Genomic DNA, 72,089 nt, shown 5'->3' on the forward strand with positions numbered 1-72,089 from the left:
ATGTCCACACATTGCCTTTGACATAAACACTCAGAAATATGGTTTATCCGTTCATAAACGGAGATTACAAAAAGGATCCCAATAAGGAGTGCAGTGCTAAATGATTTGCACACGTAAGCATGTTCTTTCCCGGTACCAGCCAATCCAGATCTGGCTGGTAATTTCTGATACATCACATGACACCTATTAAACCAATTCAAACTTCACTTTGTATTGCTGTTCTTAGGCATCAATAACAACGGCTAACATTAGTGTTATCGTTGAATGAATGAATGAATTACTCTCATAAAGCGCACAGTTGCACACGAAAGAAGCGTTCTGCTGCTGCAATACATCAGAACACTGAGATAGCAGAGTTAGAGTGATTTGAGAAATTAAGGGGATATTTAAAAAAAAATGTCGGTGCGTGGTGTTACGACAAAATTGGTAACGCACGCTCCGACATTTTTCAAGCGCAGGGATGCACCGTATTTACAAAAATACAACTCACCCCTGTGTTTCTCCTAGCGCTGGCCTAATAAAGCCGCCTAGCGCCAGTGCGGCACCATTGTGCCATGTTGCATGGGTGCCTGCACTACAGGGGCTATTGTTTATGTGCAGGAAGGGAAACCTTCCTGCACAGAAACAATATTGAAAGGCGATTCACTCTTTCTATGTGTGCTGATGAGCAAAACATGAGAAGAAATTAATAATTTCTCTTCTTATGACCAGTCTAAGACCAGGTATTCCGTGGTCTTAGTTTTTGACTCAGTCCCAGCCTTATAAATATTGGACAGCATCAAAAAGCAACGGAGGAACACCCAATGCAACACCCATTGCACGCCCCTTTTAAGCTAAGCCTCCAAATTGTCACTAAAAGTGACGTTCTGTTGGCGATATCCACTTGTACATATGCCCCTAAGTTTTCAGACCTTTAGTTAAAGAAAGCAAATGAGGAGGAAGATTTAAGAAAAGCAGATGATGAAATACAGATTTTTGAAGTCACTTTAGCAAAAATCTGACCACCAGTACAGCTACACCTAATATAAGGAGCTAACAGAAGATTGCAGTATGAAGATCGAAGGGCGCAAGCAGGTTTGCATGTTCTTCCTAGTGTAATGGGATCTATGTTATGTAGAGCTGTGTGAGCAAGAAATTAGACTTTATGCATGCATCTTTGCTGCAATATGATTTAGTATAAATCCCATATAGTGCCACGCCACATGCTATTTGCTGCGGTACTAATGTCTATATGAATTGCAGATATTCATCTTGGAACTGAGCAATGCTAACAAAACCTTTTTTCTTGTGGAAAACATAACGAAAAAATTGCACCTAAAAAAGGACGGCAAAATAAAAAATTCAGAACAGTTTAGGGGGCAGCTCACAGCCGGGATAGGGAAGACCCGAATCATGAATATAAAGGGAAATAGAAAAAGCAAAATGTAGGCGAGCGCAGGGTATGTGGACACATTCTACTGGTGTCCATTACCAAAAGACGGTAGGTGTCGATTAGAGAAGCAGGAATGTAAGGGGGGGCAGCAAGCGCCAACATTAGGCGTACAATCAGTGGTAGACATTCGTGATGATTTTATGTCACAATATCAAATGATTTCCTGTAACAAACTACGCTGTGTTGATATTTTAGGAGTCCAGATGATAGTCTTGATACATCTGTAGGTCAGTACTTTAACCACCGTGTGGTACAATACATCAGTGACTGGAGCCGTGAAGCAGTACACGAGGAGAGTTTGGGGGTCTCTCTTTAGCAAGCAATAGTAAATTGAAAAACAGATATCAATTGAAATTTCTTAGGCTCATTAAATCAAAATATCGTTCTTCGGAAATGTTTCTCGGCAAATTCACATAACTCCATCATCATAGTATTTGGGATTTGTAGACTTTCCCAGCTTAGAAACACATACTTCTCAGTCACCAGGACATTATTGTGATGCTCAGAAACAGGCAGGGCTGGTGAACTGTACAAAAGTAATTCCCTTGTGAGAATATATATGAGAGGAGTGACCTGCACTTCCAAGGTGTATAGATCTACGGATTCACCTGAAGTTTATTATATTCTGTAGGTTGTTGGCACATTTTCTCTCTTACGGTGTACCACATCACACTGTGCTTGTTCTTACTTGTATGGTGGGGGGATGAAGTGTATAGATGGGAGCTTTTGCTGATTTATTTACACAGGAGAATTATGGAAAGAGTTCCAATATTGTATCCAGCCTCCCTCAGGTGTAGGACCATGGAAATCCCCAAACTATGCATCAGAGATGGCAGTCTGTTATAATTATCCCTTTAAGTACTGATGATGCATCCAAGAGAATGTGAGGTACATCATGAGAACTCAGGGATAGTTATTTTAATACAGTACACTCTCATTTGTTTTGAATTTGTATGAGGAATAGTAGGACCTATTGTAACTAAAATTACCAGTAATTCAAACATTGACAATTTGGTTAAAGTAAACCGAAGATTCATGTACTCCAGAGACAGTAGCGCATGCAATTTTCTTTCCTAATTATAAGTAGCAAAGAAAAAACAAGCAATACATTGTAAAGAGTAATGCAATCTTTAAAAGAAAAAAGACAACTAAGATTGATTTAGAACATCAGCTATAAATCAATTTGATGCATTAGCAACAGTATTAGAGTGGGATCTTTAATAAAACAAATAGGATGTGGAAAAATCAGTCGGAGAGCTATATTAGATGTTGTGCACTTTTTACGTATGAAGAAGCACTTGATTATAATGAAGGGGCAGTGTCTGAGATCAGGAAACAGATGAATGATTTATTAGTAAATCAGTTTAGGACATAAACAGGCAATGGAGACCTGTAAATGAATTTGTTAATATCTACTGGTATCAGTGCATATGTCTGTGAAAGATTACAGTCATATATAAATCCTTTGCAACATTCAAATGACAATGGAGCCACTTTTTAAATAATTACCTAAAGAGAAAAAATTGGCAAACTATTGAACTCGTGACACGAAAAACCTCAACTCCCAGATCTACAGACCCTTAGACAAAATTAAGTGACTTATCAGGTAGAATTTACCCTAGCCTCTCATACTTAACATAAGTATCAAACTAATTCCAAATGTCTTAATTTTCTCCTTCCTAAAGTTGTTCTCACCTCAAAGTCCTATCTCTCTCTGTCAAGCATAGATCTTTCACCATTTCCGCTGTCTCTCTCTCCTTGGATCTGCTGTAGAAGATTGTTTGAAGACATTCCTTGGTATGTACTATTTTACTATGGTATTATCCACATGTAAAAGCTTACGTCTAACTATTATAACCATTTAAGTCAGCATGTCAAAGATATTGCAAGCCATATTGAGACAGGGCATAGCTCGTACAAGAAGGGCTGAAGACTGTGAGAAGTATCATTCACATTGAGTATAACTATTAAGTTTTTCTATCAGCAGAGACCATCCCTGGTGTTCCCTCATGTTCTTATTTATTTATTTAAAGTTTTGTATATCGCGAACATGACCCAGAAGGGTATCAGAGTGCTTTACATAGGGTTTAAGTAGACAAAGGAACAGCTAGGGCAGAGAAATCAGGGAGACAGTGGGGCAAAATATAGCAGGCGCAAGATGAAATTGAAGAGGAAAAAGGAGGAAGGTTGGGAGAGACTGACACGTAGGGCAATAAACAACCGGAACAAGCGAGACAGTATACAGTATCTTAGCGGCAAGAGGAGCACAGCATCTAGATCAACGCATTGTTCATTAGTAGATTTTTTACTTCCCTTTTGAAGGCAAGCGTAGAGGGAATCAGTCTTGTTTCCACTGGGAGGGAGTTCCAGATTCTCGGGGCGATGCCAGAGAATGTACGATTGTATGTTTTGAGCTTATTACATTTCTTGGGCTTGAGCAGCAGTGCTCCTTGTGGATCGGGCGCCACTAGAGAGTTTCAGCTTGTTTGTCAGGTAGAGTGGGGTGTTGAAGTGTAGTGCCCTATGGGTCATACAAGCGATCTTTAGTTGTATCCTTGCTTCAAAGGGGAGCCAATTGAGCAATTTCAGGTCTGGAGTAATGTGGTTGTTCTTCTTAGAACCCGTGATAAATCTGGTTGCAGCATTTAGAGATGCTCTGATAGGAGCTAAACTGAGTTTCGGCAGACCGCAAAGAGTCGCACTGCCGTATTCTAGTCTGGAGATGACATGTGCTTGCACCGCCAATTTAAAGTCATCATGGGGAAGGAAGGGCTTGAGATTTCTTAGGATGCAGAATTGGAAGTTCGCTCCTTTGGTTGATGGTCTGATGTGGTCTTGCATGTTTAGGTTTTTGTCAAGCACAACTCCCAGTGATTTAGTGGAGTCCACGATGTGAGGTGTGCAGTTGAGGGCTGTGAGGTTACAGAGGAATTTCACCACCGTGGGGTTTTGCCTAGCTGGTGCAATGAGGAGGAATTCCATTTTGAGGGCGTTTAATTTGAGGTGGTTGGAGGTGAGCCAGTTGAGGATTTTCAGAAGGGTCCCATTAAGGGAGTTGATGTCTTCGGGGAGGAGATTTTCATGTAGAGTTGGGTGTCGTCTGCATACATGTGATAGTGGATGTTGGGGGCTTTAAGAATTAAAGTCAGTGGTTCAAGGAAAAGGTTGAAGAGTGTGGGGTAGAGTGAGGATCCTTGGGGAACACCAATTGTGCATGGGCTTGGGTAGGAGAGAGACTGGTTGGATTTGACTATTTGTTTTCTTTTGCTGAGGAAAGAGGAAAACCATTTAAGGACCGTGCCTGAGAGCCCCATCCTGCATTCCAGGATGGAGAATAGATTGTCATGCTTGACAGTGTCAAAAGCCAATGAGAAATTGAGCAGGATTAGGAGGTAGGCTTCATTTTGGTTGAGTAAAGTGAGAGCGTCATCCACAATGTGAGTGATTGCCGTTTCTGTGCTGTGGCCAGTGTTCGCTTAGTTGTTCATGAACACATTTCTCCAGAAGTTTTGCCAGGGGGCATGTTTGTGATTGGACGGTAGTTGTTCAGGTCAACAGGGTCAGCCGAGGGTTTTTTGAGAAGAGGGAGAACTAGACCCGCCTTTAAGCAGTCCGGGATCTCACCTTGCAGAAGTGAGGTGTTAATAATCTTAGACCAGAGTGGAGCTAGTGAGCCAATCATTTATTTAAAGAAGTTGGGGGGAAGGTGGTAATTGAAGTGACATGAGGGTTTAAAAGCGAGAGAGTATTGAGGATGGTAATGTCATTGAGGGGAGTGAACTGACTCCATGAAGAGTTGTTTTTGAGTGAGAGTTCAAGAGTTGAGGGCAGGGTTGTGGAGACCGAGGGGTCAGGAGAGGCCGAGAGAGTGAGTGCAGCAGTACTTAGGTCTGAGTCGATGTTTTCAGTTTTTTCGAGGAAGAATATAGCAACCGCATCGCAGTTTGGTTGTGGGGGAGACCGGTGCTGAGATAGGGTAGAGGTGTTTTTGGATTGAGATTTAATAAGCTCAAAAAGTAGTTTCGGCGATTTTTGGCTTTGTTAAGTTGGCATTTGAAGAAGTTGTCTTTCGCCGTTCTAATCTGTTTGTTGTAAGTACTTCTTTTGAGTTGTAGAGTTTTTAGAAGATCGTGGAGGGAGAGGATTTCCACTTCCGTTCAGCTAATCTAAGACTGCGTCTGTCAGCATTTAGACTGTCATTGAACCATGGTTTGGAGTCTTTTATGGGAATTCTTTTTAGTTGAAGTGGGGCCGTATTATTCAAAGCAGATAGCATGGTGTTGTTATAGTGTTCAGTGAGGTGGTGAACGTCAGACATGTTAGAAGCAGCGATAGGGAGAGATTGCATCGCTGTATGAGCTTACTGACGCTAGAGTTATGGAGCGGTCTTTTCCAATGTTTTAGTTTCACTGGTTGAGCGGTTTTGTGGATCCAGCTTTCAAGTATCAGAAAGTTGATAAAATGATGGTCAAACCAGTCACAGGGGAGAATGAATTTGAGATGAATGTAACTGGGGTTGGCAATGATGAGATCAAGTGTCGAGCCTAAGTTGTGAGTGGGCTGTCGCAGAATTGGGTCAGCGATAGGCCGGTTAGGAAGTTTTTGAGGAATGTAACCGACTGATTGTGCGGGTCATTCCAGTGGAGATTGAAGTCACCAAGGAAGATCTGGGGGGAAAGAAGACCAAGGTTGGAGGAGATGGTTTCCATAACTTGTTCGATTAGATGGAGGTTATCACCTGGTGGGTGGTAGAAGATGTGAAGGCTGTATAGTGGTCTGTGTGTGCTAGTGATATCTATGCATAGGAATTCACTGGCGGAGCGAGTAGCTGAGGGGAACTGTTTTGCTGTGAGAGATTTGAGGAAGATACAGGCCACGCCCCCACCCAATTTCTTCACTCTGTCGAGTCTGATAATGTTGTGACTAGGAGGGACAAGAAGGTCAAGGATAGGGCCAGAGGAGTCGTTGAGCCTAGTTTCTGTGAGGATAAGGAGGTCCATATTTTGGGCAAGGATGAGATCAGCAAGGTCAGTGGCATGTTTCACTGCTGATCTGCAGTTAAGTAACATGCTTTTCAGGTGTAGTTTGGGCAAGGTGTCAGTGTGCGCGGGTTGTGTGGTGGGGATCTGCAAGAAGTTATTGATGTTTGAGGAATTGGTGTTGAGACCGGGCGCTCTATGGGGGTTGGGCTCGATGGTTTGGATGGATACAGCATTCCCATGTTTAGTGAGTGACGAGTTAAGTGCATTAAGTAACGTTGTGGTTAGGCTGGGTTCCGCATTCCGATGTTTAGGGGGTGACAAGTTAGGAGAATTAAGTGGGGCTGTTTGTGAGGATTTAGCATGGACTGCGCTGGCCAAGGGAGGAGAGGAGTACTCAAGGAGGAGGGAGAGGATATCAGCTTCTGAGTATGGCGAGGTGTATTCAAGGAGGAGGGAGAGAATATCAGGTTCTGAATAAAGATTTATGGATCTGGTAGGTCTAGAAGGGGTAGTAGGGTTGGGAGTGGTGTTCGAGTTAGGGCAGTAGGTTGCGGGAGGGTCAAATGTGGGATCTCGTGTGTTGTCAAGGAGGCAGTGAGAAGGGGCAACTCAATTGTGGTCATGTTGGGGGAGAGATCAAGGGCTAGCTCTTCGGTGGCCTTAATGAATTTGAGGATGACAGATTGTGAGTTATGGGGCACGTGAGAGGGACTAGGAGGGTGGGACACTGCGAAGGGCGGAGGGGGGATCAGGGCAGGGGAACAGAGGTGTGGGAGGTCCCCTGATGTAGAGTTCCCTATCTGACGTAAGAGTACGCGAGGCAAGTGGGCGATGTCAGGGAGGTTAGGGGAAGGGAGGTTAAATGAGTTTCTTTTGGAAAGTGGGCAAGCCTGCTGTCAAGTGAGGGAGAGGTGGTCGGAATGAGGTCTAACAGATGCACGTGACAATTGGCCCCAGTCTAGTCAGGTCGTGGCAATGTGGGTGAGTTGGGGATGCCTGGGGTTGGAGGAGCTATGGTTCCGTGTGAGATGGTTGGGGTAGGGGAGGCAGTCCTCAGGCTATGGTGCGTAAAATAGGGATCCAGGATCTCCTGAGATGGGGTGAGGGTAAGGTTATACTTAGTTTGAGTAGAGTTGGGAACCAGAGATCTTTTAAAGAGAGCAAACCTCTAATCAAAGATGTCCAGGCTGTGATCGGTGGCCTGAATGAGTATAGTCCCATTGTTGTAGATGGATATAGTGGCATTTTCTCTAAAAGTGGGAGATTTTGTGACCAAAAGTCACAGACCGTGAGGGAATTTTTTTCTGAATAGGGAGTGGAAAGTAGATCTCCACTGAGCTCTTCTTTTAGTGAAGAAGATCAGGTCGCTCGTAACAGTGCCTTTTTTTGGGCAGAGGTAGGGGTCAGAGATAAGGGTTTCTGGGTTGGCTTTGAGGAGTCTATGTTTAAGATTTTTAGTAGCATAATTGGAGAGGTTGACCGGATAGTTAATTATGTAGCTGTTAGAGCCAGACTTTTCAAGTCTGGAGTCCATCCTTAACTGTGTAAGAGTGGAAGTGGAGGAGAGAGTTAAGGAAATGTGGATAGGCAGTGAGGTAGGGGTGAGCAGGAGTCCAACAAGTGATCCTCACTGAGGGAAGGACTTGAAGGTGCACCTTAGTATAGGCACGTCCAGAATAGCTAGGTCAAGATGTGAGAAAACACATAGTCCTGAAATCAAGTTGACATCAAGATGGATCTTAGTGGGAGCTTAGCGGGGGAGTGGGAGCATAATATGGCCTAATGATGCACCTTTGGAGTGTGCGTGAGGGTAAGCAGTTGTCGCCTCCGGTGACCTGTTTGGGGAGACTTCTGAGACAATGATGGAGGGGAGAACAGGAATATTGGGGAGATTTGGTCAAGCCGACAGCAGTTATTATACCGAAGGTGTCCGTTTACAATTCTTGCTACACCGGGCCACCAATGGAGGAGGAGAGCATGGGGCAGCCATTTTAGTAGAAGGGGTACTTGGGTAGTGGGAGTGGTAGAGAGAGGAGAGGCGGTGACCTTAATAGTAGAAGGGGTACATGAGAAATGTAAGGGGGGACAGACAATCACCAGTTAAATCAGAAAGGAGCAAGGGTGGTCATTATATAGAAAGGGCTGGAGGAATCCTAAACTAGTGGACAGGGTAATACCATAGTGGTGGTGGGGTCATATAGTTTATTCAGTTAATCAGGTGGAGAGCAGGGGGTGGCCATTTTAGGTAGAGGGAGGAAACCTTAATGGAGGATGGGGTTATGCAGTCAGCCGAGGTGATCCAGGGAGGAGGGGGCTGCCATCTCAGTGAGATATCAGTGTCAGACCACTAACCTCTTCAACCTGGATACAGCGGGAGCAAGGGATGATGCGTGGTAACCCTATCCCCTTCACGGAGCAGCCCTTGAGGAGGTATAGGCGTCACTCAACAGACTGCTCCATAACGGGGGAAAGGGAAAAAAGGGATGAAAGGAAACAAAAACGTGCAGCTGCAAAATCACACCCAGGGGGGAAGGCACATGGCGTGGACCTCAGTTCAGTTCGGGATCTCCAGCTGCCTAACCCCGTGTTCCCTGCAGTGAAACAAAAAGACACAAAACACACGTAAACTAACAAACCCCCTAGGATGCAGCACGCTATCATGCAAGCCGGAAGGCACACTTACATAGCAAATCTGCTGCACACCTCTCAATGCTAGATATAATGGGTTAAGGGAACCAACGAGTGAGACACCTGCATACAACATGCACCGATGTCTGTACAAGTACATACAAACAGAAATGGCATTTAGCTGTGGAAGGTCCTTGGAGCAGGAGTCAAGTCACTTGACTGCTTGGAATCTCTGTGGCATCCAGAGCGCTCCCAGGTGATGTCCACTAGGTCTCCCCCTGTTGGAAGGGATGATAGCAGCACTTAGGGTGAGCCCCCTGAAGTCCTAAAGTGCTGGCAGGACTTCCTCTGACAAGCAGCTTCTGTACAAAACCCAAAAACAACAGAAAGGAACTTAACACATATACGAGCCTTTCAAGCGGCTCTCCGACGAGCGTTTGCTCAGTTACTACATACGAAGTCACAGCGAAGGAAAGGAGCCCTGTTCACAAGGGCGGGCGTGAGCGTCGGCTCACAGAAGCGCTCCTCCGTGTTGCTAAATGTAGCGCGCGCACGGGCACACGCTCCGGGGGGAAGGAGCCGAGCGTCGGCTCCAGACGCGGTCACAGCGCATCTTTCGATATCGCAGTTCAAAGGAGGTAAAGATAGCGGGGCTCACAGCGTATCCTGTAATCCTTGGGGCACTGTCTTCTGATGGAAATACGGGACGCGACCTCCATCCGCACAACCGGTAACAATGGCAGGCTATCAGGAAGTAATTGATTGGCAAGCACCTGGCAGCCTGTGGGCAGTGCTTAAGTATGTTTCCTGCCTCCATTGCTTATGACGCGGCCCAAGGACTCATGGGTAATGTAGTCCCCGGCGTAACAGCTGGGACAAACACACTCTCACTCATACCTAACGTGTTCCTCCCGCTATCTACGTTGGGACGTGACAATCAGTATCAGTATTGCCCGAAATCTTCCCCAGGAGGGGGCGGCCGTCTTCTAGAGAGAAAAGCAAAGTCAGTAATCGGGAGCAAGAAGACCTTCAAGGGGCACATACCCCAACATCAAGTAGTGAGGTAGATTCTAGAATGAGGCCGTAAAACATGGGTCCTCAGAGTGCCAGCTCTCCGTGCCTGTGGTGGAATCAGCTCTGCAGCAGAGGTCGAATGTGAAAAACAGCATCACACTGACGATGCCTGAATCCCAAGTTAGCTCCTGGAAGGCGCAGAGGATATAGGCGAGGCTGCAGCAGGGAGCAGGGAGCAGGGACACCAGCGAGTGCAGCGCTGTCCCTGAGTCACAGAAGCACACACAAGACGGGACTGGGGCTCAGAGGTCCATAAGGCACTGCGAGCATCCACAAGCTTGGCTGGAGGTGGGGGAGGATCGGGGTGGTCAGCATAGACCAAATGGCCTCCGATGAGCAACGGCTGGACGGACCACCACCGGAGAGACACAGCGGGAGCATTTAACAACAGGCAGGGGGCAAGATGAAATCCAGAGCAGGCTCTAGCATCTCCAGACAGCAGAGAGCAGCAGGTAGGCAGCAAAGAGTGGTGTCAGGAAGCACCAGGCCACCAGCGGGACCAAGTGAGCAGAGGGAAAAGGAGGTCAGCCTCCAGCCTGGTGGGGAGCAGCTTTGAACCGGGTGACATGGAAGGCCCGCCCTTATCAAAGCCAAGATGGTGGTGGGTCTCATAAACCGGCAGCCCGGATGGCGCGGGGACCTCTGACGGGAGGCCAAGTTCAGCTGTTGCAGGGCAGATGGGTCTCAGACACCAGCAGCCCAGATGGCGCGGGGACCTCTGACGGGAGGTCAGGCTCCGCTCCGGTAAGGCAGAAACGTTCTGGGGATGCCCACTACCAATGAGGGCCCCTCGATGGGTGCAAGCGCCAGGGATAAATTAGATTGTGACCCTCTGCCCAACTGAGACAGAGATCAAGACGGTGGAGGGCGCCAGCAACAGGCAGCCCAAGTAGGGCACCTCTGTCGCGTGGCTCAGCACAGCGCCGGCAGGGCAGTAGAAGTAGCAGGTCCGAAGGGGACAGCTCACCACATGAGCCCGACCACGATGTGTCCGCCTCAAACCCAGGTCAAGACAGGGGCTCAAGAACACGTAGAAGGCCCAGAGATGGAGCAGCCAGCCGTTCGAGGACATTCAGGAGTGTTGAGTCGGCTCCGAGAGCATAGGGCCAGGGTCCCCTGGAAGGAACCAGTGGGGGCACGGCCTTTGGGCTTAGATCTCGCAGCAAGGGGGCCAAATCAGCAAATGGCGCAGCAGCAGCCAGGATCTGTCCCAGGAGATCACCACAGTCAATCCCTCTGAGCAGATCGCAGGCAGGAAGATAGCAGTCAAACTAGTGATCCAGGCAAGGGCATCAGCCGACGTGTGACGGCTCCACCAAGGCAGGCAGAGTGGTTCAGCAGCAGGTAGGAGACTTCCAGAGTTCTGATGTGCTGGAGTATTGGTTAGGGATGTCATGGAGTTGAGGGATGCAGTCGGATGGCAGGTTAAACACAGGGATATTACCAATATGGTGATCCCCACCCGGGAGCTCTAGAAGAGAGCAACCCCCTCGGCAGCCATCTTAGGCTTTCCAACTCAAAAGATGTAAAGGTAGCCGTTTTAACATCACGTTTCCAGCAGCATTATAGCATGTAGCAGTCCTTGGAGCACTATTCACAATGCAATGCCTGAATTGAAAACTGTCCCTAATGGGCAGCTTCCGCTTTTTAAATCAAATGCCACCTTTGAGGAGACAGTATGTAATTAATGCATTCTGACAGCAAAGGTTTAATATGTGTCATTGCAATTTGTAAGGCAGGGAATACCTCTTTTACTTCCCTGCACCTTCTAAATGCAAAGGAGTATCAATGTGAACATTGCAAGTGAGAAAGACATTTCCACTTTCCAAAGGGACTTAAGTAAAGTAGGCTTGGTAGCTGCACAAAGAAATTTCCTTCATTAGGCTCTTAGTGACTGGTATACTGAGAGGGGGCTGTGTGCTTTCTTTCACTGTAGTAAAACAATGAAAATGTACATCATCTTCAATTTTTCTTGGTACTGATGTTGGAAAGCACTTTCTGAGGGTAAATCTAAGGGCCCAATTCACAAAGGTAAACTTAGACCTTAAGGGTAAGTTTAGACCAGAAGTCTGTGGGCCTGATTCACAAAGGGTCTTACTGCTCGTAAAGTTATGAGTCTGGAGTCTCTGCACTCGGGGCGGAGTCTCCTCACTCGGGGAGGAAACTCTGCACTGAGCACTGCAGTGTGGAGATTCCACCCTGAGTGCGGAGATTCCACCATGAGTGCAAAGACTCTGCACTTGGTACTTTATGAGTCAGAAGTTCCTTTGTGAATTGGGCCCTAAGTTTAGACCTCAAGTCTAAGCCCCAAATTCAGAAAGGTAAACTTACACTTCAGGTCTAAGTTTACCTTTCTGAAAAGGGTCCCATGTGTCTGAAAAGCAAACCAGACACACAGACTTATCTTACACTCAAAACCATGAATATGACAGTGGATTCCTTGAAAGCCATGGCAATAAGCATGCTTGCTGTTACTTAAAGTGACTATTGCTGGTACAAAGTTTACTCTATGAGTTTAACGGTGAAGTAGAACCCTTAATGGGTCCTTCAATTCCTATTACTATGTGGTGCCCAACCATTCACAATACTGATTCAATTTAGTGTAAATTCTTCATTTCTAAATCAAATTATATGTGAATGTGTAAGCATGTCAAACTTTACCAGGAAAGTATTTCTGTATCCTTCAATGGATAGGACTGTGTTAGCTGTTGTAAGAGTAAAACTGCCAAAATGTCACAGGCACCATTTTGTCATTGTGTTTCTTCAAAATGCTACCTGGGAATGTCATTCATTACTATGCAGATTATTTAAGATTATTTAATGGGGTAAATCTGAAGTGCCTTTATCTCACAGATAGGTTGCAAGGATAAGGAATATATATATCACTAACACATAGAGTTACTGACTCACCCACTCACTCATCCATACAGGCACACACACCCTCACCTACCCACACAGACACTCATACACCCATAGAGGTATTCAGACAACCAATCACTCACCCATACAGAAACTCACATACCCACTCACACGCCAATAAAGCCACTTAGACACGAACTGACAGACTGATACAAGCATTCACACAACTAGCCACACTCCCATACATTCACTGAGACACCTAATCACTCACTTATACAGTCATTCACGCACCCACTGAACCATCCATACAGGCACTAATACACCCACTGATTCACCAATACATGTTGGTGTATATATTTAACACTCATAAACTTTTAAAAACAGTCACAGTCACTGGGTGACATCATCAGTGATGTCATTTGAGATGTCATCAGTGATTTCACAAGTTATGTCACTGACCATGTAATGAGTGATGTAATATGTGAGGTCAAAAGCAGTGCATTGCAGGACGCAAGTTATAGTTAGCTCAGCTAACTACTACATTTATCTGGTTTTGTATCAGTGAAATGACAGCCTAACTATAATGTCCCTGTAACCTTTGTCTTTGTCAGTGAATTTCTAAGTTTAAAAAAAATTCAATTTCCTAACTATAACTTCCGTGTAACATTTGTTTTTTTTAGTAAATGTCTATGGTTTTTCAAAATCTTTTTCCTAATTATCAATCAATCAATCAATATGAACTTTATTCGGATAAAACAACATATCCATAAAAGTACAGCATAAAATAACTAATACACAAAAATGCTAAAAAAGTCAAAATATACACAGATTTTAAAAAGGTCCATTAATCAGGGTGCATCGAGTTACGTATACGCATCACTGTTTTCAAAAATGATCCAACTCTTAAACATAGTTCATCATCAGTAATAGCTAGTACCTTTTCATAGGCTACTTTATAATCCATAATATTGCGAGACTTAAAATATGGGATCAGGAATTTTTTCGTAGGAGCTGAGTAGTAACTACAAAAGAACAGGAAATGAAGCATTGACTGCCCGTGAGTATTATTACATGGACACGGTAATAAGTTAAGGTTATGTATAAAACCGATAGGGAATGACAGCAAGTATTTCATGGTGTCTGTCCTTAACCTAAAGAACAGGCCCCTTTCCCAACAACCGATTGGTTTAAGGAGGTATATAGGCATAGCAGGGGGTGCATCTATCAGCATGTATCTGGCAACTGAGGTTTTGTTACACTCAGTTGATGCTCGTGCTATTTTATAGGAATCATACAAAGTTTTTTCCACTTTTTTAATATTGACAGAATTGATTTCAAGTGGAGTTAAAAAAAGATGTTCCATATTTAAGCTACGTAGGCTTTTGCAGACCCCTGCTAACCATGGTATTTCCATCCCTTTGTCACATTTTAGGCAGTCAGTGATTATTTCCCTAGTCAGCTGAGCAGCCGGATTCTTCCAGATTCTTAACCAAAATAAAATAGGACGAGCTTTGATGAAGTCCTCCACATAAGATAAATTGAGTTCACTTTTCCTAATTATAACGTCCCTGTAACCTGTGGGTTCTTTTATTCTATTTAATAACTATAACATCCTTGTATTTTTTTTCTATAATTAGATATTGAACATTACATATGCATGGTGCACCACTTATTGTTGTATTTGTCATCTAGTAATTTAAAAAGTATATCACCTTATTTCAAATATTTTTGATTTTCGCTACAGTCGCGATTGCCGAGAACACACAAAGAATATTGCGCGTTTTTGACAAAGTGTAAAACAAATATATAAACATATTTTACATAAAATGTGAGTCTAGCTGTTCAGTAAGATACTGGTTTAACTTTCCCTCTGTATACATTTGTCAAAAAAACTACATCTGAAATGCATTTTCATTGTTCACTGCCATACCAGACAGTTGCAATGACCTCGGTGGTTGCGAATACAGTATGTTTTTGACAAAGTTTAAAACACATATGTTGATATGAGCTGTTTAGTAAAATATTGATTTAACTTCCCCATTGCATACATCTGTTGAAAAAAGTGCATCTGAAGTGCATTTTCCTTAAAGTAGACTGTCAGAGCAAGACGGCGTCCGAGTGAGATGCTGGTTACCTGCGGCTACCCCTATCTTGTATCTACCTGTCAGTGCATTTGCGGCCATCCGGAGTATGCGATCAAGCTCCGGCACCGAAGTTCGGTCACCGCTGAGTGGACCTGAAGGAAATCCTCATGGCAGTCAAAGCTTGTTTATGCACTGCGTAAGGACTGCGGGCAATTAAAAAAAATTGCTTCCTCTCAAGGTCCTTTCTCTTTGTCCCAGTGGCCCCAGAGAAACAAGTAATGCCAAGCCGAGGATCTAAAAGACCAACGTGGGTATGCAGTCAGCTGTTTTTGAAAGGGCAGTGATAAGAGTAAAGGGGAGACTTCAATGGAGAATTTACGATGGGACTATTCTGTAACCCAACTAGTATATTCCGTAGAGAAGGAAGAGGAGCTCCCAAATAAAAACACTAAACTCTCTGGAAGCTTGACAGCCGGTCCATCACTGGTAGAATCAACATTGACGGTAATTCTTCAATCCATAAAACAACTGCAAGAAGCAACGTGGAGCACGAGTCGCCCTACACGGCTGGCCACAAAAACGTTACATGGAACAATCAAGAAAGTAAACAAAACTTGCTCGTATTTTGCAGGAAGAATCACTGTGGTGGCGGAACAGACTGAGTGCCTAGGGACTGAAATGAACACACTTAACCCCAGAAATCCTCTCAGGAAGCAGTGATGACGGATGTGCTTTGGAAACTTGAAGATCAAGAAAACAGACTGCGAAGAAATAACCTGAGATTCCTGGGTTTGCCCAAGGGGGTGGAGGAGCAGGACACAAGAGCCTATCTGGTCAACTTATTGAAAGGAGCCTTCCCAGAAAAGACTATCTGGAACTGGAACTTTGCCAGTCCCGACTTTGCACATGCCACTGTAGAAAGGCAATGGTGGTTACAGCATCTCTTTAGCCCATTCCAGAAAATAGGAGCCAAAGTATTTCTAAAAAACCTTGCCTGGTTAAAAATAAGCTATAAGGGCTATACTCTTAGCTTCACTTTTGAGATTCAGGCCCAGGAATATCTAAAATAACAAAGCGGAGGGTTGGGTTTTGCTTCTAGCAAGTAAATAGAAAAGGAAAAAAGAGCGGGGAGGAAAAAAAACATAAGCCCTAAGGGAGCAAAAACTATGCACAGATGGGCCTTCCTCCAACCATGACTGAGTGTCTGGGGATAAAACCGCACTCTATATGCGATGTCTTGATTTCTCTTCATCTCTGTTTTCATATTTTCTCTCAGACATTCTCTCTTTTTTTGATGGGGACCAGGCAGGGGTGTGGCAGGAGGTCTCAGCACTCTATTGTGTCATCATTCAGGCATGCTGCCTGACTGCTCATTTTGCAGTAGGGGTGGGAGGGGTGTTGAGGGTGGGTGGGGCCCAGAGGGTGGGTGGGTTTTGTACTGGGAGGGTGAGGGTTGGGGGGGCACTGCACAAGTAAGCAGACTAATATTGCATAATTGTGTCATTAAGGGGAAAGGTATGCTAGATTGTAGGTGTTCAGAGTGGGTGAAATTTAATTGGATGGTAAAAATGATAAATCAAGTATAAAGATGAGTACGTTGAGAATTGCCAATATCAATATACGAGGGCTTAATGATAGGAAAAAGAGGTCTAGAATTGCTTTTGAATTGAAAATGTTAAAGGCTGACATTGTTTGGCTCCAGGAGACGCATATCGAAGGGTAACAATTAAAGCTGTTAGATACTCTTGGGTTTAAATTAATTGGTGGGATAACACAAGGGACACTCGTGTGTGGTGTGGCAATTTTAGCTCGTAAATCACTGAGGTATTTTAAACAAGTTCGTACTTATAACCATGGGAGGTGGGTTTTTGGAGACTATCAATCTGCTGGGAAAACATTTCCCTTATGTTTTGTTTGGTTTTTTAACAAAGGAAATCACTGAAGTTTCAAATGTGGTATTTAATTTAAAGAAGAACATTTGTTACATATGATGAAATGGATTCTGATATTCCTCAAGGAGAATATAGGGAGTGCCCTGTTTGGTGTAGTTTGGGACACTTTGAAAGCAGGGTTACGGGGGAGACTTTGAAGTTCATGTTAAATAGGGGAAAGAAAGGGAAATAAAGAATGCAGGACCTTTACGGTGCACTGGTTGTAGAAGAAAGGAAGATAATTGTGGGTATACAGCAGTGAGATAATGTACTTGCGGCTCAAATGGGGATAGCTCTTGCCAAAGCAGCGATTAATGAAATGACAGCAATAAAAGCTGCTGATAAATTTATGGTATGGAGGGAGAAAGTCCATGAATGATGTGCGCAGATAGGACACCATCTGGCCACTAGAGCTAGGCAGAAGGGTGGACAATGCGAAGTGCTAGAAATAATAGAACCTAGCCGGAACATGGTCTCCAACCCTGTAGGTATCAGGATGGTATTTCAGATATATTATCAGACCCTATATACAGAAAGTATTAAAGGAGGGGAAGCAATTGTATATGCCTATCTGGACTCTGTTTCTTCTACTAACTTCAGCCAAGAAGAACAGGAGGACCTGGAGGGTTCTCCCTCATGGGAACAAATCTTGATTGCACCGGGAAGCCTCCACACCGGAAAGGCCGCTGGTACAAATTGCTTACCTACTGAATTCTATAAAGTTTTTGCCCCATAGCTGAAAGAATGCTTAATCAACTTGTTTTCACAAATATTTAACGGAGCTAGCCCACGGAGTTCTTGAATACTCGCACAGATAGCTGCGTTCCTCAAGAAGAGTAAGACCATATCCGACTCTTACCAACCAATTACTTTGATCCATGGGGATTCTAAAGTTTACCTCTCGTTTACCCCAAATAATAAACAAGGTGTTATTGTTATTTTGATTTTGTAAGGCGCACAGCTACCCTAGGGTTTCCCTGCACCACCTGAAATGAGCCAAGAGCAATAAGGAAGGAGATCTACATGTTAAATAGCCAAGTTTTTATGCCTTCAGAAAATTCTCATAAGAAAGTTAATTTCAGAGACCTATAGGAAGGGGGTTCCATAAAGAAGGACCCAGATGTGAAAAAGAGCGATCGCCCATACGCACTAGTCTCGTCCTAGGAACAATGAACTTGGCCTGAGTGGCTGAGCAAAGCACACAGGATGGTACGTAAGGGTGAACAAGAGTCTTCAGGTAGGGAGGTGCCTTTCCAGATTTTATCTTAAACATAAGATTCAATGCTTTAAATTTAATGCGGCTCTCAATCCTGAGCCAATGAAGGTCACAAAGTGACCCAGAGATGGAAGCAGTTTTAGGCATCTTACAAAGCAGCCTCGCAGCAGCATTCTGTGGTAACTGAAGCTTGCATCACACATCCTTGGTGGCACCCACGTACAAAATGTTACTGTAGTCCAGTCTAGAGGTGATGAGAGCCTGGACCACAGTACGTTGGGTAGAAGGAGGCAACATCCATAAGATTTTTTTTTAGCCATCTAAGGATTGTGAAGCAAGTCGAGGCTACTCTCACTGCTTGCTGTTTCATGGATAATTGGTCGTCAATTAAGACGCCCCCATTTTTTACTTGATGTTTAGGCTGAGGTAGAGGACCCATTTCAGTGGGCCAATGCTGTGGGCCCCACAGATCTTTCTTTTTGTCCACAATCAGCACTTCTGTTTTCTCGTCGTTGAGTTTTAACAGGTTGGTATGCATCCAACCTGCAATATTCCTCAAGCCGGCCTGAAGTAGGGAGGATTTAGATGCCCCATCAGCAGAGAGGGAGAAGACAATCTGGGTGTCATCGGCGTACGAGAAGAGGGACAACCCAGCTTCCTCCGCAATCTTAGCCATTGGCCTAACATAGATGTTAAATAGTAGAGTTGAGCCTTGGGAAACCCCATAAGGTGAGTTGTGAATCTCAGAGCACGCTGTCGTGAGAAAACCTGAAACGTACAATTCGTCAGGAAGTCTGCAAGCCACTCGAGTGCCCTGTCGGTAACCCCCAATAGTCGCAGAACCTGCAATAACATGGTATGCGAGACAGTGTCAAAAGCGGCACTTAGGTCTAAAAGTATAAGTGCCACAGTGCTGACCGCATCAACTTGCTGACGCACCATTTCTGTGACCCCAAGCGAGGTGGTTTCAGTAGAAAAACCCGCTCTGAAGCCCGACTGAGAACCATGAAGGAAATTTTAGGAGTTCACAAAAGATGTCCATTTGAAATTGACGTGCTTTTCCAAAAATTTGGAAAAAGTAGGAAGAAGGGAAATGGGCCTGAAATTATATCATTGCGTGGGGTCAGCATTGGCCTTCTTTATCAATGGTAGAATCATTGCGTGCTTCCAGATAGATGGAACAATTGCCTCTTTTAATGAGGCATTAAGCAGCTCCATGATCAACATCAGGTAGGATTGTTGAAATTTCTGAAGCACAGTAACAGGAATGGAATCTCTGGGGGAGCCAGATTTCAGGCTCCTCAGTATCCACCTAAAGAAATAAATTTCTAAGGGTGCCTAGAAGTCGAGTTTGTCAGTATGTTTAAAAGACAGGTCTGCCTGTACAGGCCCCTCGTTTGCAAAATAATGGGAATTTCCAGATTGCTGTGAGGCATTATTCGGCGTAGATTCCTGGAATGAGCCATATATTTTTCCAACTTTACTCAAAAAAATGTGGCAAGCTCCTCACATTGTGAAGCACTCAAATCAGGCGAAGCAGGTAGGTAATCGGCCCCTGACAGATTTTTTACAAGCTTGAATAGTTGCTTGGAATTATTCTGTGCTCTAGATACAACTGATGTCACTTAATTCGTGCGTGCAGTCTTGCAAAGTGTGTGCTAGTCCCTTAAAGCCTTTTTATAAGTTAGTTTAGCCTCTGGTGCATTTGTCTTTCTCCAATGCCTCTCCAATATTTTACATTTACTTTTTTCCATTTTATGTTTATCTGTAAACCAAGGGGCAGGTGGACGGAGGTTATTTGCCTTTATGGAAGATAAAGGGAGGCACACCTCAACAGAGTTAGAAATCCAACTTTGGACGGCAACAACATCGTCTGCAAATGAAAGGCCGACTATAGGGGCAGTTTTAGATAGCATGTTGTTGAACACGTCAGTGTTCAGTTTTCCCAAATTCCTAGATTTAGCTGAAAGGCAAGAGACCGTAAGGGACGGATCAAGTAAATCACCTGAGATTTGAAAGCCAAGTGATTGGACCACAATACATGCAAAGCTGGGGAGCAGCAAATGTTGTGCATATTATAAAAGATGGGGTCAAGTAGATGTTCAGCCGCATGAGTAGGCCCCAAATTGCAGAGCAACAAATTCACCGCAGCAAAATCTGAAATAAGTGCAGCACTGGTTACAGAGTTTAAGTCTTCAAAATGCAAATTTAAATTGCCCAATATGGTAAAATTGGCAGCGTCTACGAGGTATCGGATAACTTGATCCGGGAGAGACGCGGCCCAGGCTCCCGCAGGCCCAGGTGGTCGATAAATCAAGATTCCAGGAAATTATCCAGACGACAGCACAGGTTTACATCCGGAAGAGGTACAACGGATCATACTAGAAGGGTAGTTACCATCTTTGATGCTGCTCAGGTTGCAAGAGACCCTATGGCTCTGATTCTGGTTAATGCGGAGAAAGCATTCAATGGGGTCTCCTAGCATTTCCTATGGCCCTTAAAGCAGAGAGTGGATATTGGGCCAGGATACATACAAGCAGTTATGACCTTATATTACAAACCAGAAGCCGGAGTGTTCATAGTGTGAGATCTTTCTGAGCTGTTTAAGATTGCTAGGGGGATAAGGCAAGGGTGTCCTCGTTCCCCACTTTTATTTCCTATGTATATTGACCCTTTCATATGCAGACTCGAGCAAACTATCTTAATTCCTCCTATGTCTTTTAAGGGATGGAACTCTAAAACCCTAGCATACCCAGATGGTATAGCGCTTGTAACCCTGGATAAAGTGATTGCACACTTGGAGGTAGAGAGAGAGAGGATCCGCGTTGGGAATTTGTTAAACAAGGAAAAAATGGTAATCATCATTAATAAAGGGATTACGCTATCAGATCATTGTGTAACAAAGAGTGCAGTTTATTTAGGAATAATAATCTCCTCAGATTTAGATGTAAAAGTTAAAGAGAACTTAGACCCTTTTATGGAAAAAGCAAAAAGAGATATGAGTAGATTAAATAACTTACACCTCTCCCTCACCGGGAGGTGTAATGTAATAAAAATGATTTCCTTTCCCGAACTCTTGTATTTTCTTTTGCCATCCCTGTAGAGTTTGAGAATATATGGTTAAATAAATTTGAAGATCTGATCTCTCATTTTGTTGGGGCATACACTAAACCCAGAAGGGCTTTCAAAAAGTTTTGACACTGCCAAAGGATAGAGGGGGGTGGGGTATGCCAAACCATAAACTGTACTACTGGACCACCATACTTCAAAATCGTCTGGTACTATTACAAGAAGGACCGCAGGGTCAAGTAGGAGATGACTATTTTCCCACTCCCTTTGAGGTATTGATTGGTAAAGGCGCCTGGGGATGTCTTTGGAGACAACTTGAGTTTAAACATTTTAAGAGAGTTCAATTTAAGACACTTCAGAGCTCTTTTAAAGCCTGGTCAGTTGTACGCAAGAAAATGGAGATAGGAAGATTGAATCATTTTACTCTAATAGGTAATAATGGGATCCTACCAGAGATTTTTGCTGATCAATATGCTTTATGTTGGGTGAGTACTGGGTTAAACAGGGTAGGATTTTTTGTCTCTCTTACAGGGATCATTCTGTTCGAAGAGCTCAGGATTGATTATAACATCACTCAAAGAGATTTTTCAAGTACCTCCAAATACAGGATTTTTTGATACGTAATGGAGTAAGCCCAATGGGGTTCCAAAGATCTAACCATGTGGATTTAATAATTAGCGGGCAAATATGTCTCGTTGGGGTTATTTATAGTATTTTAAAATACATTTATGACGGAACACTTAGATAAACATTCCCAGAAAATTCAGGCGAAACTGGCCATACTGGAATCTAGCTTTCTGGAATCCTTCTCAATGACAAAAACTATATTACTGTCCTTAAAGTTGCAAGTGCACTATTATAAAACATGTTTTATTCTCTATTATTGTGAGAAGCTGGTCTGGTATATGATGTCCATGTATTTAAGTGGGCACCCTACACCAGTCCAGACAATCACTGGCATCTCTTTTGTAGACATACTAAGTGAGGTGTGGTGCTGCACCTACCTACCCTAGTGAAAGCTAAACTCTCTTAGGTTGGAGAGAGGGTGTGCTAGACCCTTAACTTACTCAACCCCAAGTTCAGTAGAACTTACTATTCTAAGCTTTTATTATATGTGCCTAGTACTGGTGGTTTTTCAGTTAATCAATACAAAGATTTATCTGGTAAAACAATGCAGGCTTGAATCCCAACTGCTGCACACCAATGTGAGAGGCTGGCCTGGTATATGCTGTCCACTATTGTAAGTGGGCACCTTGCACCAGTCCAGACAACCCTTATGGTGATTTAGGAGGTCTCAGACAACCTTAGAAACCTATCCAAGTGGTAGCTGTGGAGAGCAGCCTTCAGGCTTAGTCCAGTAGGAGTGTAAAGCAGCTTGTTTTACCAGAATGCAATCTCATAGTATAGATTAGGTGAAAAAGAACCACACACGGTATTTATAAAAATATGTATTTAATATATAATACTTTCTAACACATATCTCATACCCGGAGATTTGCACAATGCACACAATACTTTGCAAAGAAATACAGTAAATAGCACAGAATACAAAGTGGACTCCAGAGGGGGACAAAAACCATATACTAAGAAAGTGGTATAAGAACCACAACTTGGGTCAAGTTGATGTTAAAAGGATGTAGAAGTGCTGGGGACCCAAGATGAGTGACTAGGAACCCCACGGAGAGCGTGTGCAGTGTGGGAACTCGAGCACGTCCTCCGTACAAAACTATATGTATGTCCTGAAGGAACCCTGTGGAAGACAGAAGGTTGGAGAGCCACCCCACCCGTGGATACCCTGGTACCCACGTTACCTACACTAGGGAAGTCAGGTGCATAGGTGTTAAGTGGTGTTGGAAACCACTGTCGAACCCAATGAAGCACTTCAGTAAAGTTCAACTGCTGAAGAAGAAGAAAGTGTCCAGTGGAATCCATAGGTGGATTCTAGTTGAGAGTTACCTGCAAGCAGAGGGGACAGGGTCTATGTCACTCAGGAGTGACTAGGCGACTTGGAAGACAAATGCCCTCCGATGTCTGGTGTTGCAGGAAAGATGACGATGAACTTGACTCTGCAGCTGTGAGGACCAGGTGATGCTGAGGAAGACCAGGAGCTGTGCACGATGTCCCACAAAGGATGTCGAGTGCTGAGCAGGTCTGGGCGTAGTTCGTGGAGTTTTGCTACGCGGAACTCCGCGAAGTTACAAAAATACTCCGCGAAGTTCAGTGAATGGCGGAGTGCAGTGCAAACTGCAGTTTGTGCTGGTATTTCTGCCGCTCTGGTAGAAATACTACCTGAGCGGCAGCTTGTGCTCGTGAACTTACCGGTTGCGATTGCAAACTTACCGTTCGAGAACGCGAGCGTGAAAAAAACTCCGCTGCACATCGCGAAGCAGAGTTTTCTGCACTCTGTGAGCTCCGCGGAGTGCGGAGTGCAGAAAACTCCACAAACCCTGTGAACGGAGAGAAGTTCACTGCCAAGCCTAGTGCTGAGGGGTCAGTGTCTGGGGGGAGCACCAACAAACCTTGGTAAATGCAACCCATGCAGAAGTCGAAAAAGGTGCAATGTCGGGATCAGCACGGTCTAGGGGACTCACCACAAGCAGGGAGTAAGGGCAGGTACAGAGCAATCAGGAGCACCCTAAATAAACAAAGGTGACCCTCAACAGGACCCACAGACAGATAGCACTGGAGTTCAGTGAAGTCCGGAGTGCCCAGACGGTAGAAGAAGAAGTGATCTGAATCTTGTCCCACGACAAATCTATGGACCCACACCCAGGTAAGCCCTTAAGTACCCTAAGGAAAGGGTTGGGATGATTCAGGGGACTCTCCCAGGGGAAGGTCTGGACAGGGGGGAAGTTACTGCCATGTCCTTTTCTACAGTTTTGCTCCAAAGCGGGAGCCAATGGCTCCCAGGACTAGTCTGAACTGGACTATACTGTCATAAAAACCCACCCCTTTCCCGTGCACCTGCACTCCGTAAAGTGTTGACAGAGGTTTAGTGTTTCTTTGAATATGTGATTGAAGAACTTATGGCACTATTCTGTGTATTATGTTTACTTAGAAATGTATCACATATACTTGGAAATGTTTGTACAATAATGCGTTTATTTAAGTGATTTTCCATGTTTATGTATAATTGTGGGAGCAAACTTGTGGTCCAGAAATCCCTTGTGGGAGTATTTTGTGGGGTTGAGTTTTACATAGATACACTTGGTTTCTCCCCGCGGCCGCTTGTAGGCTTGCTGTTGTGCCGCTGCTTTGAAATCACTTAGTGAAGCGGTCTTAGGAAAAGGATTCAATGTGCACTGCACGCAGAGCGTGCCAGTACGCGCTGACGCTAGGGCGCGGCTGATTATTAAAGCCGCGCCCAAACTTCTAGAAGGCGCTTTGCCTTCTCTTCATTTCTGCAACAAGGAGCGCCCGGTGAATTCCCGAACTTACCTGATTGCGCGAAGGTGAGGATTCAACACGGATGCTTTGAAGCCTCTTCTTTCTTCATGGCAGAAAGAACCTGCAAAACAAAGTAAAGGAGATAAGTACTTTATTTAAATTCCGGCGCCCATCGCAAGAAAGGTTCGTTTTTTCCTGAAAAAAGCAAAACAATTTTTGGAACAATTGAAAAAGGAAGAATTCTATTTCAATTTAAAGAACTTTTGTTATGGACATTTCGTATCCCAAGAAAGGATTTAATTTGTAGCTATATATTTGTATATTGTTTAACTAAGGTGATATAGAAGGTGTTGTGTAAATGTTTTTGGGACAAGACCATGGTATGTTCTCTTCCCTTTCTTCATGTTAAAAGGGCTCCAAGAGTTCGTAGAGGAAATCAGAAGAACACAAAAAGTTCAAAGAGAAGTAAGGGAATAAAATAGCGTTTTAATAAAAACAAGGTGCAGTTTAACTAAATAGATTAAGAAAATAAGATCTAATACTTTGTTTTATATTTCAGCTCGTCTGCAATACAAACTAGGCGATCTACTAGGGAACAACCAATCACCGTCAACACTTCAGAAGTCATCACAAGAAATATTGGACGTAGGCCAACAACAAATACTGATCGCAGGTAGGCGAATTTAGAGATTCCTTAATAAAAAATGAGTAAACAGTGTAGTGGATAACTTAGATTATTAGTGCGATAAAGGGAATTTTCAAGCGAAGGTCTAATAGACTTCTACTTGTTGCCTCGCAGGTCGACAGCAAGAAACCTACCGCATCCAGTATCCCGGCCCTCCTCCCTAATCTCTAAATTGAGTCTTGTAGTGTATAGATTCACAAGATTTAGGGTAGATATTTTGGAAGTTGGTCCCTTGCGTCCCTGCAAAATTTTACTACGTCTCTACAGGCAAGTTCAGGTAAGGGACGACGTAGTAACTTGTCAGAAGGCAAAGCCCAAGAAGAAAAAATTCGCCTGGACGCAATGGATCTATCTTCTCAAATATCTTTGCAAGATATAGGAACCATGTTAAAGGATTTAAAGGTAGAAAATGCAGCCTCACGTAGAGATATATCAACTCTACAAGATGCTATGCAAAAACCAGTGCTAAAACCAGCGACTTTTTATTTTCAACCACCATTGTCTAATGCAGCCTTGTCCTCGTCTCAATCTTCTCCTACACAAATTCAGGTAATGACTCCAGTACCTATTCCTCTTGCGCCTCCTGAGAGATTTTATGGTGACTGTAATAAGTTTACCATATTTATGAACCAATGTCACTTGCATTTTTTAGCAAAAACTGCAGCTTTTCCGGACGATTCTTCCAAAGTGGCTTTTATTTTGTCTTATTTAGGAGGCAACGCAGCCCTATGGTCAGTTCCGTTGGTAGAACGGGATGACCGAATACTGTACAGTTTTAGAGAGTTTGAGCGAGCTATGAAAAAGATGTTTGCTAAACATGTCTTTGTTCAATCAGCAGATAATGAATTACTGAATTTAAAACAAGGGTCTTCGGATTTGCTCCATTACATTTCAGTATTTAACCATTTAGTATTAGAAGCTGATCGGCCTTATGATAAGAGAATCTCACTCTTTTATAGAGGATCTGAAAGACATGGTGATAAAAATTTTGGAACCTCCTACTGATATAAACGAATTCATAGATCTCGTGGTAAAATTAAATCACAGGTAATCAGAAAGGAGATTAATGTTGTTTAAGGAAAAACCCTCTAACCAACGAGAAGTTGTCACTAAATTGGACCCTGTAGAACCTATGAAAATAGGAACTATCGAGGCCCTCTTTCTAAAGAGGAAAAGGAAAAAAGGCGTACGTTAAATCAGTGCCTTTATTGTGGGGAAAACAGGCCATTTTGTTAAGGATTGGCCAACACGACCAACTAAAAATAAACCAAAAGCTTCAGAGTTAGCTTTAACACAAGTTCAATCTGAAAACTAGATAGCTCGATAAATGAAGAGGTCAGTTTGTTGAGTGCTATTTTTAGTTTGGCCTCCACTACGCCACCCTTAGGATTTCGACATCTATGTATAAGAATAAAATTGAGATCTGTAAGAAATATTACACATACTTGGGAAGTTGATGCACTCATTGACTCTGGAGCTACTGGAAATTTTATTGACACACAGCTTTTGAGTAAGCTTGGGTTAAATACTCAAGACAAGTCATCCTGAGATAGTACGGCCAGTGGACGGCAAGGAACTTACATCTGGGCCTATCCGTCAACAAACAGAACCTTTAGAAATGGCATGTTCTTCTAAGCACAAAGAAACTATACGTTTTGATGTCATGGATGCACCTCAATTTAGATTGATATTGGGAATTCCTTGGTTAATCATTCACAACCCTATTATTGATTGGGTAAAACAAATTATTACATTCACTTCACCTCATTGTAACACCCACTGAAAAAAGTGGAAAAGAAGAAATAGTTCAAGGATTTGATTTTTCAAATGATTTACAGAGTGTTTTATTGCTTGAGGGAGTTCCTTTGGAATATGAAGATTTAACCACTGTTTTTGATAAGAAGAGAGCAAATACTCTTCTTCCTCATAGGGATTTTGATTGTACAATAGATCTGGTGCCAGGAGCTACCTTATTGTGTAGTAGAATTTATGCACTTACTGAAAAAGAAAATGAACACCTTAGAGAATATTTAGATGAGTATTTGGCAAATGGTTTTATCAGACATTCAAAATCCCCAGTCTCCTCTTCTCTTTTTTTCATTCGAAAAAAGAGGGGAGAATTACGTTTGTGCATAGATTACTGAGCCTTGAACAATGTCACTATAAAGAATATATATCCTTTACCTCTTATTCCAACATTGTTAGATCAGGTAAAACAAGCCACTATTTATACAAAACTGGATTTGCGCGGAGCATACCATCTTGTAAGAATCCGAGAGGGCGATTAATGGAAAACTGCGTTCCGCACCAAATTCGGCCTTTTTGAATACCAAGTTATGCTCTTCGGACTCTGTAATGCTCCTGCTGCTTTCCAATTTTTTATAAATGAGGTTTTACATGAGTTTATTGACTTTGTTGTATCGTCTATATAGATGATATTCCTATATATTCTAACTCAAAGGAAGATCATGTAAAACAAGTTTGTGCTATTCTTCAAAAATTGCTGGCAAATTCTCTATATGTAAAATTAGAGAAAAGTCTATTTCACGTCTCAATAGGATACATAATTAGTCTTTCAGGTATTGAAATGGATCCCAAAAAGATAGATGCAGTAAGTACCTGGCCAAGTCCGACGTCTGTAAAACAGATTCAAAGGTTTCTAGGTTTAGCAAACTTCTATCGTAGATTTATTCAAAAATTTTCACAGATCATAACACCCATCACTAGTCTCCTTTGTAAAGGAGTCAAATTTGACTGGACAGAGTCTGCAGAAAAAGCTTTTCAGACTTTAAAGAGAACTTTCACAACAGCCCCCATTTTAAGTCACCCCGACCCTACTCAACCTTTTATTGTGGAAGCGGACGCTTCTCAGTTTGCTTTGGGTGGGATTTTATCTCAACGACATAAAAATACTGAACAAATGCACCCTATAGCTTATTACTCTAGAAAATTATCTTTATAGTTTTATCTTTTTAACACTATACTACACTTTTATGCAAAACCCTCACTAGGTAATCTTACTTACCTTATAAAACAATTAACCTAACGGCAATTTGAAAAAAATAGGGGCATATTAACAAGGAATAGGCAAAATTATTGCTAAGGGCGCTTAGGGTTAATTTTTTTAACTCCTGCTATCGCTGGATAATATCGCCTGGTTATTGCGTTATTAACAACGCTAACCGCCTAGGCGATGAAAAACCAGCGATAGCGGCATTTTGGGAGATTATCGCTGGTAATGCAGCGATAAAACTACAAGGATAGGGATATCCTTGTTGATAGCCCATGGTGGACTTAGTCATGTAATCCACCTCCCATTGGATTACATGGCTAAGTCTGAAAATTAGCAGACGTGAAAAAGCAGCGTTAACCGTGGTTAGTGCTGATTTTTTTGTCTCTAACAGGGTTAGCATGAAGCTTGATAATAGGAGAAATGTCGCTCTGGAACGCCCACTTTGCATCTCATTGGAGATGCAAAGGGAAGCGTAGTGAAAAAGGGTGCTAACATGCGATTTTGCCTGTTAGCACCCTGTTGTTGATAGGGCGATATTTTTATCTCCGCTTCTTTGGCTTTTAATGCCAAAAAAGCGGAGATAAAGCCCTTGTTAATATGCCCCTTAATACTTGTCTCTTAACATCCTTCCCAAATACACCCTCTGCAGATTCCCCCTGGAAACCCACTAGAGCCAGTAAGTCACAAGTTCACAACATATTCCAGAAGGGTCATACTAGTTACTACAGCAGCAGTGGTTTTCTGCACATACTGTAAAGCATATCCAACTCTCTACTACATTTTGTTCTATTTACCAGACCCAACCAAACATTTATTTACTAACCTTTTCCAGATTCTGCCTACTCTTTTTCACCTGCATATTTCCTCCACCTAATCAAATTTCCAGTTAAGTTCAAACCACCAGCGCACATGCATTTTCACTGCCTTTCATTGAACCAACTGTGATATTCAACTGCAGACCTGTCTTATATGTTACTCATCCTTCCTGCAAAATGCTGGATTGTTTGGATTGTGGGCCAGAGCTATGTCTATTGGGATGCTGAGGCTGCAAGAAAGAGAAATATTTATTAATTCAGAAATCTTTATTTCGGTCAATAAGGCCATAAAAGCACAAATAGAAAAAGGACAGTACATTTCATTTGAACGATTTTTCTTAAAAAGACTCTCATTGCTCTAAATAGGAGTTATTCGAAAAGTTCACGTGCACTACAGTATTATTTCATAAAATTCCAATAAAAATAGGAGTGCAATATATGAGCAATGGTAATAAACCACATTTTCCAAGAAACCAGAGTTCAAATTACTAATATCACAGCCTTCACATAATCACAGATTAAAATGAAAAATAGGTAAGAAAGGTCAAAATGGATGTTTTGCATGTTTATAAAAAAAGTACTAGATTAAAACCACCAACCCACTTAGTGGAATTACAGAAAATAATCAGGAAGGGGCTATAAGCTTAACTTTAGGATAGCTCGACGTGCACACCACATGGAGTATAAAAACGAGAGATTGAATACACAATAGGTATGTGGGTGTCATATTTCAGAATCCTAAAGGCCTCAGTGCAGTGCTTAGTTCCCAGATTTCTGCATATTTGCAGTAACCAACTGTGTCTCGCCTTCTTATACCCTTGACAAAAGAATATTACATGGAATTCCGTCTCCGCTGCATTGCTACATGCCGGACACCCCAGACTGGACGAACCTGCCCATTTATTTGTAAAAGCACCCAGCGGAAGTACCCCATGTCTGAAATGCAATTATAACTTTTTGGCAAGGGCAGGCTTGATATCGTCAAGGGCATTCTCTAAACTGCACTGTTTTTTTTATCTCTAGGAGCACTACAGTCAATGAACCAGTTGCAGAGCTCCCTAGTATCCGGGTAACTTTGTATTCCCTATAGCTCTCTCTCAGTTCCTTCCTAGATGTTATCAGGCAGATTTCTTCTGCATTATTCCACAAATAACCCCTTCCCATTGCCGTAAAAGTATTATTTATAAAAGCCAGCCATGGTAGTTTGCTCGCACCCTGTAAACTCAACACTTCGCTCAGCTCTTCCCTATATGCAGCCAATTCTGGGGTGCTCCATAGACGTCACCAAACTAAAAGAGGTCTAAGAGCGGCATCGTCTACAGTTGGTCTGTCCCAAGGTCCATGGAAGTGATGTGAGCGGGGAGCTTGAGGGAAGACCCAACAATTGCCTGGCAAAAGATTTCTCAATTTTTGATCTGGAGTCAAGTGGCCGGTGGCACCAAATTTCTGCCCCATACAGAGCAGCGCCTTTGTCTTGTGCTTTGTAGATTACCACCACCGGATCGATACAGCTCCTGTGTACCTTTGCTAGCCCCTCCCCATTGTCTGAGCCAGCTTTAGACTTGCCTTCTTGATTTGTGCACCCCAATCTATTTTTTCAGTAAGCATGATTCCGAGATATTTGATGATGGTCACCCTCTCAAGTGGTTTCCCATTTAGGCAGGGATTTGACCGGGCACTATTACCTGCATTAAATACAATATATTTAGTTTTCTGCAGATTGATCTCCAACTCCCTATTTTTGCAAAAAACATGAAAGCTGTCCAAGGGCCTCTGAATTCCAATAGGTGAAAGCAGGAGGGTTTCGTCAGCGAACATCATGGCAGGTACTTTATGGTTCGCCAACTTAGGAGCATCAATATCCTTCTTACCGTGCACCTGCACTCCTGCAGGTGCACTTCTTACCGTGCACCTGCACTCCTTAAAGTGTTGACAGAGGTTTAGTGTTTCTTTGAATATGTGATTGAAGAACTTATGGCACTATTCTGTGTATTATGTTTACTTAGAAATGTATCACATATACTTGGAAATGTTTGTACAATAATGCGTTTATTTAAAAGTGATTTTCCATGTTTATGTATAATTGTGGGAGCAAACTTGTGGTCCAGAAATCCTTTGTGGGAGTATTTTGTGGGGTTGAGTTTTACATAGATACACTTGGTTTCTCCCCGCGGGCCGCTTGTAGGCTTGCTGTTGTGCCGCTGCTTTGAAATCACTTAGTGAAGTGGTCTTAGGAAAAGGATTCAATGCGCACTGCACGCAGAGCGTGCCAGTACGCGCTGACGCTAGGGCGCGGCTGATTATTAAAGCCGTGCCCAAACTTCTAGAAGGCGCTTTGCCTTCTCTTCGTTTCTGCAACAAGGAGCGCCCGGTGAATTCCCGAACTTACCTGATTGCGCGAAGGTGAGGATTCAACACGGATGCTTTGAAGCCTCTTCTTTCTTCATGGCAGAAAGAACCTGCAAAACAAAGTAAAGGAGATAAGTACTTTATTTAAATTTCGGCGCCCATCGCAAGAAAGGTTTGTTTTTTCCTGAAAAAAGCAAAACTATTTTTGGAACAATTGAAAAAGGAAGAATTCTATTTCAATTTAAAGAACTTTTGTTATGGACATTTCGTATCCCAAGAAAGGATTTAATTTGTAGCTATATATTTGTATATTGTTTAACTAAGGTGATATAGAAGGTGTTGTGTAAATGTTTTTGGGACAAGACCATGGTATGTTCTCTTCCCTTTCTTCATGTTAAAAGGGCTCCAAGAGTTCGTAGAGGAAATCAGAAGAACACAAAAAGTTCAAAGAGAAGTAAGGGAATAAAATAGCGTTTTAATAAAAACAAGGTGCAGTTTAACTAAATAGATTAAGAAAATAAGATCTAATACTTTGTTTTATATTTCAGCTCGTCTGCAATACAAACTAGGCGATCTACTAGGGAACAACCAATCACCGTAACAACTTCAGAAGTCATCACAAGAAATATTGGACGTAGGCCAACAACAAAAACTGATCGCAGGTAGGCGAATTTAGAGATTCCTTAATAAAAAATGAGTAAACAGTGTAGTGGATAACTTAGATTATTAGTGCGATAAAGGGAATTTTCAAGCGAAGGTCTAATAGACTTCTACTTGTTGCCTCGCAGGTCGACAGCAAGAAACCTACCGCATCCAGTACCCCGGCCCTCCTCCCTAATCTCTAAATTGAGTCTTGTAGTGTATAGATTCACAAGATTTAGGGTAGATATTTTGGAAGTTGGTCCCTTGCATCCCTGCGAAATTTTACTACGTCTCTACAGGCAAGTTCAGGTAAGGGACGACGTAGTAACTTGTCAGAAGGCAAAGCCCAAGAAGAAAAAATTCGCCTGGACGCAATGGATCTATCTTCTCAAATATCTTTGCAAGATATAGGAACCATGTTAAAGGACTTAAAGGTAGAAAATGCAGCCTCACGTAGAGATATATCAACTCTACAAGATGCTATGCAAAAACCAGTGCTAAAACCAGCGACTTTTTATTTTCAACCACCATTGTCTAATGCAGCCTTGTCCTCGTCTCAATCTTCTCTTACACAAATTCAGGTAATGACTCCAGTACCTATTCCTCTTGCGCCTCCTGAGAGATTTTATGGTGACTGTAATAAGTTTACCATATTTATGAACCAATGTCACTTGCATTTTTTAGCAAAAACTGCAGCTTTTCCGGACGATTCTTCCAAAGTGGCTTTTATTTTGTCTTATTTAGGAGGCGACGCAGCCCTATGGTCAGTTCCGTTGGTAGAACGGGATGACCGAATACTGTACAGTTTTAGAGAGTTTGAGCGAGCTATGAAAAAGATGTTTGCTAAACATGTCTTTGTTCAATCAGCAGATAATGAATTACTGAATTTAAAACAAGGGTCTTCGGATTTGCTCCATTACATTTCAGTATTTAACCATTTAGTATTAGAAGCTGATCGGCCTTATGATAACTGAATCTCACTCTTTTATAGAGGATCTGAAAGACATGGTGATGCAAATTTTGGAACCTCCTACTGATATAAACGAATTCATAGATCTCGTGGTAAAATTAAATCACAGGTTATCAGAAAGGAGATTAATGTTGTTTAAGGAAAAACCCGCTAACCAACGAGAAGTTGTCACTAAATTGGACCCTGTAGAACCTATGAAAATAGGAACTATCGAGGCCCTCTTTCTAAAGAGGAAAAGGAAAAAAGGCGTACGTTAAATCAGTGCCTTTATTGTGGGGAAAACAGGCCATTTTGTTAAGGATTGGCCAACACGACCAACTAAAAATAAACCAAAAGCTTCACAGTTAACTTTAACACAAGTTCAATCTGAAAACTAGATAGCTCGATAAATGAAGAGGTCAGTTTGTTGAGTGCAATTTCTAGTTTGGCCTCCACTACGCCACCCTTAGGATTTCGACATCTATGTATAAGAATAAAATTGAGATCTGTAAGAAATATTACACATACTTGGGAAGTTGATGCACTCATTGACTCTGGAGCTACTGGAAATTTTATTGACACACAGCTTTTGAGTAAGCTTGGGTTAAATACTCAAGACAAGTCATCCTGAGATAGTACGGCCAGTGGACGGCAAGGAACTTACATCTGGGCCTATCCGTCAACAAACAGAACCTTTAGAAATGGCATGTTCTTCTAAGCACAAAGAAACTATACGTTTTGATGTCATGGATGCACCTCAATTTAGATTGATATTGGGAATTCCTTGGTTAATCATTCACAACCCTATTATTGATTGGGTAAAACAAATTATTACATTCACTTCACCTCATTGTAACACCCACTGAAAAAAGTGGAAAAGAAGAAATAGTGCAAGGATTTGATTTTCAAATGATTTACAGAGTGTTTTATTGCTTGAGGGAGTTCCTTTGGAATATGAAGATTTAACCACTGTTTTTGATAAGAAGAGAGCAAATACTCTTCCCCCTCTTAGGGATTTTGATTGTACAATAGATCTGGTGCCAGGAGCTACCTTATTGTGTATTAGAATTTATGCACTTACTGAAAAAGGAAATGAACACATTAGAGAATATTTAGATGAGTATTTGGCAAATGGTTTTATCAGACATTCAAAATCCCCAGTCTCCTCTTCTCTTTTTTTCAATCCAAAAAAGAGGGGAGAATTACGTTCGTGCATAGATTACTGAGCCTTGAACAACGTCACTATAAAGAATAGATATCCTTTACCTCTTATTCCAACATTGTTAGCTCAGGTAAAACAAGCCACTATTTATACAAAACTGGATTTGCGCGGAGCATACCATCTTGTAAGAATCCGAGAGGGCGATTAATGGAAAACTGCGTTCCGCACCAAATTCGGCCTTTTTGAATACCAAGTTATGCTCTTCGGACTCTGTAATGCTCCTGCTGCTTTCCAATTTTTTATAAATGAGGTTTTACATGAGTTTATTGACTTTGTTGTATCGTCTATATAGATGATATTCTTATATATTCTAACTCAAAGGAAGATCATGTAAAACAAGTTTGTGCTATTCTTCAAAAATTGCTGGCAAATTCTCTTTATGTAAAATTAGAGAAAAGTCTATTTCACGTCTCAATAGGATACATAATTAGTCTTTCAGGTATTGAAATGGATCCCAAAAAGATAGATGCAGTAAGTACCTGGCCAAGTCCGACGTCTGTAAAACAGATTCAAAGGTTTCTAGGTTTGGCAAACTGCTATCGTAGATTTATTCAAAATTTTTCACAGATCATAACACCCATCACTAGTCTCCTTCGTAAAGGAGTCAAATTTGACTGGACAGAGTCTGCAGAAAAAGCTTTTCAGACTTTAAAGAGAACTTTCACAACAGCCCCCATTTTAAGTCACCCCGACCCTACTCAACCTTTTATTGTTGAAGCGGACGCTTCTCAGTTTGCTTTGGGTGGGATTTTATCTCAACGACATAAAAATACTGAACAAATGCACCCTATAGCTTATTACTCTAGAAAATTATCTTTATAGTTTTATCTTTTTAACACTATACTACACTTTTATGCAAAACCCTCACTAGGTAATCTTACTTACCTTATAAAACAATTAACCTAACGGCAATTTGAAAAAATTAGGGGCATATTAACAAGGAATAGGGAAAATTAACGCTAAGGGCGCTTAGCGTTAATTTTTTTAACTCCTGCTATCGCTGGATAATATCGGCTGGTTATTGCGTTATTAACAACGCTAACCGCCTAGGCGATGAAAAACCAGCGATAGCGGCATTTTGGGAGATTATCGCTGGTAATGCTGCGATAAAACTACAAGGATAGGGATATCCTTGTTGATAGCCCATGGTGGACTTAGTCATGTAATCCACCTCCCATTGGATTACATGGCTAAGTCTGAAAATTAGCAGACGTGAAAAAGCAGCGTTAACCGTGGTTAGTGCTGCTTTTTTTGTCTCTAAGAGGGTTAGCGTGAAGCTTGATAATAGGAGAAATGTCGCTCTGGAACGCCCACTCAAAGGGAAGCGTAGTGAAAAAGGGTGCTAACATGCGATTTTGCCTGTTAGCACCCTGTTGTTGATAGGGTGATATTTTTATCTCCGCTTCTTTGGCTTTTAATGCCAAAAAAGCGGAGATAAAGCCCTTGTTAATATGCCCCTTAATACTTGTCTCTTAACATCCTTCCCAAATACACCCTCTGCAGATTCCCCCTAGAAACCCACTAGAGCCAGTAAGTCACAAGTTCACAACATATTCCAGAAGGGTCATACTAGTTACTACAGCAGCAGTGGTTTTCTGCACATACTGTAAAGCATATCCAACTCTCTACTACATTTTGTTCTATTTACCAGACCCAACCAAACATTTATTTACTAATCTTTTCCAGATTCTGCCTACTCTTTTTCACCTGCATATTTCCTCCACCTAATCAAATTTCCAGTTAAGTTCAAACCACAAGCGCACATGCATTTTCACTGCCTTTCATTGAACCAACTGTGATATTCAACTGCAGACCTGTCTTATATGTTACTCATCCTTCCTGCAAAATGCTGGATTGTGTGGATTGTGGGCCAGAGCTATGTCTATTGGGATGCTGAGGCTGCAAGAAAGAGAATTATTTATTAATTCAGAAATCTTTATTTCGGTCAATAAAGCCATAAAAGCACAAATAAAAAAAGGACAGTACATTTCATTTGAACGATTTTTCTTAAAAAGACTCTCATTGCTCTAAATAGGAGTTATTCGAAAAGTTCACGTGCACTACACTATTATTTCATAAAATTCCAATAAAAATAGGAGTGCAATATATGAACAATGGTAATAAACCACATTTTCCAAGAAACCAGAGTTCGAATTACTAATATCACAGCCTTCACATAATCACAGATTAAAATGAAAAATAGGTAAGAAAGGTCAAAATGGATGTTTTGCACGTTTATAAAAAAAAGTACTAGATTAAAACCACCAACCCACTTAGTGGAATTACAGAAAATAATCAGGAAGGGGCTACAAGCTTAACTTTAGGATAGCTCGACGTGCACACCACATGGAGTATAAAAACGAGAGATTGAATACACAATAGGTATGTGGGTGTCATATTTCAGAATCCTAAAGGCCTCAGTGCAGTGCTTAGTTCCCAGATTTCTGCATAGTTGCAGTAACCAACTGTGTCTCGCCTTCTTATACCCTTGACAAAAGAATATTACATGGAATTCCGTCTCCGCTGCATTGCTACATGCCGGACACCCCAGATTGGACGAACCTGCCCATTTATTTGTAAAAGCACCCAGCGGAAGTACCCCATGTCTGAAATGCAATTATAACTTTTTGGCAAGGGCAGGCTTGATATCGTCAAGGGCAGGCTCTAAACTGCACTGTTTTTTTTATCTCTAGGAGCACTACAGTCAATGAACCAGTTGCAGAGCTCCCTAGTATCCGGGTAACTTTGTAATCCCTATAGCTCTCTCTCAGTTCCTTCCTAGATGTTATCAGGCAGATTTCTTCTGCATTATTCCACAAATAACCCCTTCCCATGGCCGTAAAAGTATTCTTTATAAAAGCCAGCCATGGTAGTTTGCTCGCACCCTGTAAACTCAACACTTCGCTCAGCTCTTCCCTATATGCAGCCAATTCTGGGGTGCTCCATAGACGTCACCAAACTAAAAGAGGTCTAAGAGCGGCATCGTCTACAGTTGGTCTGACCCAAGGTCCATGGAAGTGATGTGAGCGGGGAGCTTGAGGGAAGACCCAACAATTGCCTGGCAAAAGATTTCTCAATATTTGATCTGGAGTCAAGTGGCCGGTGGCACCAAATTTCTGCCCCATACAGAGCAGCGCCTTTGGCTTGTGCTTTGTAGATTACCACCACCGGATGGATACAGCTCCTGTGTACCTTTGCTAGCCCCTCCCCATTGTCTGAGCCAGCTTTAGACTTGCCTTCTTGATTTGTGCACCCCAATCTATTTTTTCAGTAAGCATGATTCCGAGATATTTGATGATGGTCACCCTCTCAAGTGGTTTCCCATTTAGGCAGGGATTTGACCGGGCACTATTACCTGCATTAAATACAATATATTTCGTTTTCTGCAGATTGATCTCCAACTCCCTATTTTTGCAAAAAACATGAAAGCTGTCCAAGGCCCTCTGAATTCCAATAGGTGAAAGCAGGAGGGTTTCGTCAGCGAACATCATGGCAGGTACTTTACGGTTCGCCAACTTAGGAGCATCAATATCCTTCTCAGCAATCAAAGACCCAACTAACCCATTAATAAAAAGGCAAAAAAGGGTTGGGCCAAGCCACAGCCTTGGCGTAAACCTCTGTCTACAGATATGGTGGCAGTCAGTTCACCATTTTTGCCATACCTAATTTGGGCAAAATTGCCTTTGTGCAATCGTTTCAGCTGGTGGCAGAGGTAAGGAGGGGCCCCCAAGTCTAGTAGGGTGGCCTACAATTTATCCCTTGGCACCAAGTCAAATGCAGATTTTAGGTCTACAAAGATTAAATAGAGGCTGCCACCCTCTATACACACAGTCTTCCAATGTAATAGTTGTAACCTGAAGATTTGATTGTGAACATATTTGCTCTGAACCCGGCTTGAAAGGGACTAAGAATAGTATTTTCCTCCATCCAGCTCTGGAGTCGCCCCAGGAGTACTAGGTCAAATATTTTTTGACTGACATTGATAAGGCTAATGGGTCGGTGATTCCCAGAGAGAAGTGGCAAGCCCTTTTATAGATTGGTATAATTTTTGCCCCTGCCCAGGTTGCAGGGATTGACATTCCCCGAAGAATGGCATTGAACCACGTACAGAGGTAGGGGGCCCAGATAGTGGGTTTGCTGCGGAAGAGGTCCCCTGGGATCTTGTCTAGCCCTGGAGCCTTAGATGGAGCTACCATACTTGGGGCATCAGTTATCTCCTTACGAGAAATTGTGGGAGCATCAAAACAAATTGACTGGGGAGGGGACAACTAATTTCCGACTAGCCCCTCGTTACCCTCTACCCTTAAACATAAAGTTCAAAATAAGCCTTCCATAGATCCACACCTATATTGGGCTCTATAGCCAGTTTGCCCTCTGGGGAACCCGTATTTACCAGATACCAGAAAATCCTCATATTGTGGGTGCATAAGGCACTTCTCAACATGTCCCACTTATCACAATCCCAACTTCTTTTTGCCTTTTCAGTGGTGTTTTTATAGGCTGCCCTTTTCTCTCTAATTAATGGCCTGTCATTGAGTTTGATGGCAAGAATAAGAGCTAGCTTAGCCTTGCGACAATTAACGCTATACCAGGGATACTGTGGCCTCATATTTTCCCTTGTTCTTTTGCTGTGATAGAAGATATATGGGCATGGCAGAGATTAAACCTTGATGGTTGTCAATGATTTTGGCAAGGGAGCTAGAGATGTCATCGATCCAGCTGAATTGGTTTACAGCCATGAGAAATGAAATGATAATTTAGTAAAGAGAGGCCAATTTTTCCTGTGATTGGCAGATTTTCCCCCATCGAACTCTCCTCCTGCAATTAGTCAAAGTTAACTGGGAGTCATGTGAAGTTTGCACTTCAGGTGCTCTCTTGTCACATGGCGAGACCGTCTCTAAAATGAGAGTATTATGGTCACTGTCATGGCGGGGCACAATCTTAAGGTCTATTACCCTATGCCAAGATTTTGCATCAACCAGAAAATAATCTAAAATAGAGGCACAGCCTGGTCTATTAAAAGTGTAAGTCCCGGGTGAGCCAGATTTTGTGCGCCCATTGCATGCCCTTAATGAGTAGTTCAATGTGAGGGTATTCATCTGGAGCACCAATAGGGTCCAAGCATGAGTTGGCAGGATGTTGGGCTCTGGAATAGCCCTGTGCAGGTCCTCATCACTGGTGTAACCTGCATTTAGGCCATTCAGGGGCTCAAACTGACAATTAAAATCACCACCAACAATTACCAAGATGTTGTCAGGAATTTTAGGCAAAAAGGTTGCCAGTTGATCAAGAGTTATTGACTCTTGACTATAAAAAATGGGTCTAATAGGTCTAAACAGAGCATACAGTAAGCAAGGACCTAAAGAACTATGTTCCTATTTTAAGGACATCACCTTAAAAAAGGAAAATCCCTAAAAAGGACGGATTCCCATCACTCACCAAAGAAACATGCTTTATCATCTGGGATCTCCTCCTGGTTGCACAATAGTGCAACCAAGGGTTACTACCCTCTCTCTGAGAGAGGGGATCTCGCGGCTGTTTTCAATACAATGTGGTAAATATAGGGAGCTCTGAAGGATCCTACAGATGTGAACAAATATTGTGTGCTAGAGTGATGACGCAGTGCATGCGAGTGAAAAGTGAAAATAAAATTGGGTAGCAGGAGAAAAAGATTTAATAAGTATCTTCTGTTATCATTAAAAACAGTGCAAAGGAAGGTTTAACTAATAACTGCTTGGATGTAACTGGGTCTACATGTTTCAGCCACTAGGATTATATAAAATCCTTGGCCTTCCTCAGGACCACAAACATATTGCTACTGCATAGTGAAAATAATAATGCAAAAAAGTGAAATTACACAAGGTTGGAACAAGTACAACCAAGTAACGTGATACTCAGGTGTTTAAGATCCTCCGTCATTTACAGGATGCTGTTGGCACCCGTATTTAATGAGGAATGGACCTCACCTCACCTGGCGACAGCTCAGGAATTGAAATCAATTGGTCGGATTTAGTGGCAGGGTGGCTGTCAGAATATGTGTAGAAGTGGTATCCAACCTGAAGTGGAGAGGAGCCGCCTGCGATACCTGGTAATTTGCAGACTCGGCCCCCCTTGGATTACTTTTGACTTACCCACCCATGTCTCAACCATTGATGCAAGCTTATCTACCCGTACAATCAGAGAATTAAGTTCATCCTTGACAATATCCCTTATTTGAAACTGTGGTTTCACCACCAGGTTGGTCACCCAAGTTGGCTGCTCTATACCTACAAGAGAGCAGCCACCTAGCCCTTCCATCCCAGAGTCACCATTCTCTGTAGACTCCGTGGCACACTTCTTGTGTCTGGTCCCCACTCTTGCAGCTGGTTTAGGTTTCCCTTTTTTGGCAGGGCCTGGAAGGGCAGCCTCTGGCTGCAAGTCCACATTAGATGATTTGTGTACCCTTGCACGGGTCCTTGGCAACAGCTGAGGAGAGTCAGAAACCACGACTGGTGAAGTGGATTGTGTATCATGATTAGTCAAGGGAAAGACTAGATCCAATGTTAACGATAAATGCCTTTCAGTTAATTGAATTTTAGTAGACACCACCCTTATAGCGCTCTGCAGCATCCTGTCAATCAAAATTGGTTGGTGGGTTGTAGAAGATTGCAGGGGTAATGTTTGCTTTTACCCGGCGTTATCATGCTTCCCCATTTTACAGACAACACGTTGGGGTAGTCAGGCTCTTGAGTGCATGTTAACCACGTTCTGCCCCGTCACGAGCTCTGGATGACAATTGCAACCCACAACACAGAGATAGATTAGCAGGTCACAGGGTTAAACACAACTTGCACCAGCCACCAGGGATTAAAAGGCAATTGTATGGCCTCGGCGATAAGATATATGCAAACAAGATATAATGGCACTAACCTTGGGCCCCAGAGTGGATCAGTAAGTCTTGAACCAGGAGTTTCCACAAGTAGGCCTCAGAGGGGTGGCACAACCAGCCTCCTCAGGGCTCTTACGGGAGCAGACAGGCCTGCCCGGATATGTCTCATGCTGCGGGAGCCCTCAGTGATTTTTGTAACGCCTCCTGGCACGGTGGTGTGACGTTGGCATCTGCAAGCCGCTCAGGAGTCTAGACCTTATGGTCTTGGACCCCCCACTGGGGCAACAGCAGGCACACAGCAAAACGGGTGTCCCTCGCTGCATGAGCCCTCAGTGATTTTTGTAGCGCCTCCTGGTGCTGTGGCATAAAGTTGGTGGTCACATGCCACTTAGGACTCTGGTCCTTGTGGTCTTGGGCCAACCACAGGGGATACAGCAGGCAAACAGCAAAATGGGCTTCCCGTGCTGCGGGAGCCCTCTGTAATTTTTGTAGCACCTCCTGGCGTGGTGGCATGACATTGGAAGCTGCAAGCCGCTTAAGACTCTGGTCCTTGTGGTCTTGGCCCCCACAGGGGCAACAGCAGGCAAACAGCAAAACGGGCATCCCCCACTGCAAGAGCCCTCTGTGATTTTTGTAGCGCCTCCTGGCACGGTGGTGTGATGTTGGCGGCTGCAAGCCGCTTAGGACTCTGGTCCTTGTGGTCTTTGGTTAAAATCCTTGTGGATTCACCAGCCCCTAACCTCATGATTGTGCACTGTGGTGGCAATGACCTAGGCACATTACCTGGAGTAGCACTGGAAATCCTAATGAAGGATACCCTTGCTGAATTGATCTTGCTTTTTCCTCACACTGTCTTGGTGTACTCTAACATTTGCCAAAAACAGAAATGGAAGTGGTCGAATCAGTTCTGCCCACAGATTGACAAAGCCAGGAAAAAATATTAATAAAACAGTTTCTGCTTTCCTCAGAGGCCGTAACATGGGCTCTAGCTACAACAATAACCTGCGTTTTAACATACATGAAATCTATAGAATGGCGTTCACTTTTCAGACAAAGGGAACAGGGTGTTTCTAAGCAACCTGAAACTTTGCTCACAGTCTTTTCTGTAACTGTCTTATACACACTCTCAACACAAAGGCTCTCATCAGTGTCACCCAAAAGCCCAAAATATTGTTCATTTTCTTAATAAATACTTTAAAAAATGTATTATTAAATTTACAACAAGTTTGCGATGTTCGCAATCACGTCACAAAATAAAATGAGACATTCAACGACCACCACCACATTAAAAAATGTTAACTTAAGAAATTAATTCTATTACAATGCACACATTACTAACTTAAAGAACGTGGTTGTACACATATTTTTGTGGTAACTTTTTTTAAAACTGTGTTTGAACAATACTTCCTGTTTTCGTGATTACACCGAGAGTCACAATGACTTGGGTAACCATGACAATCAGGCCTTTTTTAACAGCTGTAAAACACTTACATGCACACATTTTGCAGTATTGTAGACACCACAAGTTTATTATTGCACTATTTAAAGTAATATTTTATAGGAAGTTTGTATAAAAACAAAATTTTAAACCAATTTTCCATGTATGCAAGTACACTGAGAATCGCAAAGACGTCAGTAACCGTGATGATCGTGTCATTTTTTATAAAGTGTAAAAAACATATATGCACACATTTTACAGTATTTGGGGTTTATTAGTGCACTGTCTAAAATCATATTGTTCTAAGCAGTTTGTACAAAATTAATCTTTAAAATTGATCTTCCATTTTTGCAGTGATGGCGGGCATCGCAAATACATTGATCCATGTGTCAGCACATGGGGTGCCACGCTGGTGGTCTCGGTGTTGTCCTGAATATCGTACAGGATTCAAAAAATCTATTTTGGACACCTAACTACTGGCACTAAAACTCCCATTTGTCAAACATGGGTTCAGGTCTACCCTGACCCATTCCCTGACCCCTTATGTCACTTTGAAAAAACATTTCAGCCCTGGAACTGACCCCCATTACATAAAATTGCAGCTGCAACTTTCTGTTGAGGTTGGGATCAGCTAATTAAAGCGTTCCAGCTGGCACATTTTCGTGATTTGCCTCTAACACGTCATAATGTAACCATGAACACCCCGAATCCGCTGTAACTTTCTGTTAAGGTTGCATCCTGCCAATCAGAGTATCCCCGTTGGCACACACTTTCCTGGTTTACTGAGAAATCCTCGCAATTTAATCGCGATCACCGTGAAACCACCGCAAAATGTCTGCAACCAGAGATATGACTATACTGTTTCGATTTAATTTCTCAAGAACTACTGAACGGATGTGCACGACATAACAAAAAGTACAATTTGCATGACAACATCTACCTTTCTACCAATTTTGGTGTACTTTCATCCAGCGGTTCGGGCTGTGGGTTGACAAAGCGTTCTTATGGGAATTATCATAACAAACACACCCTTATTTCACACCCCTATTTCGCGGCCCCCCACTGCATGGATCACCCCCAAACTGTCCAAGGCATACAGAACCTACTTTGACACATTGTTTGGAAAATTTCATGAAGATTGATCAAATCACAACAAAGTTATAACCAAGTCAAAAAATGCTTCTACTATGGAAACAAGGTCCTGACTATAACTTCCTCCAGTAGGATATATATATATAGATAACATTAGATTGTTATTTAGGAATGTTTTAATTACATTACACACACCAAAAATCATGATTTAAGAGACTTTGAAAGCATTTAAACCATGAGTGAAGACATCAGGCAATTAGGGTGGGTTCATAGACGCATTATGCAGGTTATAGGTGCATATCATTGCATCAGGCACTATGCATTTAGACCACCATGATTACATGTTGATGTTATAATTTTCTTTAAATAATTTTTTTGGACCATCCTTTGTGTACATAACACATATCATTTTCATTTATTTGTATTTACATATGAGGGCTCCTGCTTTCTGGGAGTGTGTCTTTTTAAATTTCCAAAATGAAAGCAGTATGTTTTCTGTGTTTATAGATTCATTTAGACTATAAATGGTTTTAACAAAATAGCGATTACTAGACTGACGAAGGCTGCTGTGACAGCCGAAAACGTGTTCTCTCTGTGCTACTGGGTCGGAGGAGGCTCAATGAAATAAATGCCTTTTAACCCAGCACTCTTCATGTGCGTGCCCTTTTCTGTGAGGAGTAGGGTTGGATTGTATATATATAAATATAAATATAATATATATATATATATATATATATATATATATATATATATATATATATATATATTCCAACGTAAAGGTTGCCCCAAAAGAAGACGCCGACTCACGAGGAGGTTTACTTCCTTTAATGGAGGACTTCAGCAGGGCAGCAAAGAACACCATCCCATTAGTAAAATCGCCCAACGCGTTTCAAACACCACTGTGTCCTTGTTCACGGGATTGAAGAACTGCAAACAGCAGCATATAGGGAACAACTGATAAACTTTCCAAGTCCCGCCCCAGTGGGCGTGTCCCAAGGTATGCTGGTACTTGTGGTTCCCTTCGTTTATCTCAAGTGAGTGCTGCTGTGCCTTTCAAATTAAATCTTGTTTTTACCCCAGTGGGCTGGAGGGGTGAAAACCACTGCTCAAACTGTTTGTAATAATGTCCACTCACACGGACCTCCTCGTTCCTTAAACGCGCTCGGTGTTTACCAAACGCAGGATCTGTCTGAAAGGCAGGGGGGCGTCTTCGCGACCGGGCAGGCCGCTAACATTCCAACGTAAAGGTTGCCCCAAAAGAAGACGCCGACTCACGAGGAGGTTTACTTCCTTTAATGGAGGACTTCAGCAAGGCAGCAAAGAACACCATCCCATTAGTAAAATCGCCCAACGCGTTTCAAACACCACTGTGTCCTTGTTCACGGGCTTGAAGAACTGCAAACAGCAGCATATAGGGAACACCTGATAAACTTTCCAAGTCCAACCCAGTGGGCGTGTCCCAAGGTATGCTGGTACTTGTGGTTCCCTTCGTTTATCTCAAGTGAGTGCTGCTGTGCCTTTCAAATTAAATCTTGTTTCCTGGATGCTGATGACTGCAGTTCTTCAAGCCCGTGATCAAGGACACAGAGGTGTTTGAAACGCGTTGGTCGATTTTATGAATTGGGATTGTGTTCGTTGCTGCCCTGCTGAAGTCCTCCATTAAAGGAAGCAATCCTCCTTGTGAGTCGGCGTCTTCTTTTGGGGCAACCTTTACGTTGGAATGTTAGCGGCCTGCTCGGTCGCGAAGACGCCCCCCTGCCTCCCTGGCAGATCCTGCGTTTGGTAAACACTAAGCGCGTTCAAGGAACGAGGAGGTCCGTGTGAGGGGACATTATCAAAAATCAGTTCGAGCAGTGGTTTTCACCCTTCCTGCCCACTGGGGTAAAAACGAGATTTATTTGAAAGGCACAGCAGCACTCACTTGAGCAAAACTAACGGGAACCACAAGTACCAGCATACCTTGAGACACGCCCACAGGGGCGGGACTTGGAAAGTTTATCAGGTGTTCCCTGGATGCTGATGACTGCAGTTCTTCAAGCCCGTGATCAAGGACACAGAGGTGTTTGAAACGCGTTGGGCGATTTTATGAATTGGGATGGTGTTCGTTGCTGCCCTGCTGAAGTCCTCCATTAAAGGAAGCAATCCTCCTTGTGAGTCGGCGTCTTCTTTTGGGGCAACCTTTACGTTGGAATGTTAGCGGCCTGCTCGGTCGCGAAGACGCCCCCCTGCCTCCCTGGCAGATCCTGCGTTTGGTAAACACTAAGCGCGTTCAAGGAACGAGGAGGTCCGTGTGAGGGGACATTATCAAAAATCAGTTTGAGCAGTGGTTTTCACCCTTCCTGCCCACTGGGGTAAAAACGAGATTAATTTGAAAGGCACAGCAGCACTCACTTGAGCAAAACTAACGGGAACCACAAGTACCAGCATACCTTGAGACACGCCCACAGGGGCGGGACTTGGAAAGTTTATCAGGTGTTCCCTGGATGCTGATGACTGCAGTTCTTCAAGCCCGTGATCAAGGACACAGAGGTGTTTGAAACGCGTTGGGCGATTTTATGAATTGTAATGGTGTTCGTTGCTGCCCTGCTGAAGTCCTCCATTAAAGGAAGCAATCCTCCTTGTGAGTCGGCGTCTTCTTTTGGGGCAACCTTTACGTTGGAATATATATATATATATATATATATATTATCTACTGGCGGTCGCCAGTAGATAGTTATAGTTACAACCTAGTTTCCATAGGAAATCTCAAAATTCTATTTTGAATAACTTTGGCGCCGGTTGACGAATCTTCGCGAAATTTTCAAAACTAATGGGGCGCTCCGCTCAGCTCCTACCCTGAAAGTCTCGGGGCTGAACAGAATTACGTGAAATTTGGCAGAGAGGTAGCCATAAGGTTAAGGAAGTGCCTTTTGCAGGTCTGGTGTAAATCTGTTCAGTATTTCCTGAGAAAATAGCATTTAAAAGCATATCAATATCTATACGCGCGCACCGTGCGCGCACTGTGGGGGCACCCTGCCGTGCGCGAGCGCAATTCTGATTGGTTGTTAGATGGCGGTAAACATTCGAATCGGTCGAAACCAGGAAGTGTCGGCCGCCATTTTGTCTCTCGCAGTCTGAGGGGGTGAAAAACAAAGGTGGAGAACGTGAAAAGGGGGCAGAGTGGACAGTTCCTGACCCCCTAGCCTTGGTCAGGGGGTCACATAAGGACCCCCAAGGAAGAAAAAAACAATTATTTTTTTTTAAATCGCAAGGTGCGCGCACTGCGCGCGCACGGCACGCACGGCGAACCGTGGGTGCTCGGTGCGTGAAGCGCACCGCGCGCCCACAGAGCGCGCATGGAGCGCGAAGCACACGGTGCGCGCACGGTGAAAAACCTGAAAAAAAAAAATTTAATAAATACATAACTTAGCATTTAAAAAACCGTACAGATTCACTGAAAAAAACATAGGTTTCACATACGTTATAGTTACGAATTAGCATTTAAAAAACCTTGCAAATTCACTTAAAAAACCATAGGTTTCACACATGTTATAGTTAGCTGGACATTTCACTCGTAAAAAACCAATGAAATTCCCCCGTTATAGTTAGTGCAGGCAACTATAACTCACGCGACCGCAATCCTCTGCTGACGACGTCAGATATTACATCACTGATGACATATGTGTCTTTCTGAAAAATAAATATTTGTAATATATGTATAGCTAAAGATTAATGGAAGAAGACATGGGTAAATAAGTGTCTAAATACAGTGATGTAATATCTGACGTCATCAGCAGAGGATTGCGGTCGCGTGAGTTATCGTTGCCTGCACTAACTATAACAGGGGAATTTCATTGTTTTTTTACGAGTGAAATGTCCAGCTAACTATAACATGTGTGAAACCTATGGTTTTTTAAGTGAATTTGCAAGGTTTTTTAAATGCTAATTCGTAACTATAACGTGTGTGAAACCTATGGTTTTTTCAGTGAATATATATATAAATTTATATATATTTATATATCCTTTCAAAAAAAGCCCCTTCCGGACAGCTGGCACCCATGGAAAGTGGTGTGCACGCCAGCGGAGCATGCTGGCAGTCTTCAATAGCAAAATCCAAGTTAAGTACACTCTCAGTCAAGAAAACACACTCTCAGAAGTGAATGCGACTACGTTTATTCCACATGATGCGTTTCAACTGCATCCGCAGCCTTGATCACGTGAATATGGTGCACGTACTCAAAACACACACTATGTAACAGCGGACATCGCGTCATAATTACAAAACATAGAAATAGGACAGTCCTGTTTGTATAATAGCGGCCATATTGGAAGTTCGAAACTAGTCCATTTCATTGTGCAAAATTCATCAAAACAAATGTCAGTACCTTCATCATAAACAATGTTTTGTATATTATGTCTGAGCATCATAAAGAAAGTACGTGATATGGCAGAAAGTGTTCATAATTATATCCTCATAACGGAATGTAAATACTGAGTCACTACTTTTTAAGGAGGGGGCGGGAGCGGGGGAGAGTGGCGCAGCCATCTTGGACTCGCTTGGCGTTACCCACTATTCATTGTCTTTGTATATGTCTTTTGCATGTTAGTGTGGAATTCAAAGCGGCAGAAAAGGTGGTAGGGCGTTGTATGGGAACATGGGAGAAGGTAAAAGGCACATTGCTCGTGTCCGCGTGAGTGGTAATAACGTAAGGGTACTAATCACCCTAAACATAAGTGGGAGCGCTGAGAGGAAAATGCAGCTGTGTATAAAAAAAACTATAATCCCATGTATTGGCTAAGCGAGTGCTAGATCCATACAACAGTTAGCAACAATCCAATGACTGTTTGCTACAACAAAGTAAATAAAAATAAAATTACAATCATAGTGTTAGTTGTAAGTTCTACACAGTATACGTGTTCACAGTCTCTTCTACTCCTGTAATTAGCTCTAGAGATACCAAAATGAGCCACAAAGGATTATTCAAACAATGCTGTGCCTAGTGCACCGTGAATATTCTTTCTAATATCACTCATTTGGTAATCTACTCCAAAGTGGTTCAAAAAGTCTATACGATACCATGTCATCCACCAGAAAAGATCTTCCAACTTAAAATAGAAAAAGTCAGTATTCTCATGCTGCACTCCATATGAATTAACAGTACTGCCTGTCCGCGATAACATCGTGCACATCAGAGTCACCAGTAATATCAAAAAAGTGAAGTTGAATAAAAGGTTAGGCAACCCGTGTTGTGATTAGGTACCTTCCTTCTCTCCTGCAAAAGAAATAAAATGCATAAAGTTAAAATTAAAAATTGAAAATAGAAAAGAAAATTATTAATAATACAGTTCCTAATGCACTCATTACATAGGTGGAGGAGGCTCCTCCGCATACCAAATCACATAAGGTCACTAAGCAAATACAAGGAATTCATCAAATTGAAAACATTGAGAGAAAGAATCAATGAGACAGAGTAGAAGAAAATTCTGAATCTCATGGCAAGTCAATAAATCTACTCTTTTTTAAGGTGTATCGAAAGTTCTTCATCCTGATTCATACCACCTGGGGCTCTAGTCTGTAGATCTATAATGTACTTGGACTCTTGTTGTCTAAGTCTAAGTGTTCTGTTCCCCCCTCTATGATCCATCCGGATCTGTTCCAAAATGAAATACTTAAGTAACGAGGAATTGGAAAAGTGTCTCTCTTGAAAATGGCGTGCACCGGATATTTGGGGTCTTTGTTTGTGATAGCTCGTTTGTGTTCTAGTATTCTCTTTTTTGCCATGAGAGTGGTGCTACCAATGTAGTACAACCCACAGGGGCACTCTATGGCATATATAACAAACGTGGTGCTACATGTCAAGAATAGGGTAATTTCTCTCTGATTTAGACCGCATGTATATTCCTTGCGGAAAGTGCTAGCCGAACACGCTTTACAATGTCCACAAGGGAAGAATCCTTTGAGATTCTGCATACCTCTATCTTGTATCTGAGTGATGTCGCTATGTACAAGAAGATCTCTAAGGTCCCTACCCCTTCTGTAGGTAATGTTGGGTCTTTCCTTGATGGTGTGGCCTATACTCCCATCATTTTTAAGTGTATTCCAATTTTGTGACAAAATACGTTTAATGCTGTCTGATTCAGAATTAAATGTTAGGATCATCCTAGTATCTACATCCATTTTTTCTTCTAAGTTGGATGTTTGTTCCATCAGAGTATCTTTCCTATCGATACCTTCTGCTCTATTGATGGCTTTCTTGAGGACCCACGTGGGATATCCCCTAAGCCTAAATCTTTCAATCATCTCTGCACTCTCTTTGTCATAGGCATCTTCACTGCTGCAATTCCTTTTTGCCCTCAGCTGCTCCCCATAGGGGATACTCCATTTCAGGGTTTCTGGGTGGCTGCTGAGGGCATGTAGGATGCAGTTGCCTGCAGTGGTATTGCAAAATAGGGAAGTGTGAATCTTATTTTGTCTGATCTCCACTTTGACATCCAAGTATTCAACCTTACTGTCGCTGATATCACCTGTAAGATGTATATTGCGATTGTTCTTGTTCAGTTCATCTATGAATTCTTGGGCCTCTGTACTGCTTCCTTTCCATATGATGAACAAGTCATCAATATACCTGAGCCAAATTTCTATCTTGTTCAGGTTCTTGATAGTAGTAGCCCCGGAGAATAGTTCTTCCTCCCAGAGGCCCAAGAACAGATTCGCAAAGCTGGGAGCAAGACAAGAACCCATCGCGGTACCGACCAACTGTTTGTAGAGAGTGCCATCGAATACAAAGATACTATTAGTGAGGCAGAACTCTGTCATTTCAATAATCATGTGGTTATGTTCCCAGTATTTTATGTTTCTTTGTTTGAGAAAATGTGTACAGGCTGCCAAACCTTGCTGATGGTCAATGATAGTATATAGAGACTGTACATCCAATGTAATTAAGAGAAAACCACTTTCCCATTTGATGCTTTCAAGTTTACTGAGGAAATCCTTGGTGTCTCTGACATAACTCGGGAGTCTGATAACATATTCTCTGAGGAAATGATCCACATATTTAGATATATGTTCAGCCACGCTGCCTATGGATGACACTATGGGCCGGCCTGGTGGTGTTTTGGAATTTTTGTGAACCTTGGGTAGAAGGTATAGTACCGGTATCTTAGGAAAATCTCTTTTGAGATAGCAGTACTCCTCCCACTCAAGGACGCCCTTGTCCTTCCAAGTAGTGAGTTTGTCCCATATGGTGATGACACTGTCGTTATATACTTCTTTAGTGATTTGCGTATAAGATGTGACGTCCCCTAGTTGTCTTAGGGCCTCTGTGATGTATTGGTCCCTGTCTTGGATGACTATGTTCCCACCCTTGTCCGCGGATCGTATCACTATGTCGTTATCATCAGCTAGTGATTTTAACAGCTCTCTCTGTTTATATGTCAGGTTATTGTTTGACTTTTTGTTGTTATAAGATTTGTGTCTTAGATCTATGAGGGCTTTAGTAACATTATCGGGAAAAGTATCAATGCCATCATGGGGTAAGTTGGGTAGAAAGGTTGAAGGTGGTCTGAAACCTGTTGGTGCCGCAGAGTCATACGTTATACCCATCGTTTTCAAAACATCTACATTGTCTGTCTCTGAAATGTTAGAAGCGGTGTCACTATGGAGCTCAAACATGGTAGTGAGTGTGTCCTTATCTCCTATGTTAAGATCATTATTACACATTTCTTGTCCTTCTACCCTAGGATCTGTTCTAGGTCGTTGTCGTCGTAGTATGTGCCATTTTTTCAATTTTAAATTTCTCACATATTTAAAAAGATCTTTTCTAGTTTCCACATAGTTAAATCTAGTTGAAGGACAGAAGGATAATCCTAAACATAATGTATATTTCTCTACATCACTTAATTGTCTTTTAGAAAGATTAATGATAGTTTTATTAACCATAGTCTGATCCATTAGTATGTTCTTTTGGAGCGCGTCTTGTTGTTTCCCATGCGGCCCCTTCCTCTGCCTCTTCTGCCACTGTTGTCGAATTTGCTGGTGTCTATTCCTCCGTCCCCTCGGCCTCGACCTCTCTGACCTCTCAATTTTGTTGTTTCTGTCTCTCTCGTTGTTTGTCGCGTTTGACGCATTGTCCTGTATTCGTCTAAAAAAGTGATCGCACGTGTGTTGCGTTCTTCACCAGAGGTTTCACCTTTCGATACATCCGATTCTGTTTCGCTGACTGTAGAAGCCTCGGAAATGTCCCCTTCGATGATATTGACACTTTCAATTATCTGAGTTTCTTTTTCTTTGTATAGATGGTCATATTTCCGGCTGAATGTTAAGATTCTACCACTCTCGTAATCAGCGTAATCTCTGTTAAGTTTCCTTTGTTTTCGTCCTTTGATATCTTCCTCATGTTTTATCAATCTTTCTTTAATGATCGCTATGGCCTTATTGTACGCCTCAGTCCCCATAGTTTTCAAAAGATCTTCTTGTAAATCTTTAATGTCTTGTAATAAGATCTCACGGTCGCTCCAGGCATATTTTATGAGTATCTTCAACATGCCTCTGGAGCTTAGTGCTGAATTAAGGGACCATTCATCCAACATTTTGGGGTTGGGTTTCTCATATGAGAGAGTGATGAAAATTCTCAAACCTCTTGGGGCCATCTCTTGGTCAACATAATTCTGTAACGAGATGGCCTCCCACCATTTAGATATCTCTGCCCTTTTTAGTCTTTCAAACTTTCTTAGTTTCTCCTCTGTTGATCTGATTTCGGGGTTGATGTTCTCTGTTTGTATTTTTTGCCCCGGCTTTCTTGCAAATAAAGTAAGAGCAGCCGCTCTACTTTCTGCCTCCTCCTCCATCGTGCACCTACTAGTCGCACAAAGAAATTGTACACTGAGAGAGTATGTTTTTTGACCCCCTGATTCCTGAGTATCTTACTTAACTTGGATTTTGCTATATATATATATATATATATATATATATATATATATGTTTACACAACGATGCCCTTGATGAAAACGCACTCGTCTGCTGATGGATTTGGAAATCCCTTTATTCATGAAGAAACCGGCAGCTTACACACAGAGAATGTTTCCATTGCCTAACGCGTTTCGAAGCCAGCTGGCTTCTTGTTCACAGGCTGTTTGGAAGTGTAGCAGAGCGCAGGGAGCATAGTTATCCACAAGCTGATTGCACATCAAATGTCCTCAGGTGGGCCTCTTAGGTGAGTGTTGATATATATATATATTCACTGAAAAAACCATAGGTTTCACACATGTTATAGTTAGCGGAAATTTTACTGATAAAAAACCAATGAAATTGCCCCGTTATAGTTAGTGCTGGCAACTATAACTCACGCGACCGCAATCCTCTGCTGATGCTAATACTGTATTTAGACACTTATTTGCCCATGTCTTCTTCCATACATTTTTAGCTATACATATATTACAAATATTTTTTCTTATAAAGACACATATGTCATCAGCAGAAGATTGCGGTCGCGTGAGTTATAGTTGCCAGCACTAACTATAACGGGGCAATTTCATTGGTTTTTTATCAGTAAAATTTCCGCTAACTATAACATGTGTGAAACCTATGGTTTTTTCAGTGAATTTGCAAGGTTTTTTAAATGCTAATTCCTAACTATAACGTGTGTGAAACCTATGGTTTTTTCAGTGAATTTGTACGGTTTTTTAAATGCTAAGTTACTTTACGCCATTCGAGGCGTGCGCGCCCACTTAACGCAGTGCGTTCCGTGCACGGTTTTTATCAACTTTAATAAGCCCTGTACATTTGGTGGCCTTCGGCCACCAAAAGTACAGGGGGTGGGGTCAATGTGGATAGTGTTTTTTTTATTTCGATTTTATAATTTCATGTTGCCAAAATATAGTTTTTTTACTGATGTAATAAGCCCTGTACATTTGGTGGCCTACGGCCACCAAAAGCACAGGGGGTGGGGTAAGTGTGGATAGTGTTTTTTTTATTTCTATTTTTTACCGTACGCTTACGGTAAGCGTACGGTAAGCGTACTCGGCGAAATTGCCAAAAATAAAATAAAACCGTTTTTGCTCTTGGGGGATGTTTGGGGACTCCCTCAACATGACTATGTGGGAGGGAGTTGTCAAAACAGCCCCGTAACATGTTTTTGGGCATCATGTTTGATAAATAACACTCAGTGCGAGAGACAAAATGGCAGACGCCGCTTCCTGGTTTCGGCCGATTCGAATGTTTACTAAGATCTAAGAGCCAATCAGAATCGCGCTCGCGCACGCCACCGTACGCGTACGGTAAGCGTACGGTAAGCGTACCGTAAGCGGGCTCAGATATATATATTGATTTAAAGGCTATTTTCTCAGAATCTACTGAACAGATTTACACCAAACCTACAAAAGGCACTTCCTTGACATAGGGACTACCTCTCTGCCAAATTTCTAGTAATTCTGTTCAGCCGTTCGGGCTGCAGCTCTGTCTAAAGGTCCTATGGAAAAATGCATGGGAAAAACGTGTTTTGGGACCCCCCTTTTATCTCAGCCCCCGCTTGACGAATCCCCCCGAGACTTTCAGGGTAGGAGCGGAGCGTAGCGCCCCACCTATTTTGAGAAATTCGCGAGGATTCATCGACCGGCGCCAAAGTTATTCAAAATAGAATGTTGCGGATTTCCTATGGAAAAGGGGTCCTAACTATAACTACCTACTGGCGACCGCCAGTAGGTAATAATACAGCAAAAGAAATAAACGTGAAGTATATATGTATATATGCATATATACACACACACGCACACACACACACACACATATATATAAATATATATGCATATATATATATTTATTCAGGTTGCCCTGCATAGAAACACCAACACAGATGGAAATTTTCCTTAATTTATTGTGGGCAGCAGACACAGCGTATTTACCCAACCAACAGAAGCGCCATACGCGTTTCAGGCTCCATGCCCTTGATCACTCGCTGTGCTCAAAGTCCCGACAGCTGTGTGGACTAAATACCGTTTGGTCCCACCCTCATGGGATTTCATGCCACAATGCTTTCTGGGTCAGGTAGTCCGTAACTCTTCCAAAGTGGATGCTTAAAGGGTCTTTGTGCAACAAACTGTTATCCCCAAGTGGGTACTGTGGAGGGGAAACACCAAAGTATCTGCAAATGTCCTTTTCCCACAATGGTGTGTTGAAAATTTAATCGCGGCGCGCCTCGCCGCGGAAACGCCCCGCCGCATATCCAGCGGACCGCAGCGCCTGATAATACGGGCGCTTTGAGGAGATGGAGAGCCGGTATTGTGGGAAAAGGAAATATGCAGATACTTTGGTGGTTCCCCACAGTACCCACTTGGGGATAACAGTTTGTTGCACAAAGACCCTTTAAGCATCCACTTTGGAAGAGTTACGTATACCTGACCCAGAAAGCATTGTGGCATGAAATCCCATGAGAGTGGGACCAAACGGTATTTAGTCCACACAGCTTTCGGGACTTTGAGCACAGCCAGTGATCAAGGGCATGGAGTCCGAAACGCGTATGGCGCTTCTGTTGGTTGGGTAAATACGCTGTGTCTGCTGCCCACAATAAATGAAGGAAAATTTCCATCTGTGTTGGTGTTTCTATTCAGGGCAACCTGGTGTGTTGAAAATTTAATTGCTGCGCGCCTCGCCGCGGAAACGCCCCGCCGCATATCCAGCGGACCACAGCGCCTGATAATACGGGCGCTTTGAGGAGATGGAGAGCCGGTATTGTGGGAAAAGGACATTTGCAGATACTTTGGTGTTTCCCCTCCACAGTACCCACTTGGGGATAACAGTTTGTTGCACAAAGACCCTTTAAGCATCCACTTTGGAAGAGTTACGGACTACCTGACCCAGAAAGCATTGTGGCATGAAATCCCATGAGGGTGGGACCAAACGGTATTTAGTCCACACAGCTGTCGGGACTTTGAGCACAGCCAGTGATCAAGGGCATGGAGCCCGAAACGCGTATGGCGCTTCTGTTGGTTGGGTAAATACGCGGTGTCTGCTGCCCACAATAAATGAAGGAAAATTTCCATCTGTGTTGGCGTTTCTATGCAGGGCAACCTGGTGTGTTGATGATATATATTTATATATATATATATATATATATATTTCATGGTAGACTCACTTTTTTTTACTCCCCTATTTCTCGGCCTATGGGAACGTTATAGTTAGGCTCAATTGTACAAAGCGATAGAAATTCAGTAGTTATCATTACCTGAGCTAACTATAAATTATGCCTCAACTATGCACTGCTTATCACCTCACATGTTGCATCACAGGTCAGTTACATCAATTATGACATCTCAAATGGCAACATTGATGACATCATCCACAGAATCACTCATATAGCCACTCATAAACCCATAACTGCCTAGACACCCACTCACATACCCATAAAACCTCTTAAATACCTATGCACAGATCAATACAACCACACACACCATACAGCCATTCACTCACCCACTTACAGACCCATACAACTATTCACACACCCAGTCACACACCCAAACAACCCCTCACATACCCACCCACACACCCGTACAACCACGCAAACCCCCCACAACTATTCACACACCCATATAACCACTTACATACCGATACAACCACTCACACACCCATGCACAGACAGACCCATACAGCCACTCACATACCCTCTGACAGACCCTATACAGCCACTCACACACCCACTGACAGACCTATACAGCCACCCACACACCCACTCACACATACAGCCACTCAGACACTGATGGAGACTGTCACACAGCCACTTAGATGAGATATATTAGATAAAGTATCACTCAGTAGTACAGAATGAATAGTAACTTAACTTATGCAGTAGCTTAGTATATACTTTAAGTCTCAGAAAGGTTTAAGAAACCCTTGTACTCAATGTTGGATGATGTCATCAGTGATGTCATCAGTGATGCCATTTGAAATGTCATCATTGATATCATCAATTATATCACTGACCATTTCATGAGTGATGTAATATGGGAGGTCATAAGCAGTGCATTGCAGGAGCATAAGTTATATTTAGCTCAGTTTATTATAAAGTCTGATTTTCTATGGTTTTATTTGTGAAAATATAACGCCCCATTAACCGTTGGGTTTTTTCAGTGAATTTCTAAGATTTTTTAAATTCCATTTTCTAATTATAACATACCTATACCCTTTGACTATTTTAGTGAAACCCTTTAGGTTTTTCAAAATCTTTTTCTAAAATATTATGTATGTGTAATGTTTATTTGTCTCCGTTTGTTTACAGAATTAATCTTTAATATTAAGTATTGTACAACATTTTAAGAATTTATTTTTTAACTAGAGATTTTTTTCAATTATACTCTATTTTCTTTTTGAATCATAAAAATTACATATCTTGCTATTTTAAAATATATAATATTCTTGTGAATGTAAATAAATTAGTATTATTTATTTTTGTAATAACTTTTTTGGATCCACGGTACCTCTGTGAGTCCGCAAAAGTAGACGGGGTGTACCCTATGGTTTTTGCTCCAATCACACGACCGGAATGAATCTGTGATTCTGGAGTGAAAAACAATGTTTTAAATATACACATGCCTCTGTTTTGATTCATTACACCAGCTTGAACCTATATGGAATATATATGACACTCTATATTTGATTTTTTCAAAAGCCATAGTCATTTTATGAGTTACACAGAATCACAATACTAACAGGATTTGGAAATTCGCAAAATGACACATGCAAAACTCGCCTTTTGATGGGGTACTTTTGCATCCACCCATATACTTGGCAGCCATACCCAAAAGCAGTTAAGTCTCTACTGAACTCTGTTGAAAGAGGATCCAGAAGGAGTGGTTGTCTACCAAATATATCAAATGTACTATTTGTGGCAAACAGTTGTCAAGAGGGACTGCTAAAAAGTACTCTCATGGTACAAGCCGCATGTGGATACACATCAAGACAATCCATTAGAGAGTGTACAGTAGGATAATGTGGGGAGGACAGCTCTGCTACATCTTCTGGACAGCCATAGTCTACTCTACAAGGACCTATACCCACCAGCTGTGCAGAACTCCATGGCATGGTCACTCACTGTGCAAACTGCCACATGCTTGTTGCACTTAAAATGTCTTCTGTTCCTGAATTTTTTAATGCCGTCAAAAAACATCACTGTTAGACATTCTTTTGGGTTCTCCATTGATTGATAATGTTTTTTGAAAAATTACCCAAGCTGCTTCTTTGCAATTGACTATCCTTACGGTTTGTTAAACTTTTTGGTTTTGCTTTTAGAAATAAAACAACAACAAAAAATAAAAAAACAATTAAAAAACTTTGAAAAAATAAAAGGCTCTTTTTGAAACCACCATTTGGTCAATTTCAGTATTTGCAACAGTGTGTGCCTGGGAGCTGTAGTGTATGTATCCGTGTATGCCTGGGTGTGTTAGTGTATGAATGATTGTGTACCTAGGTGTGTTAGCGTATGTATGACTGAGTGCCTGTGTGTGTTAGCGCAGGTAGCAGTGTGTGCCTGGGTGTATCATATACTTGAGTGTCTGACTGGCTGTGTCAGTGTATGCATCAGTGTGTGCCTGGGTCTGTTACCGTATGCATGGGTGTCTGCTTGGGTCTGTCAGTATATGCATAAGTGTGTGCCTGGGTTTCTTTGTGTATGTATGACTGTGTGCCTGACTGTGTTAGTGTATGCATCAGTATGCGCCTGGTTCTGTCAGTGTATGCATGACTGTCTGCTTTGGTGTGCCACTGTGCACACTAGTGTGTGCCTGGGTGTGTTAGTGCATGCATCATTAGGTGTGAGGATGTCTCTATCAGTGTAAGAGTAGGTGTGAGAGTATGCATATAGAGATATATATTTTTATAATTTGTGCAAGAACTCTATATGTGTCGGTGAGTGGGTCTGAGAGTGTCTGTATGGTTATGTGACTGGATTTGAGAGGGTCTGTATGGGTATATGAGTGGGTGCAAGTGTCTGTATGGATGTAAGTGTGGGTGTGTGAGAGTGTGTGTAAAAGTATGTATGGGGTGTAAGTGTAGGTGTGAGAGTATCTGTGTGGGTATGGAAGCGGGTATGGAAGTGTCTATATGGGGTAAGTATGGGTGTCAGAGTCTCTGTATGGGCATGTGAATAGCTATGACAGTGTCTGTACAGGTATGTGAGTGAGTGTGGGAGTGTCTGTATGGGTATGGGTATAAATGTGTGTGTGAGAATGTCTGTATAGGTATGTGAGTGGGTGTGAGTGTCTTTATGGGTGTGAATGTGGGTGAGAGAATCTGTAACTGGGGGAGACAGAGTGTGTATGGTTGTGATTGTGACAGTTTCTCTATAGGTGTAAGAGTGAGTGTCAAAGTATAAATATAGATTGTTTTGTCATGCAAGATCCGCGGTTCCCTCATGGGGTTACATGGCAGCCACGCTGAGCTCTGCAAAGGATCCATGGATCTCACGAGTTGCAAAAAAATAAATTTTGGGGGGCATTTATGACCCCATTACACAGGCTTAGCCCTCTTTTTTAGCATACAGAAGGGGACAGAAAGCTCTCACCTGACCCCTCCATTTAATATAAAAACAACTTTTCAGCCTCAGGGACTGTTCCCGACACAGAAAATGGCAGCCGCAGCTTCTCTCTCAGGTTGTGGCCAGCCAATCAGGGTCTTGCTGTGGAATGGATGCGCGGATCCATCGTTGATGGAACCATGGATGGACCACATCCCTAAGTATACAAATTTGGTTTTGGGCAAATATCTCCAAAACTACTGAACACATTTACAAAAAATAACACAAAGTGTGCTTTCTAGGCCAAGAGCTAGCTTTCTGCCTAATTTGGTGTAATTCCATCCAACAGTTCAGGCTATCACGTTCAAGGGAATTGACATGGGAAAAATGTGTTCTGGGACCCCACCTTTTTTTCAGCCCCAACTTCACAGATCACCTGGGACTTTCCTGGCAGCAGCTGAAGTGAGCGTAAAATGTTTGGGGAAACTTTCATAAAGATTTGTCAAGCGGCACAAGATATTGGCAAGTAAAAAAAGGCTTATCCTATGCAAACATGGTCCTAACTATAACTACCTACTGCCTACCGCCAGTAGGTAAAAAAAATATATATGTATATGTATATATTACCTACTGGCGGTCGCCAGTAGGTAGTTATAGTTAGGACCCCTTTTCCATAGGAAATCCGCAACATTCTATTTTGAATAACTTTGGCGCCGGTCGATGAATCCTCGCTCCTACCCTGAAAGTCTCGGGGGGATTCGTCAAGCGGGGGCTGAGATAAAAGGGGGGTCCCAAAACGCGTTTTTCCCATGCATTTTTCCATAGGACGTTTAGAACGAGCTACAGCCCGAACGGCTGAACAGAATTACTAGAAATTTGGCAGAGAGGTAGTCCCTATGTCAAGGAAGTGCCTTTTGTAGGTTTGGTGTAAATCTGTTCAATAGATTCTGAGAAAATAGCCTTTAAATCAATATATATATCTGAGCCCGCTTACGGTACGCTTACCGTACGCTTACCGTACGCGTACGGTGGCGTGCGCGAGCGCGATTCTGATTGGCTCTTAGATCTTAGTAAACATTCGAATCGGCCGAAACCAGGAAGCGGCGTCCGCCATTTTGTCTCTCGCACTGAGTGTTATTTATCAAACATGATGCCCAAAAACATGTTACGGGGCTGTTTTGACAACTCCCTCCCACATAGTCATGTTGAGGGAGTCCCCAAACATCCCCCAAGAGCAAAAACGGTTTTATTTTTTTTTCGGCAATTTCGCCGAGTACGCTTACCGTACGCTTACCGTAAGCGTACGGTAAAAAATAGAAATAAAAAAAACACTATCCACACTTACCCCACCCCCTGTGCTTTTGGTGGCCGTAGGCCCCCAAAAATTATCCAGTGCTTATTACATCAGTAAAAAAACTATATTTTGGCAACATGAAATTATAAAATCGAAATAAAAAAAACACTATCCACATTGACCCCACCCCCTGTGCTTTTGGTGGCCGAAGGCCACCAAATGTACAGGGCTTATTAAAGTTGATAAAAACCGTGCACGGAACGCACTGCGTTAAGTGGGCGCGCACGCCTCGAATGGCGTAAAGTAACTTAGCATTTAAAAAACCGTACAAATTCACTGAAAAAACCATAGGTTTCACACACGTTATAGTTAGGAATTAGCATTTAAAAAACCTTGCAAATTTACTGAAAAAACCATAGGTTTCACACATGTTATAGTTAGCGGAAATTTTACTGATAAAAAACCAATGAAATTGCCCCGTTATAGTTAGTGCTGGCAACTATAACTCACGCGACCGCAATCTTCTGCTGATGACATATGTGTCTTTATAAAAAAAAATATTTGTAATATATGTATAGCTAAAAATGTATGGAAGAAGACATGGGCAAATAAGTGTCTAAATACAGTATTAGCATCAGCAGAGGATTGCGGTCGCGTGAGTTATAGTTGCCAGCACTAACTATAACGGGGCAATTTCATTAGTTTTTTATCAGTAAAATTTCCGCTAACTATAACATGTGCGAAACCTATGGTTTTTTCAGTGAATATATATATATGTATATGCATGTGATCAAGGCCACCTGCTGGCCGAAATGCGTAATGGCATGTCATGCCGATGCTGACTTTGAATAAATCTCCTTGAAGCACGACTAGGTGTCCGTGTGCTTTCTCCTCGCCTGCCTGGAAGTGGATGAATGCGCCTGGTACTCATATATATATATATATATATATATATATATATATATATATATATATATATATTATCTACTGGCGGTCGCGAGTAGATAGTTATAGTTAGGACCGAGTTCCCATAGGAAATCTGAAAATTCTATTTTTAATAACTTTGGCGCCGGTTGAATTATCTTCGTGAAATTTTCAAAACTAATGGGGCGCTCTGCTCAGCTCCTACCCTAAAAGTCTAGGGGTGATTCATCAAGCGGGGGCTGGGAAAAAAGGGGGTCCCAAAATGCGTTTTCCCCATGCATTTTCCCATAGGACCTTTAGTCGAAGGTACAGCCCGAACGGCTGAACAGAATTACTTGAAATTTGGCAAAGAGGTAGTCCTCAGGTCAGGCATGTGCCTTTTGCTTAAATGGCGTAAATCCGTTCAGTAGTTCCTGAGAAAATTAAAAGTAAAATCACATATATATGTGGGCGGAGCCTAACCACACATCTCATCGTGAGATCTGATTGGCTGTCAGCACTTCATTCAAGAAGTGTTGGCAGCCATCTTGGGACCAATATACATGATAGCACCTCACTAAAAAGCATTGCAGTTAATAGAAGGTTTTAAGACTTTAGTTACATTATAAATCATTTTTTATGGTACCATACTCCTTTTAGGAATTGTGGTGTGTTCTAAGGTGATTTTACCATGTGAAAAAGCCTTCTGCTGTGATATCATGAATCATGTTTGAGAGAAAACTATTTTCTCATGCTTTTCCCACAGAGGTTTGGAAGGTGATATATAAGCTAACTGAGAGCATATTTTCTGTAAATTCACATTATCTTTCTCAGTCATGTGAGAATGAAGTCTGACATTCTCAGTAAAACATGTACATCCAACAAGGGCAGAGACTGTCAGTTGATTCCTTTGTGTTCTACTGCAGCTTCCCAGAGTGTTCTAAAGAACAACTAGAGCGCTAACAGTCCTACTTATGACAAACGTATGGCACACCTGAAGCCATCTTGGTTGGAATAAAGTGGTAATTCTTAAAACATTTAATTTTAAAAAGGAACAAAATGAGGGGGTTCATTTTGCCATAGAAAGTATGATTAGTGCTGCAGAAAGAAAAATTAGGGCACATTTTGAGTGACTTCTCAAATCCTGTTCTATTTCATTAAAAAATTCTGACATGCAGACTGAAACATGCACTTTCAATACCAGCAGCAGACTTCCCTGGTGAGCAGTAGCTTTACTACAGTGATCTAATAAGCAACTAGAGTGCTAACATTCTGAATTTATGGCAAATTTGTGACACATCTGAATGCCTTCTTGATGGAATCAAAGTAAAAAATTGAAAGTATTTCCTACTGAGGAGACTGTAGTAAATGAGGAAATTAGGAAACATCATAACAAATAATTCTCCCAAAATTGCCTCCAGAGACAAAAGAGCCCAAATGTAGCCCAAATATCACCCAAATGTAGCCCAAGTATAGCCCAATGACAGAATGTCCCAGAGTGTTCTAACGAACAACTAGAGCGCTAACAGTCTTACTTATGACAAAAGTATGGCACACCTGAAGCCATCTTGAATGGAATAAAGTGGTAACACTTAAAACATTTAATTTACAAAGGAACACAATGAGGGGATTCATTTTGCCATAGAAATTATGATTAGTGCTGCAGAAAGAATAATTAGGGCACATTTTGACTTCTCAAATCCTCTTCTATGTCATAAAAAAAATCTGACATGCAGCCTGAATCATGCACTTTGAATACCAGCAGCAGACTTCCCTAGTGAGCAGTAGCTTTACTACAGTGATCTAATAAGCAACTAGAGTGCTAACATTCAGAATTTATGGCAAATGTGTGACACATCTGAATGCCTTCTTGATGGAACCAAGTAAAAAACTGAAAGTATTTACTACTGAGGAGACTGCAGTAAATGAGGAAATTAGGAAACTTGATTACAAATAAATCTCCCAAGATGGCCACCAGAGACAAAAGAGCCCAAATGTAGCCCAAATATCACCCAGATGTAGCCCAAGTATAGCCCAATGACAGAATGTCCGAGAGTGTTCTAACGAACAACTAGAGCGCTAAAAGTCTTACTTCTGACAAAAGTATGGCACACCTGAAGCCATCTTGATTGGAATAAAGTGGTAAAACTTAAACCATTTAATTTACAAAGGAACAAAATGAGGGGGTTCATTTTGCCATAGAAATTATGATTAGTTCTGCAGAAAGAAAAATTAGGGCACATTTTGACTTCTCAAATCCTCTTCTATTTCATAAACAAATTCTGACATGCAGACTGAAACATGCACTTTGAATACCAACAGCAGACTTCCCTGGTGAGCAGTAGTTTTACTACAGTGATCTAATAAGCAACTAGAGTGCTAACATTCAGAATTTATGGCAAATGTGTGACACATTTAAATGCCTTCTTGATGGAACCAAAATAAAAAACTGAAAGTATTCCCACTGAGGAGACTGCAGTAAATGAGGAAATTAGGAAACTTCATAACAAATAAATCTCCCAAGATGGCCACCAGAGACAAAAGAGCCCAAATGTAGCCCAAATATCACCCAGATGTAGCCCAAGTATAGCCTAGTGACAGAATGTCCCAGAGTGTTCTTAAGAACAACTAGAGCGCTTACTGTCTTACTTATGACAAAAGTATGGCACACCTGAAGCCATCTTGATTGGAATAAACTGGTAACACTTAAAACATTTAATTTAAAAAGGAACACAATGAGGAGGTTCATTTTGCCATAGAAATTATGATTAGTGCTGAAGAAAGAAAAATTAGGGCACATTTTGAGTGACTTCTCAAATCCTCTTCTATTTCATTAAAAAATTCTGATATGCAGACTGAAACATGCACTTTTAATACCAGCAGCAGACTTCCGTGGTGAGCAGTAGCTTTACTACAGTGATCTAATGAGCAACTAGAGTGCTAACATTCAGAATTTATGGCAAATGTGTGACATATCTGAATACCTTCTTGATGGAATCAAAGTAAAAAAACTGAAAGCATTTCCTACTGAGAAGACTGCAGTAAATGAGGAAATTGGGAAACTTCATAACAAATAAATCCCCCAAGATGGTCACCAGACACAAAAGAGCCTAAATGCAGCACAAATATCACCCAGATGTAGCCCACATGTAGCCCAATGACAGAGGTGTGCAAAACACTTATTTGTTGTGTATTTGCAGTTTTATATAGTGCAGACTTGTCAGGTATTGGAATGCTTTACATGAGCATTGGTTACATCACACAAGATCAAATTCATTTTGGTTGTAGACATGGGGAGATTAAGTGATTTGACCACAATCACAGAATGTTGAGCTGAAGCAGAAACTCCAACCTGGGTACCCAGTTGCAAAGTCTGCAGCTCTGGAAGTAACACCACATCCTCTCGCCAAGGTGCAACATTTAATCAAGTGGTCAACTGGATAAAAAAACATAAAGATAACAAATAATTTAAAAGTTCTTTGTCGCTATTTAAAAACTCAGAAAATTTGTCCTCATTTTAGTTTTTTAGAGCACTAACCATAATTTTGATGCAAATAAGACCCTCTCATATATGTAATTTCTAAAGGAAATACTCTAGGTATTACAGTTTTGATTACATCAAGATGACGTCAGGCGTTCCACACTTTTGTAATAAATATAGAATGTTAGCAATCTAGTTGTTCATTGGGATACTGTTGAGAGGCAGAGGCCAGGGGCACGGACTCTGAAAATTGAAGGCAGGTAGGAGAGTGCAGAGGCAACAATTTGACCACACTGGGCAGGCAGGAAGGGCAGTGGCATCACAACAGACTATGGAGGGCAGTGGAAAGGGGGGCAGGTGCAACAAACCAACAATACAGGACTGGCAAGAGAGGCTGTGGCAATATAATAGACCATTGTGGGCAGAAGGAAGAGGCAGTGGTAGTACAACCATACATGCCAACAGACCCGTTTCAGCCAGGAAACGTCCAATGTTTTTAAGCTCAAATGGGCTTTATTTGATCTGTCTCCTGTCTACAATTTCCTCTTTCTTCAGTTCTTTTTCAAATTCTCCCTGTTACCAAGTTCAAAATGCTCGCAAGTATGGTACATTGAATCATGGTAGGCAGGAGAAATTGGGGTAGGGACATGGACTCGGATAACAGAGGACAGGAGGGACATGGAGAGGTGCACCAAACTGACCCTACAGGGCAGGCATCAGGGTTTGCAGCAGCACAATACACCACACAGCCCATGCGGGACGGGAGTGCAGCACAACAATCCATAGAAAGCAATAGGGAGGGGACAGGACCATGCACATGGACAACAGAGAACAGATGGGAAAGAGGCAATGGTAGCTAGCTGACCATAATGGACAGACAGGAGAGAAAGCTGCAGCATAACAGACCATAAAGGGCAGGAGGGACGGATCAGGGGCATTACAATGGAACAGACAAGCCAGGAGGGAGGGAATAGGAGGTCTGCACATGGAAACAGAGGGCTGGGGGCAAGGTGGCAGGGCAGGAGCAGCAAGATGACCATGGAGGTCAGGCAGGATGGGCACTAGAAACAAGACACACAATGGAGAGCAACAATGAGACTATGGTGGCATACACACAGACCATGGAGGGAAGGTGGGAGGGGGTCAGGGGCAGCTAGCTGACCACACAGGGAAGGTGGGAGGGGCCATGGCAGCACAGAAGACCATGCATTAATTCCCCAACTTACAACTGGCCAGGGGGCGCGTTTGCAGAGTGCTGCAAGGAGGGGGCGTGGCCTCCAGCATGAAGCCGGTCTTTTATTTATTTATTTTTTTTAAGGAGGAGGGCTGTGTGGCCCCCCTTCTTTTTCTAATTTACTGGCCCTGGGGACCCCATCCCCCAGGGCCTGCACCCTAATTTTTTTTGTTGAAAAAATTAATTTGGCCCTCCCAAGGCCTTAATCGGCCCCGGGGACCACAACCCCCGGGTCATGGCCTTTTTTTAATTTAAATTGTTTAGGAGGGGGCTGCGTTGCCCCCCTCCTCAGGCCACTTATGGCTCCGGGGACCCCATACCCCGGGGCGGCCTTTGTTTTTAATTTTTTAAAAATATATATATTTGTAGAAACACCTAGGACATGCTGGACAAACCGTATGTTCCTATCACCATGACGATTTGCCTGATATTCATTAAAAGGCGACTATGCATACAATGAATCCACGTGGAATGTATTTACACCGCTAGTGAAGCTCTGACGTGTCTGACGCCCTACCGTGCCTAATCCCGGCGCCCCTGCCTGTGGGTATTCTCCAAGTAGACACCCTTGTCGTTTATTTATACAAACATGGGTAGCTATTGACGGGCACATTTAATACACACGCACACCAAGCCATTCAAAGGGGATTCGACAAAAATTCAACCAAACTATGCAAGAAACCCCCCTCAAGGTTAATAAAACACACATCTACCGCCGGATGTGTAATACTTTTTATTTTACTCTCTGGAAAGGAGACGAACCTCACTTGACAGTCACAGCGTGCTCCTGGCTGAGCCCAATGCTGTGTTACACCCACCAGTGCCCGCCGAGTGCCACACACTTCTGTGTTGTATTCCACCAGCTAGTGCGTATGCTATGACACTCTCTAGCCCATGTGCACTGTAACACCACCCCGTGAATATGTCTTGCCACACTTGCCTTCGCACTGGTTATATTGCCCCATCTAACGTGCCTTCCTCGATGCCTATGTTATAACTCACAGCGCTATGCCATACATATTACAATCTGGGATCCATATCTTTGTCACAGTGCATACTCCCCAGCACATATTTTATATTACAACCTTAGAGACTAGTTAGGTTAAACAACACTGCCCTGTGCATATTACACTCCAAGGCGCATATCGCATTGCACGCGCTAGTGCCTGTGCTATCTCGCGTCATTGCGCACAATGGATTGCATATTATATTTCACGCCCCGGTTCATCTTATATCACACTTTTTGGTGCATAGTTTATACCATACACTATATCTAGTTTTCATTTTCAATCGTGCTCTCAGGACTATGCTCTATATAACACTGCGTCCACCTACCCTTTTCACGGGCATTACATTTTGAAATGGGGGTAGAGGGTCAGGGGGTGTTTCTGCCAAGTGAGCCCGGAGTCACAGTCACAAACGTCCTCTTCTTCATGAATAAAAGTGAGATTATGCTTCATATTTTAAGTAGTTCGCACAGACACACATTTTAAAAACAATAAAGTTCCTAATACCCACCTTCTCTGAACAGTTAGCTTGCTGCCCCATCCACCTCCTCCCTATCCTCTGTTGTCTGAATCCATGGACTAGCCTCCTCCCTCCTGCCATGCATGGTCTGATGTGCTGCCATTGCCCTCCATTTAGCATGATGAACCGGTCCACTCCTCCTGTCCTCCATTGCCCAATTCTATGGCCCATCATTGACCTCCTGCTTAGCTTCTGTGCTTAGCTTGCTGCCCCTATTCTCCTTCCCCCTGCCCTCCGATGTCTTTGTGCATGCCCCTGCTCCATCCTTTTTGCCAACCATGTTCCATGGACCTGCCACTCCTATCTTCTGTGAGTGTTCTGTTGAGCTGCCACTCCCCTCCCACCTGTCTAGCATTGTCAGATGACTGCAACCTGTCCCAGCCACCTCCACCCTGCCTGTCCACATGCCATGCCCTTATCCCCTTCCTCCTGTCCTCCATGGTCCATTTTACTGCCACACCCTTCTGCCCTCCCTGGTCTGTGTGTGCTGCAACTGCTCCTCCCACCTGCCCCGCGCGGTCTGTTGTGAGGCCCCTTCCCCGGAACTCTCTTGTCTGTGCCCTGGTCCTGACCCTCCCTTCTATCCTCCATGGTCCTTTGTGCATGCCCCTGCACCCTCCTTCTTGCCCATCATAGCCATTGTGCTGCCACTAACCCTCCCGCTTGCCATACATGGTCTTCTGTGCTGCCACGGCCCCTCCCACCTTCCCTGTGTGGTCAGCTAGCTGCCCCTGACCCCCTCCCACCTTCCCTCCATGGTCTGTGTGTATGCCATCATAGCCGCATTGTTGCTCTCCATGGTGTGTCTTGTTTCTAGTGCCCATCCTGCCTGACCTCCATGGTCATCTTGCTGCTCCTGCCCTGCCCCCTTACCCCCAGCCCTCTGTTTCCATGTGCTGACCCCTATTCCCTCCCTCCTGGCTTGTCTGTTCCATTGTAATGCCCCTGATCCGTCCCTCCTGCCCTTTATGGTCTGTTATGCTGCAGCTTTCTCTCCTGTCTGTCCATTATGGTCCGCTAGCTACCATTGCCTCTTTCCCATCTGTTCTCTGTTGTCCATGTGCATGGTCCTGTTCCCTCCCTATTGCTTTCTATGGATTGTTGTGCTGCACTCCCGTCCCGCATGCGCTGTGTGGTGTATTGTGCTGCTGCAAACCCTGATGCCTGCCCTGTAGGGTCAGTTTGGTGCACCTCTCCATGTCCCTCCTGTCCTCTGTTATCCGAGTCCATGTCCCTACCCCAATGTTAGCACTCTAGTTGCTCATTAGATCACTGTAGTAAAGCTACTGCTCACCACGGAAGTCTGCTGCTGGTATTATAAGTGCATGTTTCAGTCTGCATATCAGAATTTTTTAATGAAATAGAAGAGTATTTGAAAAGTCACTCAAAATGTGACCTAATTTTTTCTTGATGGAACCAAATTAAAAAACTGAATGTATTTCCTACTGAGGAGAGTGCAGTAAATGAGGAAATTAGGAAACTTCATAACAAATAAATCTCCCAAGATGGCCACCAGAGACAAAAGAGCCCAAATGTAGCCCAAATATCACCCAGATGTAGCCCAAGTATAGCCCAATGACAGAATGTCCCAGAGTGTTCTAACGAACAACTAGAGCGCTAACAGTCTTACTTATGACAAAAGTATGGCACACCTGAAGCCATCTTGATTGGAATAAAGTGGTAACACTTAAAACATTTAATTTACAAAGGAACAACATGAGGGGGTTCATTTTGCCATAGAAATTATGATTAGTGCTGCAGAAAGAAAAATTAGGGCACATTTTGACTTCTCACATCCTCTTCTATTTCATAAAAAAATTCTGACATGCAGACTGAAACATGCACTTTGAATACCAGCAGCAGACTTCCCTGGTGAGCAGTAGCTTTACTACAGTGATCTAATAAGCAACTAGAGTGCTAACATTCTGAATTTATGGCAAATTTGTGACACATCTGAATGCCTTCTTGATGGAATCAAAGTAAAAAATTGAAAGTATTTCCTACTGAGGAGACTGTAGTAAATGAGGAAATTAGGAAACATCATAACAAATAATTCTCCCAAAATGGCCTCCAGAGACAAAAGAGCCCAAATGTAGCCCAAATATCACCCAAATGTAGCCCAAGTATAGCCCAATGACAGAATGTCCCAGAGTGTTCTAACGAACAACTAGAGCGCTAACAGTCTTACTTATGACAAAAGTATGGCACACCTGAAGCCATCTTGAATGGAATAAAGTGGTAACACTTAAAACATTTAATTTACAAAGGAACACAATGAGGGGATTCATTTTGCCATAGAAATTATGATTAGTGCTGCAGAAAGAATAATTAGGGCACATTTTGACTTCTCAAATCCTCTTCTATGTCATAAAAAAAATCTGACATGCAGCCTGAATCATGCACTTTGAATACCAGCAGCAGACTTCCCTAGTGAGCAGTAGCTTTACTACAGTGATCTAATAAGCAACTAGAGTGCTAACATTCAGAATTTATGGCAAATGTGTGACACATCTGAATGCCTTCTTGATGGAACCAAGTAAAAAACTGAAAGTATTTACTACTGAGGAGACTGCAGTAAATGAGGAAATTAGGAAACTTGATTACAAATAAATCTCCCAAGATGGCCACCAGAGACAAAAGAGCCCAAATGTAGCCCAAATATCACCCAGATGTAGCCCAAGTATAGCCCAATGACAGAATGTCCGAGAGTGTTCTAACGAACAACTAGAGCGCTAAAAGTCTTACTTATGACAAAAGTATGGCACACCTGAAGCCATCTTGATTGGAATAAAGTGGTAAAACTTAAACCATTTAATTTACAAAGGAACAAAATGAGGGGGTTCATTTTGCCATAGAAATTATGATTAGTTCTGCAGAAAGAAAAATTAGGGCACATTTTGACTTCTCAAATCCTCTTCTATTTCATAAACAAATTCTGACATGCAGACTGAAACATGCACTTTGAATACCAACAGCAGACTTCCCTGGTGAGCAGTAGTTTTACTACAGTGATCTAATAAGCAACTAGAGTGCTAACATTCAGAATTTATGGCAAATGTGTGACACATTTAAATGCCTTCTTGATGGAACCAAAATAAAAAACTGAAAGTATTCCCACTGAGGAGACTGCAGTAAATGAGGAAATTAGGAAACTTCATAACAAATAAATCTCCCAAGATGGCCACCAGAGACAAAAGAGCCCAAATGTAGCCCAAATATCACCCAGATGTAGCCCAAGTATAGCCTAGTGACAGAATGTCCCAGAGTGTTCTTAAGAACAACTAGAGCGCTTACTGTCTTACTTATGACAAAAGTATGGCACACCTGAAGCCATCTTGATTGGAATAAACTGGTAACACTTAAAACATTTAATTTAAAAAGGAACACAATGAGGAGGTTCATTTTGCCATAGAAATTATGATTAGTGCTGAAGAAAGAAAAATTAGGGCACATTTTGAGTGACTTCTCAAATCCTCTTCTATTTCATTAAAAAATTCTGATATGCAGACTGAAACATGCACTTTTAATACCAGCAGCAGACTTCCGTGGTGAGCAGTAGCTTTACTACAGTGATCTAATGAGCAACTAGAGTGCTAACATTCAGAATTTATGGCAAATGTGTGACATATCTGAATACCTTCTTGATGGAATCAAAGTAAAAAAACTGAAAGCATTTCCTACTGAGAAGACTGCAGTAAATGAGGAAATTGGGAAACTTCATAACAAATAAATCCCCCAAGATGGTCACCAGACACAAAAGAGCCTAAATGCAGCACAAATATCACCCAGATGTAGCCCACATGTAGCCCAATGACAGAGGTGTGCAAAACACTTATTTGTTGTGTATTTGCAGTTTTATATAGTGCAGACTTGTCAGGTATTGGAATGCTTTACATGAGCATTGGTTACATCACACAAGATCAAATTCATTTTGGTTGTAGACATGGGGAGATTAAGTGATTTGACCACAATCACAGAATGTTGAGCTGAAGCAGAAACTCCAACCTGGGTACCCAGTTGCAAAGTCTGCAGCTCTGGAAGTAACACCACATCCTCTCGCCAAGGTGCAACATTTAATCAAGTGGTCAACTGGATAAAAAAACATAAAGATTACAAATAATTTAAAAGTTCTTTGTCGCTATTTAAAAATTCAGAAAATGTGTCCTCATTTTAGTTTTTTAGAGCACTAACCATAATTTTGATGCAAATAAGACCCTCTCATATATGTAATTTCTAAAGGAAATACTCTAGGTATTACAGTTTTGATTACATCAAGATGACGTCAGGCGTTCCACACTTTTGTAATAAATATAGAATGTTAGCAATCTAGTTGTTCATTGGGATACTGTTGAGAGGCAGAGGCCAGGGGCACGGACTCTGAAAATTGAAGGCAGGTAGGAGAGTGCAGAGGCAACAATTTGACCACACTGGGCAGG

This window comes from Triturus cristatus, chromosome 11 (genome assembly GCF_964204655.1).
Source record: "Triturus cristatus chromosome 11, aTriCri1.1, whole genome shotgun sequence".
Lineage (NCBI taxonomy): Eukaryota > Metazoa > Chordata > Amphibia > Caudata > Salamandridae > Triturus > Triturus cristatus.